Source organism: Ixodes scapularis, unplaced genomic scaffold, assembly GCF_016920785.2.
Source record: "Ixodes scapularis isolate PalLabHiFi unplaced genomic scaffold, ASM1692078v2 PGA_scaffold7__128_contigs__length_106722199, whole genome shotgun sequence".
NCBI lineage: Eukaryota > Metazoa > Arthropoda > Arachnida > Ixodida > Ixodidae > Ixodes > Ixodes scapularis.
Window position 1 is genome coordinate 36,729,465 of NW_024609882.1, and position 72,089 is coordinate 36,801,553.

The window sequence follows — 72,089 nt, forward strand, 5'->3', positions numbered from 1 at the left end:
AATAGCGACGCCTGTGCAAATCCGGAAGGCACAAAGAAGGGTCCTGTTAAGAGGGGAGCTCCTTCTCCCCCTCTTCTCTGGAGGGTATCGGAAATGACGTCATGTGCAAGGAGCCTATAGGAACTGTGGGGGAGCTCCCTCCCGCCCCTTGGCGACAGAAGAGCGTGAATTTTGAGGCGTTAAAAATGACTGCTAACCGCTTCTGGTTTTTAACATGAATGAAAACCGGAAAGTAAATATCCGTCTTGTTTTGTTCTTCTTTGTTTGTAGATTAATTGATGACCAACGATCTCCACTAAGAGTAAACTGGAAAGGTCCCTTCGTTGGGGCTGTCAAATGAAGATGAAGGTACTGGCCTAAAGATGTAATGATGAGTGATACACAGATACAGGGCGAGGAGCTTTTTAATAATTACTCTAGGTGGTGCGAGTCACCACCCGATTTTAAGGATCATGCCTTCATTCATCCATTGATATATTCAAGTAGGCACGAAGTACGTACGTCTGCCTGGACGCTTGGCGTGTTCGCATCTAGTCGGTGTCGCTTCATTTGAATTTTGTCGAATTATAAAAGTACATTTCTTCGGAACCTTTATTTGCGCAAAGCCAGAAAGTGTTCTACTGCCGCAAAGAGCAGTTTTGTTCTAGAGCATCATCGGTCTCGGCGTCAGCACAACCAGACAACAATTTTTCTAATTGTGAGCAAAAAAAAAAAAAAAAATTAAAAAAAAAAACTTGCGTCCCTCAAGATGCACCACTAATCGACTTCATACCAAACAAAAATCATATTTTCCAAAGTCCTCGTTCTTCCCAAAAATGTAGAGCCAAGCTCTCCTTGATCGCAGATTAGCATGTCATAACTTTACGACTATGTCAGCTTAGAAGGTTCGGGCCAATTACGCACGAGCTCTTTCTCTCTGAGCTTTTCCTCAGTGTACTCGCCCGCAATTGAGTCACACAAGTTTTAAGTCGGTTGTCAGCTTAGCGCAGAAAATTATATAAATCCCAGAGTACGTTTCGAGGGCAACGCCCCTTCACATCGTCCGAATCGGATTTCTCGAGATGCCATTTCTGCCGTTCGATCCTTTGCGCAATAGTCCCTCGGCGCGCAGCGGATGCCAAAGAGTGCGCACTGTCTTTGATCTTTGCTCATGCTTATGTGTATATTGACGGCAAAACAAGGCTCACGACGATCACTCTATATACCGAAGGCTTAGGACGCTGACCGGTTCGAGTTAAATTGCTACACTCCGATTCCCTCTCAAGTGGACTGAAGCGGACACCACGAACCATCGCGGTCTGTCCAGTGCTCAGAGCGTATCAGGTGACATCTCGGCTGAGGCGAAGCGCGAGGCACACGAAGTCACGTTCCACACTTTGGCCGATGGACCGGAGAGGATGCTACGAGCCATCGGAACCAATCCAATACCGCTTGAGTGTCACGTGTCCATCGGGAGAGGCCACGGTGTAAGATATAGCATTTAGGAGAGGACACACGGCGAATGCGGCAACGCGATCGACAAGATAAAGTCCTATTGGCGCGCGCCTGAATAGCCTCAGCCGACAGCGTCTCCGCCGTCCAGACGGTGCAACTGAGGAAGAAAGTAAGAAGCAAAATAAAAGAATGTGCTTCGTTCCCATGGCACCCGAGCGCACGCTCGTTACGCCCGGAGCGTCTGCTGTGACCTTGACGGAGGCTGGCTTGAGCAGCGCTCCCAGAGATCTCTCCGCTTCATCGCCTTCATAAAACTGGTGTTGCCGAAGTTGGAACACGAAACTATAGGGTCAATGACGAAGCAGTGCTAAGTAACACGCGCGGCACAAGTGCAAAGTTCTACATGACGTGGCGCAGACAGAAACGACTTTAAAAAAGGATGTCGTATCGCTGCTGTCGCTACGCTGATTTACGACGAAATGCGTTAGCATTTAGCGCAGAGTGTTCCGAGTCCCGACTCAGTGAAGGATGGAAACCCTGACCTCGCACGCTCCTCACACTGTTGTGTTCCAGTCGTTTCTCCAGGGCGTCGGCAGTTTCGGATGCAACCGCCACAGCTTCCCTCGATCGCCACATATACGGTCCTCACTCTGTTGTCTTCGAAGAGCTAATCTTTCCTCCCGGCTATCGGCGGTTTGGTGCAAACGGCGTCGTCGTTGCCCCTCGATTTTACGTTGTCGCGTACGTTGTGCCCCCATCATGGCCGCTCAATCCCCTCCCCTCCCGCTCCCGTGGGGTGTCATTGGAAGCGTGCCAGGGCCCAGAAGACCCTTTCCCGAACAAACGGAGCGAAAGAGCACGGAGGGAACCGCGCATCGCCCCCACGGGACCAGTCCAGTCCAGTCCAGTTCACACCAAACCACGAGTGTCCAAAGGGAAGACGGCTGCATTAGTGCCACTAAATAAGGTACGCTTCAGAGTAACGACACTTGCCCATACTGTGGCTTAAAATCATGGTTGCCAGTTATCTGAAGCTTTATCTGAAACCACAGGAAACGCTTTTTTGCCCTGAACAATTGATTAAAGGAGCTGTGCAACAATTTCAGGGCTTTGCTTAAATAATTGTGGAAGTTGATGCCTGACACTTCTGCAGTGAACTACAGAAAACAGATTTTGCCTGGATACCCTAGTTTTTACTTAAAAAAATGAAAAAGATCCAGGTTTTTGCCGCCTCTCAACTCGTGCATCGTCTTCCGGGTCACGTGCACAGTGACGTCACTAGAGTAGGCGCGGAGTTCCGGAAAAGTTCTCTCTTTAGAGCCATCAGCGAGCAGCGAGAACTCATCCGCTGCCGACCGCGTGACCACCCGTCCTTGCCAGTCCGGCGCTGTCCCCCTCCCCCTCCGGCTTCTGGCGGCTGTTCGTGGTTTTGTGGACCTAGGATAGATGGCGCCACTAAAACTCCGTATAATAAAAGTTTTGTCGATGATACCAGGGTGTTGACGCATTTATATATATGTTGGAACGACAAGATTTGTAAAAAGACCTTTTATCGAGCAGGTATTCGCACAACTTGCTATCTTTCTTACAACGACCCAAGTGACGTCACGCCGCTTGTTTCTCATGGCCGCCGCTCGTGGCTGCAGGTCGGGAAATATTCCAAGTTTTGCCTCGCTATTACGCGGCGGAATCGCAACATTGCGATGAAAAGAGGTGTGTTTTCTGCCATTTGTGACACAGTGAACAATATCAAAAGCAGAAAATGCCAATTCCTTCAACGTTAAAATCGTTGCACAGCTCCTTTAAAGAGTTCGCTACAGAGCAAAGCAATATTACATGAGGTTCCTAAAGCGGGTTTCACATGCAGCGATTTTGGCCCTAAAGCGGCGCGATTTCTGCCGTCGCGGCGCTCTGGCCAGCACCAGCAATTCTGCGGCACGAGCGCCGCGACGGCAGAAATCGCGCCGCTTTAGGGCCAAAATCGCTGCATGTGAACTAGGCTTAACACCGAATCTAATGCTAAGGAAGTCGCACTTTTGAATCATGACGATCGGCAGTTGCGTCTGTTCTGCACAAGCCCCAAAATGGCGGCGTCCACAACAATGTCGGGGGAACGGAGTGCCGATACTTTAAGCGCAGCTCATTTAGTTGCTCTAGGCTGCATGATGCACCAGGGCAGTAAATGCTAACACATTTAAAACAATCACGTCTTTCGTAGAAAAGCGCGGGAAACCGGGCACGGGCCAGGCGGCAATTAGCCGCTTATCGAGGAGCCACCTGGTGGCGCCGCTTGCAACCAAGGTGAGGAGAGAACTTCATCTGGCAACTGCCTGCGACGTGCGCCGCGTTCATACCTATCTTGCACGGTGAAAAGCGCAGCGTCGCGCGGGGCTCGTAGTCACGTGTTACGTTCGCAGCTCTGGATTGGCTGGGATGGCTCGTAGCGTCCGCTGCGGACGTTTGTAAGGCGAAACGGATTATACTAGGCTTGCACGTGATCGCTAGTTATTTATTGGTACGCTCCTTTATAATAATAATAATAGTATAATAATAATAATAATAATAATCTTAATTTAAAGTGCTCAAAAAAACTATTCACTGGACGTCATATTCGAGAGTCATGTTCAGAGCGCATCCTTAGAGCGAGCTCACATTAATGGGCTGCTAAGACCGGCAATCTCGATTACGCGGAATGCACGTTGCAGAGGAACTGTGAAGCTCGCCGTCAGCACGCGCTCAGGAGTCGCGCACGCGGATGGCCGCCATAAAACAAGCACTCAGTTCTCGGATCTTGTATTTTGATACCAGTCTTATTACTAGTTTCCGAGTTTTAGTTTACAAAGTGCAACTGTTTCGAGTAAATGTTGCGCGGCTGCGGCGTTCGAAATGGCGTCGAGACAGCGAACTCGGGCTAACATTATAGAGCGCGCTTTGTGCCGCGGGGGGTTCGAGTGTGGGGTTCTTAAGTATACAGACCCGCGTATACGCTAACAGCATCTTGAGGCGACGTGGGGGGAGTGCGAAGATCAAAGACCGTCGCAAACGGCGAGCGTACGCTCGGGAGGAGCCTTTTTTCTGCGGCGGATTGCAGTATACGTGTTCCCGCCAAAGGCAAAAGCCGACGAAAAAAAAAAGAAAAAAAGAAAAGTGCAACGTAACGCATATCGTTAATTTTGGTTTCGTAACCCACGTTAAGCTTCCACCATCCCTCCTGGCAGAATTGAAGACGTCGCATATTCTCTCTCTTTCTCTCTCTCTCTCACCTCAACTATATAAATATTTTTTTTTTTTCTTCCGATGTCGCTTGTACTCCGTTTTACCTTACGATTGATCGCGCAAAGAACGCTACAAGAAATCCAAGTCAATCCAATGCCATTTGAGTGTCGCGTGACCTCCAGTTGGGGCGTAACTGAAGTCACGTGGTATTTTCACGGTGCCGGATTGGCTAGGATGGCTCGTATAACGCCCTGTGCGGTGCACCGTAACGTGGATCCCAGGGTTGCTATCAACTTCGAGCGGCGTCGCGAAGTGTGTTTGCGTGTGTGTCTATGTGTGTGCCCGTGTGTGTGTGTGTGGGGGGGGGGGGGGGGGGGGGGGGGGCACGACGTCGCCGTATTAGGCTGTAGCTTATTTGTAACAGGGTTTGTTAGTATGAAATGTAGAATTTGTGCGAAAAGTGGTTCTGGGATTGAACAGCGTTGCGTCATGTTTAGTTTTTACAATGCAAGGGAAAGCCACGGTATACACTTCCTGGGGAGTTCAACCCCATTGCGTTCTTATCTTTGAAAGCAATGTTCGCAGACCTCCAATATAGCGTGAATATTAAAGTCCCCCGATACTTCTTTTTTACAAGTAACGAGAATTAATACAAATGGCAAAGCACATTCCGCTGGAACAAAACGGAGTCATTCAGTTTAGACTCCTGCTGGGCGCCGCCATTCGCTTCCTAAAGCGTGCACCGTCACGCAGTCGACGCTTCAAAGAATGTCGCTACTTGTAGGCGGCTCTGTTTAGTGAATATGCGGAGGGCAAGTTCGTCTGCTTCTTGCGCAGGGGGTAGCGGTGACGTCAGAACGCCGAGCCCTGATTGGCTGACCGCGATCCCCTACCTGATCGCCATCTGCTCCTTTGCAGCATCGTCTGCTCGCAACGTCGTCTGCGTCTGTCTTACGTTTCCTGCGACTTTCGGAAGTGCAGAGGCAGATTCACGAAACGATCTTACGCCAAAAATGTGTGTAAGACAAAACTTAAGAACAAATTCGTATTCACGAAACGAAATTTTTGTAAGTTTTGCGCAGGTTACGGCGAAATCCTACGACAGCTCCGAAGCTGTCTTACGCACTTCTTACGATCAACTCAGCATGGCCGACAGCGTCGCGGTCGCGACGACCCACGGACGTTTATTTTTCTACGTGAGCTTCTGACGCGTCGTGACTTCAAGCAGCAAGAAAAAAGTAAAAATTACTTGAAACAGAGCACGACGAAGAAGAACGCTGGATCCACAAACACCAGGGAAAAGCTCCAACGGTCACGATTCCACCGAGCGCGACCAAACGAGCTGGGCAGTTAGGCCTAGCAGGCACTCCGCGATTCGGCGACCGTCTGCCCACGACCGGCTGACGTGCTGAATGGAATATGCCCCCGCGACCCTTGTGAACCCTTCCCGTGTTATACTTTGATCGCTGACCTCAATTTTAGATTAAGAGGTCAATTTCTTCCTCTTGTTATCTCCTTGTTTCCCGAAGCAACGGTGACTCGCCGGTGAAAAAGCGGTGAATCTCCGATAGACGCAGGAAAGGTAAAGCAGCCATCGCTTTGACTAGCAGACGTAAAGCAGACGACGTTAACTGCGCCAACCCGCCGGCGCCGTTAAAGAGTGAGGGGTCTCGCCGCACACGAATGGAGGGAAAAAGTATTTGGGAGGGAGCTTGCGGACACTAACACGCTCACTCTCGGTTCTAAGCAAACAAACCTCGGCGCCCCGGGACACCTCGCCAGTGAGTCCTTTGACTTCCCTCCTTGATGCGCGTCTGCTAGTTGTTAGACAAAAATAACGTACCGCTCGAGTTATTTCGTCTGCCTTCCATTAAAGGCGAAGTCGAGTTCGCTCCGAAAGTCGCAGGAAAGGTAAGACAGACGCAGACGATGTTGCGAGCAGACGACGTTGCAAATGAGCAGACGACGCTCAGATAGGGGGTCGCGATCAGCCAATCAGGGCTCGGCGTTCTGACGTCACCACTACTTCCTTTCTCATGCGCAGAAGACGAAAATGAGCCTACTTGCGAGGCGTATAGCATCAGCCTCCTCTCCAACTCGGTGATACATGGTGGCGTGGACGATAAGCGGAGAAGCAATCTCGTTGCCTTATACGCTGCTTTTACCTTCGTTGCCTTTTTGACGGTACATGGCAGCGTTGACAAGAAACGGAGAAACAATCTCGTCGTGTTATACTGCTCTGACTACGGTGCCCCTTCGACGTTACATGGCGGCGTTGAGAATACATACGAAGAAAACCTCTTCGCGTACTGCTCTATAATCTGTTGGACGTTGGGAATATCGGGACAATCTCCTCTCACAAAGCCCTTCACCTTTTCCGCTGGAGGCGCACAGAGAGCATTGTGGGAAGGGCTTATGAAGCTATTCAAAAGCTCCAACAGACTATAACTACGTTGCCTTTCTCATAGTATATTTGACGGCATTGACAATACGCGGAGAAGCAATCTCGTCACGTTATAATGCTCTAACTATATAAGTTTCTCCTCTAGAAATGACGTAAGGCGCGCACTTAATCGGGGTTTTATCAAACTGGCAATCGACTAGGAACCGCGGACGAAGCGAATGGGATATGAAGGTCGGCACACTTCTTCGTCCTTCATCCATTTAACAAAAGCGGGGGGAAAAATCCGCTCTCGAGAAAAATCCATTTAGGGATGCAATAAATAATGTCCTCAATTTCTCCAACGGCGGGTTGCGATATCCCACATCGCGCGCTGCCTGCCCCGCATCGCCGACTCCAGTTTCGAAGTCCACCCGGGCAGTTTTCGGGACGGACAGTATTCGCAACTTTCCGCGATGGCGCTAACGCGGCGTGAGAATGGCGTTCCCTACTTCGTGGATGACCAACTTTGCAGTATAAGGACGCTTGCCTACATTTTTGTGACAAAAAAAGAAAATCTTTAATTTAATTATTAGTGTTTAGGCGGCCACTATTGCAGGAAAGGCAAGGCTCCATCTAATATTGTTAGTGTTTATTAAAATTAGAATTACGAGTCAAAGACCGAACATATGGTACCGTGGTTTTACGTCGATCACCCTGATGACAGCCATTTTCATAGGCAGCGCCCCCTATAGATCGCGAAAGTTGCGAATATTACAGACGTTTGCAAGCAGCCGCGCTTCAAAAGATAGTCTGGTCGCCGTGGGCAAAAAAAAAACTAGTTCTTTTTTTTTTTTATAAAATAAATTTAAAAAAGAATGGTTTATATCATGGTAACTAGAAAAAAGAATTCTTTATCACTACGTGTCTTTTAAAATACGGCTGATTGATTGATCAATCCGTCCGATCACCGATGCCAATGCCGAAGGGAAAAATGCTGTAAATTTAAAGTACAGTTTAATTCGCAACTTTTTTATTCATGTAAACTCCGTCATACTAAAGCAAAGACGGTTTGATTTTTTTCGTTAGCTAAAAAGCTTTATTGGCTCTTCCTTTTGCGTTCTCACTTGCTCGTAATATAAGACATTACTTTTCTAGTTTTTTTTTTCGCTTTCTGATTTTTCCGGTAAATGTATGATTTAAGTTACATTATAGTACAACTTAGGGTACAACTAGTCTGATTTAAATCACGATTTAAACAATGTTAATTTTATATTCACCATTCATGCGAAAAAATGCATAGTTTGAGCGGCAGTCTGCCTGCCGCAGACACGCCTAAGCGAGGCCTGACTTCCATGTAATTGACAGACGCCGGCAGCAATATGGTGTCACCCAGAGGTTGTAGTTGCAAGTGTCTGATTCATTCATTCATTATTTCTACGTTGATGCTTTTTGCTCCTTTTTTTTAAAGTACAATCTATGTCGTAGCACTTTAATGGAATGTATACTGACAGCACTGTGTAGTCTTGTTTTTGGCAGCAATGCCTCTGTTGTGTGAGGTCGAAACTCAATGTTCCAACGTATCGGGTCAATGCTCTGGTTTATATACATTTTTTTTTCCAGTGTGTTCGAAAGCCAACGCTTATATGGCTGTTTCTGGACACTACCGTGAAGAAATAAAATATTAATAATATTATACCCTGTCCACTTCTAAGCTGCCAGTGCGGTGGAAGGTCTGCTCCTCATGGCGTCCATCTTTCGTCACGTAATCTCGCCCGTACAGCGCCTACACTAACTTGACGTCATCACCCTCGGATGGCTCCTGCACGGCAATTGGACTCGAATCCCAACGACGAGCGTCCTTCCACGCTGTGATTGGCCACGATGCCCAGCCGAATGCTGACGCAGCACTCGTGTCGAGTGTGCTGCGTCTACACTCGATCTCTTTGATGACGGCGAAATGTTGTGTCCAGCCTCGTCCCTATTTTTTTCGTCCTGTTTGTCCGGACGCTGGCGACAGGGTACTTGAGATTTTAAAAAAAATGATGTGTACGGACAAAAAACAAACCTATTAACCGAGAAACTGAAGGGGAGGAGTAGACGAAAGCGCTGAGCGTTGGTTGGTGCGATTGGTGGGTAGAAGGTAGGCCTAAAGCTAGCCGCGTTCAAAACAAATGTTTATGAAAATTCGACGTGTCGACCACTTAGGAGGCATTCTCGTCATCACTATTACCATTTATTTGAGCTAGGGGGCGCTTAAGAGAAAAGGGGATAAAAGACGTCGTTAAATAAGAGCCGAAATATAAAGGAACACTGACAGGTGGCTCGTACGAGCCAACAGCGGTTCTAACAAGAGGTTCTCGTTTCTCGCTAATGTACATTTAAGTCGCAGTTCTCCTCGGACATCATTCGTCATGTCGGAACGCGGTTTTCTCGAGCGCAAATTTAAAATATGGACTGGACTGCCGTGCCTCTCTTCTACCCTTCACTCACACTTTATTTCCGGTTTTTTGCAGTTGCGGGTATACCGGCAAGAAGGCAGAGAGAGAGAGAGAGAAAGGGGGAGGGTGGCATCGGACATCCCCGTCGTTAAATAAACGAGCGTGCCCGCAAACAAATCATCTCCGACGAACGGTCGACGTCTTTTCCTCGGGAACCTTGTTAAAGTTTGAGAAAGGCGCGTCGTTTCGTATTCACCTTTCCTCGGTCAGCGTCGTCGTCTCGGTCGCAACGCTTCATCGCTCTTCATTTAAAGTTAAACCGAGTTCTACTTTATTTTTTCTCACTCGGTTATTTAACAGTACTGCTCGCCTTATTGAGGTTTGCTGAAGTGAAAAAAGAAAAATAATATTACCTCTGTCTTGTCGAAAAAAGAAGACTTCTTGCTTTTTTTTTTTGGAAAGAGTGAGCATCACGAGCAATCATGCCCATTTCACTTTTGCGTTCGGGGGAGGCAGGTCCTTTTTATTGAAATCTTATTTGGTACTTTTGAGTGGCGACTGCTCACTTCGAATAAACGTACACTTGTATTCACGCATGCTGACGAGGCTTTGCGAATAATGGTATAAGTGCTTAAAAACAAGTTGTATGTGTATGGATAGTATAATATTTGCAGCTGTATCGCGTTCTATCGATCCAACCGTCGTATTCAGAGTTATATCGTATGAGGAACGCAGCTGACGCCCAGTCTCGGCCTTCCTGGCACGCGCTCCGCCGTGCCTTTTAGAAGCGTCGCCTGCTTCGTCTGCTTTTTGCGCAGGAGTTGAGATGACGTCAGAACGACCCCAAGCTCTGATTGGCTCTGATTGAAAAGATAGGGGGTAGACCTCAATGCTAGATGCCTTGAGGTCTACCTACTATTTTTTTTTCTCGATCAGCCAATCAGAGCTTGGCTTTCTGACATCATCGCAACCCCTGTGCAAGAAGCAGACGAACTTGCGCTCCGCATAGAGTCTTTTCGAAGCGTCGCGGCGTCGCTTCGTCCTCCTTTCCTACCACTTTTTTTTTTTTTGCACTGGTTGTTTTTGTAAGCTTTTGGCAGATGACCAACTCTATAGCCCCTGGTAGAGTGAGAACGGCAGGGAGGTCTTTCAGCTGTCCTTCCTCCAGCGCGAGCGATTCTATATCTTCGATAACACTTCAGCGCCTCGTGAGCGTCGAGCACGCACGATAGAGACGCCCTGCCGATCTAATTCTGTCAGTGACTGCGGCCAGGTTTATACGAATGCGATTGCAGCGCATCGAAGGGAGCCGATTCCAATCACGATCACTCTGTCCTCCCGCTTCTTTTTCTTCTTCCCATCTACTACTAATAAAAATAGTCACATTTCGATTCGATGAGATCCGGTCGCATCCATGTAAACATAGCCTATACTATAGCACATTCTCCTGTGCCACGCGACGGGCGCAACGGACGCAGACCAAATCTGCGTTAGTTTCCGTAAGTATAAAATTCTCCATTAAAATGTCATTCGACGCCCGTTCACACTTCCTAACTCTTCCTCTTTTTTTTTTTTGTTATATTGGATGAACCCGAACAGAAACTTCTGCTACCTTCGAAGGGGTCGGAGCTATTCGTCCATAAAGCAGCACTACAAGACCGTTACCTGTTTTCTTGCGCCGATACGTCGAGGCAGTCGACAAAAGAACAGGTGAGCTGATATATGTACGTCCTTCTTCCGACATCTGGGTCGATATTCGACGAGGTGGAAAAAAAAAAAAGAAGAAAAAAAAGAAAGGCATCCAATCTCTGAACGCTCATCCGCGGCCCATGCCTCGAGGAAACTCTTTCTTGCCTTCACTTATGGTATAGCTTCGATTTGCGTATACATAGCCACTGTTCGACCTATCGCCGACTGTCTTCTTTATAGACGTACTCCGCCTATTGTGGCACTCGCCCTGCTCCGGGAATTCGGTGCAACCTACAGCCCCCGAATCAGCTTTAAGTTTCAAAATAGCGTCACTTCAGCTACCATTGTTGCCAGTTATCTTAAGCCTTATCTGAAATCGCGTGAAACGGTTTCCTGTTCTCCAGAAATGTTAAAACAGTCCGCAAGAGAGCAAAACGATAATCGCCCACGCTTCCCGCATCACAGTTCCGTCGTGTTTATCATTCGTAAGGATCGCCAAGTGCACCCGCTTGCGGTATCCACCACCAAAGGCGGCGTCCACGCGAAAATCTGGCAACGAAGTGCCTATAATCTAAGAGTGGCTTATACTTATAGTGGTTCCTTGCAGCATGCAACCCAGTGGGATGCACGACCAGTTAGTATAGTTTTGAGCGAGGTTTTGGAAGCGTTGGCGTCGAAGGCGATGATGAAACTCCAGAATCCGCATCGTATCAGATGTATAATAACCTAAGAATTTGAGGGACGAAAGACTCGTTTTCAAAATCTCGTCAGGCAACATGGACGGCCGCCATTTGTTGGGCCTTGCCTTGCCAAACGCTGACGCAGCCCTGTGCAGAGCGCAAGTTCGTCTGCTTTTTTTGCAGGGGTTGTGCTGACGTCAGAACGCCGAGATCTGATTGGGTCTGATTGAAGGATAGTGAGTAGACCTCAAAGCAAGCTGCCTTGAGGTCTACTCACTATCCTTCAATCAGAGCCAATCAGAGCTCAGCGTTCTGACGTCATCACAACCCCTGCAAAAGAAGCAGACGAACTTACGCTCCGTATACAGTGACCGATATGCGTATGTGCTCAGGCTATACGTAATCAGTATATGGCGGGTTCGGATAATCGGCGCAGTAGTTACGGAATGTAAACCTTGGTCTAGTTAATTTTTATTTTGTACTAGAGACAAACGTATTATAGGCAGCCTTATAATTAATTAACGCCAGGCAGATGTATATGAACTGACAAGATCTATGGCAAGATATTTGGCGCAGACGAGCTTTGTATAAGCAGCTGCAGAAAGGCGTATCGTGTGGCGGGAACGTTGACTTTAAGCGTGTGGACACCACTGTGCGATAATAAACAGGTACTCCCTGTTTTGTGCCCCCTGTAAAGTAAACGAAACATAAAAAAAAATGTTGCACCGTACGAGACACTGCATTCAGGGATTTCTGGCAATGCTAGACTTTTTTCTTTTTCTCATGTCTTTGCTACACTTTGTACTATATACCACCGTGTTCCGGACGTTCGGTCATTTTGTTGGACGTTTCTACTCGCACCGCTCGTCGCACCTCTATGTTGTTGTTGCGTTCGCTGCTATGCGCGGATCGAACATGAGTACGTTCGTTGGCGGTGTTTGGAGTTCGGGAGCTGTTGTGGAGACAAGAAAAGCACAAAGAGAACGAAAGAGAGAGAGGAAGGGACATAGAGAGTGTCGGGAACGAGGTATATTCCACGGACGCAAATTTCTGCATCGCCTTATCGATCGGCGTTCGATGCCGCCCGATATCATACAGAGCGAGCCCTTGGAGAGAGCTTACTTCTTTGCTTCCTCTTTCGTGTAGCTCGAATTTACTTTGCTTCTTCGCGTCCGCCGTTTCTTGATTGGGCGCCGAGTTATCGGTGCATTGATTGGACGCTGTTCCGTGTGCACGCACGTACACACATCTCGCTTGTTTGTGGTGTTAGAGTTTTCGTGTTCCCTGTGTGTGTTAGAAGGAAAAAAAATCGCAGTACTGGGCTTCGTACACTTATTGATAGGCGTATCGAACCTCTTTGTATCTACAAGGTATTTCGGAAAAGAAACATCTCTCTCTGTACGAGGTCCGATGCCACGACCGACGGGTAGTGGTGTTTCGCGCGTGTTCCCACCCTCACGCAACCGGCAATTGTTGTAAACCTCTGGCATAGTGATGATTTGGTTATATAGTTATCATAATTGAGGAAAAAGAAAGCTACTGTTCCAGTTTTATTCAGCGAGGGTGTCAAGTAATTGCGCACGTACAGAAGGGAGCGCTTGTGCGGATCTAACATGACGATGCCCTAACCTACTTGTACAAGCGGGGACTATACTACTTGTGCCAGTGTTATGAACTGCGACGGGGGAATGCTCCATTGGCGGTGACATCGCGTCTCCCTCGGCTGTCGCTCTTTTACAGACAGCAACATCGCGTACCTAGAAAGGGAGCCCGACTCGGATATTTCCTCCGATGAACAAAGAACGATCGAGAAAAGCCGCTGGAACACGCTCGAACACACTCGTTAATTATTGGTTATGAACCCGAGGTCGTCCCCCGATAACTTCGTCGCTCCCCGCCGCCTCGCAACTGCAGAACGAGAGCTGCAGCCAGCAAGTCTGATAATGTCGGATAGAAACGATGTGGTTCACGATATATAGCAGTGAGAACGGCATAATATCCAAATATATATACAACACGGGCACTTCACACCATCGTACGTGGTCTCCGAGGAGGATATAAACGAATATGTGCAGATGAATGAACCGTACTTAATCCAATGAATCAAAGAATCAAAGTTTTCAGGAACCCGCCGTTAGCACACCCGACCGGACATTGGGAGGCCCAGAGTCCAAATCCTGCCTCCGCCATTTTTTGTCTTTCGGCGGGTTCCTGAAAACTTTGATTCTTTGGATTAAGTACGGTTCATTTATATATATATATATGCAGAAAGCGATTTTTACCAAAGGTCTATGTACTCCATCTCACAAACGTCTGCAATAAACACAAACACGAAAGCCCAGGATCGTAAGCCAAGCTCGGAAGAATATGCTTTTTGTTTGTACGAGATCTCGCGCGTAGGAAGCACTTTCCAAAGCCAAGCGCTCGTGTCTACGCCTCTGTCTGCACTGCATGCAGGCGTTTGTGGGGTGGAGTATACTTTTTGAGTGTATATAATCTAAGCACGGAGGTCTCCAACAGGGGTCATTAGCCCTATGTTCCGCTGTCGAAAGCCAGCTCAGCCTATACGCCCTCATCTCCGGTTCACCGTGCCGCTCGCGTAAACGCGATTTAAAAACGGGCGCGAGAGACCGTGCAGTGATCGCGGAAACCGATAGCGCGAAATGGAGTTGCAATCCAGATCTCTCAAATTAATGAGTGGGTCGTATCGATCGTGGACTGCGGACCGCGCGGCTTAATTTTAATACGGCAGCGATGACCGCCGGACCGAAGGCGATGCACGCGGTCGCTCGTGCCTTTCCAGAAGATCTACGTTGCATTGCACGCGCCAAAGCACACGTGACATATCCTCTCCCGCTGCCGCGATTCCATTTTCCTCCACCGCTTCCATTGCATACGACGGTGACACACGACACTGCATAGCCGCATAATGACCAACGTTTTCCACTTTTCTTCAACGCCATCTCTATCTCTCTTAATCCCTCATTCTCGTTGGTTGCATAAAAACGCAGATTGTTATTCGATACGCAACCACCATGGAACGAAGTATTTGCGTCAGATTGTCCCCAGCCGTCTCGTCTGTCCAATTCGTGAAGGCTTCTAAGCTGTTAGTAAGCGCGAGCAAAATGAACATCGATTTATTGATTCTTTGGGACGAACACGAAAGATGTCTATTAATACTCAACTGAAGTATCTAGGAGGTACCACAGTGATTATCCCTCTGGGGTCGTTTAGCTAACTTGGCCTAAAACCTTGTGTCCTCTTGTGATAGGCAAACAAAGTTAGTCCTTTTAGGGGTCATTTTAAAGCCTATAAAATGAATATACTATAAAGACCCGAATGAACGCCCACTCAATCTATGTTAACATTTATCTCTTAACCATTGGGTGGGCGTTCATTCGGGATATTACGGTACTGTGCTGTGGAGCGCCTGCAGTCTAGACGTTTGAACATAAGAACTGAAAGGAAGGCTCTGCCGATGACACAGAACTCTCCACTCAATCCTCAATGCGGCGGAGGGACATTAAACGGAGCTTCGTTTTTCTGGGCGCTGACGGCTACATTTACACGTAAGAGTAAATTGTGCTTTTGTTCTGAGTGATGTAGTGACTTTATTTCTCCGAAGAAATTTAGGGGCGGAGCCTATCCTGTGGATTTGAAGTTTTTTTGCAGCAGACTAATCACCCCAAAAGCACTGTCAATTTAAGAGAAAAAAAAACAAAAACGCGGGGCATGTTTTTAGCACGATATCCAAATATATTGAAATATTTGGATATTCTCAGTGCTATATCGTCAACCATCGTTTCTATCCGACATTATCAGACTCAGGAGCCAGCTCTCGTTTTGCAGTTGCAAGGCGGCGTGAAGTGACAACGTGATCAAAGGGCGTCCTATATTCATAATCAATAATTAACAATGAAAATCACGAAGCAAGAAACGTGAAGGTAATAACTTAATAAGTCACGCCAGAAGAGTGATAAAAGTGATTAAGTACCGTGTCTTCTACGCGTCGCTGTAACTTTAAATGCTGGCGCTATTATTAATTACGACTCGCCGAGACTTTGTCCTAGAGTGAGCCTTTTGAAACAAGAGCTTGCCGAGTGTTTTCTTGTAAGAGACCGTAAACAACCACAACAACAAAAAAAAAATAGAAAACAATCCGTATGGTTTGAAAAAGGAAGTGTTCCAATTGGCAAGCACATTTCAATATAGTCGAGTAAAAAAAAAAAAAAGAATTAACTTTCGCGGGTTCACGCAGAGCATTCGGGTCATTTCGGGACGCGCTCTCTAATGGCGCCAGTCGTTAACCGGCTCAAATCAAGCTCTCCGGCAGACGAGGAGAAGACGGAAACGAAAGCGCGGGGTGCTTACGAGAGCTTTCGGATTGAAGCTGTCTCGCTGGCACACCTCGTTAATCTAACGAGCTACTACTACTGCTCGGCGTGCCAGGACCAAAACTAAAACAGGCGGACGCAAATTCGAACGGATTAAAACCGGTTAAACTGTGTTCTCAGGTCGCACGCTCGCACAGCCGTACATCCCTCAACGTGAGTGAGCAGGTGGAAAAATCGTTTCAAAGCTAGAGAAAGAAAAGAAAACAAAACAAAAAAAAGTCGCGGGATAGGAAGAGCGGAAATTCGAACACACGGGAACCGACGTTTTAAGTGCAAAGTACGTCGCTGAGTTACTGAAAAATTTACATACCTCGTTATAAAAAAAGAGAACAGCAAACAGCAGCGGGAAGCAGACAACTGACAGTCGTCTCCTGAAAGGCGGCGTTCGCTCTTCTGCACGGCGGTACAGTGTGCCTAGATTTCAGTGTGTCTCCAACAGCTCGATCGAGGTCACGTGGTTTATGGGCCGCGTTTGCAATGCAACGGGCAAGGGGTAGGAGCCGAAAGCGCTATTTGTACCTCGTTATCGGCCGACTGACCGAGAGGTACAAATGACCGAGAGGCGCTCCCGCCAATAAATTGAGAACCCTCTCCACTGTTTAAGTTGCTTCCTCTCTTAAAGCTAGACACACTAACGGTCTGTTGTCTGCGACGAGCTAGGCCGGAACTGTCCAATGTTTTTTCTCGTTAGTGCATAGTGCTTTTTTATTTTTTTTCCCCGTCGTCTGTGAACAGCCACCCACATTCTCGCGTTTTGTATTCTCGCGTTTTGTTTACTTTTTAGTTTAAAAAGAAGGAACTGACGTAATGTGTGTAACGAAATGTGCGCGATGCGTGCAGGGCTAAGCAGCGAGATTATTTTCGCGTGCATTGCGAGCCCGAAGCGACGACAAGCTCGCGAGCAAACGCGTTAACTCGGACTCGTTTAGTATTCACCTGCCGTGAATTCCGAGCGGCTCCTCTGTTGCTCGACGAGGACATTCAAAACACGCTGTGCTGTGCCGGGGCCTTTAATATTTAAAACGTCGAGAGACGCCGGGAAACAGATGTCGGGAAATTCTACGAAACTTTCGCTGAAATGTGTTACGGGCTGCTTTCGGCAAAGGTGTGTGTGTCTGTGTGTGCGTGCGTGTCTGTGTGGGGAAGAAGTGAATGTACAAGCAGACGAAACGAAACGTGGCGGTAGCGAATACATCTTTGTTGTCTGGGGATATACCCGGAAGTATAGCTGTAAGTGTACACGCACACGCGAAATGATAGGACGCAGTTGTGTGAGCGCGCACAAAAGTATAATTCCGATATACCTGGTGTTCTTTGAAGGCGGTTTCCCCGAAGAACTTGGGAAAAAAATATCGAAGAACAGTTTGGAATGCGCATACACCTTGTTGCGTTTGCATTCGCTCAATACGCATAGGCGTGTGTGTGTTCTGCATGTCTTAGCCGTATATAATCTGCGTGTTTTGCTGCCAGATTCATTATTTAGTTTCGATGAAAGGGGCAGCAGCTTTTCTTTATCCGCTTTGCAGGTTGGCGATAACGCAACGAAGGCTAGATGCCTCGTCCGCGTCGTGAGTGCAGAATATACATTCCTACGAGTATTCCAAGATGCCACCAACATTGGGAGAGACACGAGAACAGCTGCAGTTGATCTCCTGTTTGGAGTACCCTAGACGCGAAAAAACAACAAATAACGCTCGCAAAGAAAAAAAAAAGAAACGGTTTATATTTACGAACAAAAGCCCGTGAACATAGTTAAGGCGGAACCCACCGAAACTTTCCAACTACGCCCATTCTTCACGGGCATGCACCGAGCTATATCGACTTTGATACTTTTCGCGCATGTTGAGGCCTGGCGGCTTTCCGTTTAGGACAAACATCAAAGCGCGCCGGACTGGGAGTATAGTAGCCCCTAATAGGCAGACATCGAGAGTGGACCTAAGTAAGCGTGCGTAGGGAAGACTTGGGCCCCGGGCCATCCCTGCATCCCTCCCTCCCCCACCGATCGATCGCACCACCTGAGCCCTCCACGCGCCTTCGTCCCCAATCCACGTTCCGTCTCCTTCCCTCTCTCTCACTTTCTTATACCTAACACCTTTTCCCTTTGTTCTCTTTTATACTCCGTTTCGCCTTTCGATGGTGCGCAGCGGATGCTTTAAGTCACCCAAGCCAATCCAGCGTTGTGAGCGCATCACGTGACTGGGCGCCCCGCGCGTCGCGTTGCACAGGTCCCTAAAGGTCACGTGACGTGAGAATTGGTTTAGTGGGCTTATACAGCGTCCGCTTTGGTTCATCCTAAGGTGAAACGGAGCATAGGCGTCCCTACTTGTTGTATTTGTGCGGTAGTGGCGGCATGACCGGAGAAAGAAGACACACTTCTTCCCTAATTACGGTCTCGCAATCGATTAGGGAAGAAACGAGGGAGGAGAGCGGGACGTGGGGAGTAATGGGGACGTGGGAAAGGAAGAGGACGCCTGACAGGGAAATAGGGGAGGGTGCGACTGGGAATAGCAATGGTCACTGGGAAAGAAAGAGAGAAGATGTATGTGGGGAAAGAACACAGGGAAGTAAGTTCCCTGTGTTCCCAAGGTGAAAAGTCGCAAGGGGAAGAAGGACACGGAAGGCACAATGGAAACTAATGCCTAGAGGTTCTAAAGGAAGGGAAGCTACCCTGTAAAAGATAAAGGGGACACATAAGACATTATAAAATGGTGTTAGGAGATGCGAGCGGGGAAAGGTCACACGGGGACGAAATTAGGGGAGCAGAAAGTAGAAAAAAAAAAAGGAATTGAATAACGAGAGGTTAGGAATGGAGGCGAACGAAAATGAAGTAATCAAGGCTGGCTCCAGAATTTGGGAGGCATTGATATCGATGTTTGTAGCAACGGCGCCAACAGGGATACAATTTGCCGAGGGAACGTACACTCTCGACAAAGAATAAGGGGACAGAAAGGGGAACTGAAATATTGCAGAGGGAAGCAGGTTGGTAGAAGTGCAGGGAATGAGAACGAGCAGCGGGCAAGAGAGGAAAAAGAATCGATTGGAATTCAGGAACCAAAACGCTGAAGGTTAAGCGAAGATGAACGAAACGCGACATAGATTTTGGTGATCAGTAGAAAAAAAAATTTAAAAAGGGGTAAAACAACAGTGAAAGTTGTGGATAAAGAGGGAAAACAGAGAAGAGCAGAGTAAATAAAGCAGTAGGGGGTCGGGCCGGGGGGGGGGAGGGGGGGGGGGGTTAAATAAGCCTTGAAAGTAGAGCATCTAAGTTTAATTAGGAAAACATAGCGTCAACAAACAAGGTAAGCAACTGAGTGAACCTACACGAAAAACAACTTACCAGCGAAAAAGAGATGCGTTGCGATGGGTCTGTTGCCAGTCCGAGTTACAACAGCTGAGCGCTAGGCGAAGTGAACTCGAGCTACCAGCTCGCTTGCTGCTACTCGTACCGTCGCTTTCTCGGTTGTCTCTAGCTTATTTAGCTCGTTTAGCTTTGCTTTTTGCCTGTGCGCCGAGACAGAAAGAAAAAAGAGAGAGAGAGAGAGACGGGCGAAGAACAAAGGGCTAAGGCCTTTGTCCGCTTCCTGATTCATTTGTGTGTGGGGCTGGCCGGTGCCTCTTCCTTCCGCTAGGGAAGAAAGCTCTCGCGAGAGTCTCGTCCGTGTGCGAGACTTTGATAAACGCGGCTTTCGGAGGAGGAGGAAAGAAAGAAGGTAACTCTATGATGCGGTGGTTCCTTCCTGCGGTGTTCGTCTTCTTTTTCTTTTTTCTTTTTTATCTGAGAAGGCATGAAAGGGTTGCGGATTCTGGTAAAAGTGAAGAGGTGGCTATAAGCTTGCTTGTTGACGGTGAAGATCGCCGAGCTTTTTTTTTTTTTGTCTTCTTGTTTTTTTGCGTGGTTTTGTTTACTCTTATTTGATTGGGGAAAAGGGAAGAGAGGATAAGGAAAGTGCGAGGAGGTTGAAGTGGATGTTTCGTCCGGCGGCCCATTGTTTTCAGTTTCGCTATCTTTGGCGTTTCAGGGGCCTTTGAAATGCCTGGTTGTTGCTGTTCCCGGCTTTATTTTTTAACGGGTCGTTGTTTAGCGTTAAGTGGGACGAAGCGTATCGATTTCCTCTCGCGTTAAGAGGTACGATAAACTGTCGCGGAAGAGGATGGGATAGACTGCTGATATAGGTATAAAATGACTATCAATTTTGAAGAGATATACGAAGGAGGAGTGAGAAATAATCGCTTACCGACTGCACAGTACAGCTGCCTAAAATCTCTGGAAGGTATATCAGACGTTGACATATAGACGGAACGATGAAGGGAACAGATATGTTGGCATGGGTTTATCCAAGATTGTTAAACTTGGGGGAATCACTAATTTCTGAGGGAGAGGGGGGGGGGGGGGGGGTCGTATGCCATAAATTTGTGTACTTCGTGTAGAATTTTTTTATATTCTTTTGGAGGGAGAGGGGGTTGAATTTAGCCTTAGAGTGTGTTAGATTGGTGTATTATGACACTGCATGTTGGTGCAATATTTCGGCGAAAGTAAGCAGCTTTTAAGCGAGCGTAAAACTTAGACGGAAGGTTGGGGTTGACTGCCTTGTCGTCAGCCCTGAAAAATGTTCCGTACGAGTACAATGTTCTATCAGAAGACCTTTTATTAGCACGGGCCGTATTTTCATAGTTCTCTGAGTATTGCCTTTGACTAAAAATCGAAGCTTCGGTGCCGCCAAGTTTCAGGCCAGCAGATATGTCATGCCTGGGGGATGGTGTTCTTAAGAAACTCAGATTGTCTAGGCATAATCATCAGTCATACGAGAACTTCACATCCTACCTCAAAGTCAAACTTGAGTTTGGAAATTAAGGGGTTAAGGAAGACAGTAACAGAAATGTATTAGGCCTGTATTAGATCGAAAATTCACTTTAAATCTAGAAAAAGAAAAGTTAATATTTAGATATTATTATACGTTTACCTTATAAGTGATGGACCTGGATTAGAGCGAAATTTATGTCGATAACGACCTAATCGCGCATGCCACGATGTTTTCGCATGGGCTTTTAATTCGTGGAGTATCTTACTCACTACGAAAACAGTAAGAAGCTGCCTTTTTAACTAGTAATGATTCGGATAATTTAAAACTGTGTCGGATCGAACCATATTCATTCGATCCGAGAATTCGGTCAGGTCACGATCCGGATCGAATTAGAGTGTCTGGGGTCAACGTACGCCAATTTGATCCTCGACGTCATCATTATTCCCCGCAAATCTACGGAAATATTTATTTTTTAGTGGATTCCATGACCAAACGCCAGCATGCCCGGAGTTAAATCGCTTCGAAATCCAAGAACCCAAACAAACAGTTGCGACACGAAAACAAAAAAATAGATATTGTATATATATATTTTCATTTGAAAGTCATTTGAGTTGCACCTGAGTTGCCACCTACATGCTGCTTTCCAAACTATTCTTCCAACGGCAGCCCGTGTCGCGGCGGCAGTGGGTTGCGTCATCCGAGGAGTGCGAACCAACTAATTGATCTTCCGCTGCGGAAAACCGAAACCTCGGCGGCGCCGTTGACAGCGATCCAAAGGGGGCCCTCCCCCGAGAGGAAGCTGTTCCTGTCCGGATGTTTGGGAAAGTTTCGCATGCCTTTGAGGAAAAACAAGCTACTGTGAAACCCTTTCGTTTCGCGGCCCCTATCTTTCGCGGATCGGTCACAAAGGACAGAATCGCGGCCACTAAATTTCGAGAATTCCGAACGCCTGCATTAAAGTTTTAAGGATCGAAATTTTCGCGAAAATTAAGGGCTCGCGAATATTAAGGGTTTTACAATATTCCCCTGAGAAAGCAGTTTCACATTTCCAGTGCCGCCCTGTTTGCAAGTCAACAAAATTTTAGACTTTTTTAAAGGCTATTTTTTTTTTTAATTTAAAATGTTGTCGATCCGTCTGTCCCTGCATTTCCCGCTAAATATGGCGGGGAAATTGATATCACGAGACATATACACGAATTCAGTTTCTGAGCTGCATTGAGCGGGAAAACAGATATCACGTGACCTGAAGTCTCGGGCAATACAGACAAATTCAGGTTCTTCCGCTAAATTTAGCGGGAAGATATACGTCACCTGACACACCAATTTCTCCACCAATATCCCTATAATGGATTTTACGCGTAATGGAAGGAAAAGGTCACGCGATGCCTATTTCTTGAACATAATCGAACTTGATCTCGGTCGCTATCGTCGGAATGCTGGACTCTACCCATGGTTGTCGACCTCGGATGCCCCGAGAAACAGAGGAAGAGACGAGAGCTCGCGGGTACCTCAGCACGCCGAACTCTGGTTCGAATGATTAGTGTGAAAGCCCCCCCCCCCCCCCTGGGCAGCTTTGGCCTCTACTCACTGTTCGAACAATGAGGAGACAAAGGAAGCTAGCCTTTGCGTCTACCCTCTAATTGGCCCAATCAGGGCTCGCCGCCCTGTAGTCCCCGTGCGCTCTCACCTTCTGTCCCTTAATTTCTCACCGTAACAACAACAACAAAAAAAAATCTGACAAGATTTATTTTAATATTGGCATTATCCACTAATATTTGTACACCCATCCCGTACATCAAGCATTTCTATTTCTGTCCCAAAGACGCGGCGAATGGCACGCTATCATTATTGGTTTGCATCGGTGTTTTTGCTTTAGGAACGTGGACGGCTAGCGAAACATCATTATTATTTTTTTATAATACACGTCTGTTTTTCAAACACTGATAAAATAATGTCCATGCCGGCAGAAAACAAAAGAAATAGAGAGAATCCAATTGACACAAATTCGCTCCAACTATAATTCGGAGGGATCCCACTCCCGCCGCTGCGAGCGTAGAAAGAACGCCAAAGCCTGCCCGAGGATTAGACGCTAATCGTAAGCAGTCTGCCCAAGAGTTGACCGGTCTCGTTTGGAAGGGCACGCCAGCCGGAACTTTTCCGGAAAGCTATGCAGCGTAGCGCCTAGCCATAGAAGTGAACCTTCGCTGTCGCGCTCTGATAAGCAGCCTTCCCTGCCGTGAGGATGGGCACGAATGGGTTTGCGAGCGTCTCGGAGCAACCTCGCGGCGCCGGGCAAATGCAGGCTGCTGTGCGATGCAAGTCAACGCGATTTAGCTGCCTTGGGTTATATGACAGATTTTCGTTATAATGGAAGTTCGTTATAGCGGAAGTTTGTTTGAAGCAAAGTTCATTATAAGAGAAGTTTGCTACAACGATTGAGGTCACTATAAATTTGCTAAGTAAGCAGACTGCCTCTTATGCCGGATGCTCATCGCATAGTTAATACGTTCGCATTACTCTAGAATTTTAGATAGGGTTTTTATATTAAATTTATTTTATTTTAGTCTATATTGAATCCATGCCATGTTTTGTTTCACTTTGGTATGATTCTTAACTTCATGTCGGTTCCTAGAAAGGTATTTTATTGGTGACTAAAGTGGAATGCACCACTTAGCCGTACTGACGAGGGAAATTACAGTATCGTATACTATCTAAAACCGATTTTCTCTGCGTCTTTAAAGCGACTTCGAACTATCTGACTCACCCCGTAGAATACCCGCACAATTGTTTGCTTATATCGGAGTCCAGCAGTGTCAGTTTGTCTTTTTCCGTACAACAATGATATCAGGGGTGACCCACTTTGCATACACGAGGAGTGTTGATGCCGATAGACTGCTGAGACAAGGCTTATCAGCGAAAGGCCCCTTTTATGAGATACGTATATCTCAGAAAAGGTGGGCGTCGCCATGTTGGGTCGAGTTTATAATAGGGAACAAAGCTTTGCATGATTCAATTTTGGGCTTTCAAGGATGTCTTTGGTGCGTAAATTAAGTTTGAACTTTGACCCATAAAAAGACGATCTTTCGAAAGCACAAAATCTTTAGAGTCTTTTGGTGCTGGGGGCGACTAGCATAAACGTCGGAATCCGGGGGCCTTGATACCTCGCAAGCACATGGGAAGATCATCGATATCCTATATCCGAGTAACCTCCTACGGCCTGGGTGTGGTCGGGTGGCGTTCTCCCATATGTCGTTTTCAATTTATGGACAACTCGAAAGGTAACCTAACTAACCGGTTTATGACTAGGCAGCAAGTGGGCGCAGGCGACTTTTTTTTTTTTCGGTTATGCAACTGTCGTTTTGTCTGATGTGCAGCCGGGGGCGTTTGCGTGGGTCGCACTTTTGGCAATATTCGGGCGCAGGCGACTTTTTTTTTTTTCGGTTATGCAACTGTCTGATGTGCAGCCGGGGGCGTTTGCGTGGGTCGCACTTTTGGCAATATTCGGGAGTCCAACTGCGCCAAGAACTGCACATCTGCTCTCACTACGCGAGGATATAGAGCTTTTTTAATGTAACTAATATATCATGTAGTAAAAATCAGATAGTTGAAAGTTTTACCATATTCGCTATATAGGATGCATGTTTGGTTGCGCGTTATATTATATATACGGCACGTGGTGTCACAACCTTCCATGGCTTGCATATCATTCGGAGGTCATAACTAGGCAGTCGTGGTGTCGGTAAATACCGATAAATCCGGAAATATTAACCAACGAGCCGGTTTTATCAAAACTCGAGGAAAACACCGATAAACCCCGAATTAGATTTGCCCTTAAACAACACAAACCCAAGCTCCGCAGGAATAACATTTCTATCTACAGCTTTATCTTGAGTTGGCCACGGAACTCAGCCGGCACTGAACTGTCCGCGAGGCTGCTTCTTTCTCCAAATCCTCACCCCTGATCTTGTTCCATGGCCTCCGAGATCGCGAAGCAAGAGCGCGCGCGCTTCGGGATTTCAGAGGCAATAGAGAGTTTTAGTAGATCGTTCCGATACCTCCGATAGCCCCGATAACGATACTATGCATGCGCAAGGGAGGCGGTGGCGGAGTATCGGGATATCGTTATCGGAGTCATGGGAACGATCTACTAAAACTCTCTATTGCTTGTATCCTTGTCTCATCTATATTTAGCGCTAGGAGATACTCGGCGTTTATTAAACATTCCGGTCTTATGCGCGTTTTACGGGGTTTGGAAAGTCCCATGCCCGCGACCTATTTTCTTCAACATGAACTCAGATAAACGCCTTTTTTTTTCCTACTCCAAAAACAAATTTACAGCGAAAAACACCGAATCGGCGAGAAGGATAAACCCCAAAGAACAACGCAGATTTCGAAGAAAGAAAAATTGTGAAAACATGGCATCCTTTATCCTTAGTCATAACCAACGTGTATTTGTTTTTATATTGTGTTGCTATCAGTCATAATTTATTATTGTGTCACGTCGAAACGACTAAAAACGAAGGCACCGTGTAATCGTTTGGTCGCCGTGCACCTAACGTGGTGCAAGAAGTCGAGAAGCACCACATTATTCGCGACCCCAGCCACCTATAGGGTGTCGCCACCATCGGGCCAATATGGCGGTCTTAATAGACAGGTCGTTCCGTGCCATGTGGCAGCTCAGCGCACAACGCTGGGGTTGTGCGCTGACTGATTGACACCCAGTATGCACCCAGTGTCAATTAAGGATTCCCGAAACTTTATTCACTTAACTCTCTAGACCGAACACATCTGGGCGTAATCCGAGTTTCTCAACAAATCGGCATGGTGTTCGTTGAAGTGTCAAAACCGTGGTTACCCGGAGAAGTCCTGAGTCGACACTACCAAGCGAAGCCGCTCCCCTCGACGACCACATCGAAGCGCCACACGCAGCTCGCTTCGAGACCCATATTTACGCCGGCGTCTCACGAAGGACGACCAGATCTTCCAGCATCGTCCTACTGCTCGCAGCCACGAGTCCGCATGACGGAGTATGGACTGCGTTTCCTCGTACTAAAAAACGAGCGCGTGATACGGACCAACTTGAGCGCGGAGATTCATAAAGCACGACGCGCGCGCAGTCAACCGCGCTGCGCTGCAGCTCCGAAAATGGGGCGCGCGGGCGCGTTTGGATGGGCGCTTATTATCTAAATTGATTTCCGCTTATGAGGAGTGGAAGAAGTTTGGTCGTGCATGAGAGTGGATGGGGCTCCGGGGGACTGCCAGGGAAAGAGAGAGAGAGACCGACAGTGTGTTAAACTCTCTCTCTCTCTCTCTCTCTACCTCTTTCTTTGCATTGCACCCTTTCCACTCTCCCATTTGTCTTTTGGGAATTTTCTCCCTTCTGGATCTTGTCTCGCGGGGCAGAACTGCTAGCAGACGGTCTTTGCGCAAATTTCCGCGAGCACCCCCCTCTCTTCCCTTCTGCTGGAAACATTGGGCGGCTTATTAGATTGTGGAGCACTGTTAAGCGCTTTATCGTCTTTTTTTTTTTCTTCTTTCATATCGTTGATGTGGAGCATCGCGAGTGTCCGCTTCTTCACGGCTCATTAAAGGCGCCGAGAAGATGGCGCGCTTCCTTCTGGTCAGCTCGCGGCGGTGGTGGCGGTGGTACTTGGAGGCCATCTGATGGACGTTTTCATGGCGTGACGTATAAAACGATTTACGCTCCCTACTCGCACGGGCGTAATTCGTCTGCTCGCGCAGACCGACGCGGAGAGTCGTTAGAGTGATTTCGGCGAGCATTTGAATCCGTAGTCTCTGGATAAAAAGGCGATGAAAAACGAAACGTTTTTCGTCGCCTTTTTGTGGTCTACGCGTTCGTAAGCGTCATGGGATTGCCACGTTTGCGTGTTAGCTTTGGGTTTAACATGAGCGATTTCGCTAGGACTGCGGAAAGAGTGGTTATTTCAGAGATTCCCTCCCTCTTACGTTAGCTAATTAACACATGATTGAGGCGTTCCTACGCCATTTCGTCTCATAAATCACCATTTTCTTCCAGAAGTATTTTTTTTTTCTTGATTTAGGGGGGGGGGGGGGGGGGTGAGCTGTTTTAAAGGTTGATGAGAACGGATGGAATGTGTAATTTCCACTGAACTCGGCAGCTCCTTCCCAGAAGCAGTAAACCAACGATCAATTCGAATAAAATAAAACGACGTTTTGCTCTTATTTTGTTTTGACAAGGGAATTTATGGACATTCTGCTCCTATTTTTTCTTGGCACGCGAGTAAAATGACGTGTCACTCTTGTATTGCTCTGGCAACAGTCTAAAACGACGTTTTACTCTTGTTTTGCTCTAGCAATGGGGTAAAACGACGATGCAGTTCTTTTTTGCTCTGGCAAATGACTAATACTTATTATTTTTTTATTTCTCTGGCAAAGAAGTAAAGCCCGATTCACATGGTGCGATTTTACTTGCAATTTCGGAAGCACGGCTGTGAGCACCACAACCTCCACAACGTTTTTTTTTTTTTTTTTTTTTTTTTTTTTTTTTTGCTTTGCACAAATGACGTTGCAATTGCGACATCGCGAGTAAAATCGCACCCTGTAAATCGGGCGTAGCACGACATTTCCCTCCAGGAAGGGTATGAAGCGAGGTTTGATTCCCTTTTATTTTTCTCTCGAAAGGGGAGTATACACCACGTTTTGCTCAATTCTCGCTCTGGCGTGGGAGTAAAACGACGTTTCGCTCATGTTTTACTCCTTTCTCACACTGATTCTCAGTCAAACAACGTCGTTTTTGCTCCCAGGCCACAACGCCTTCCCTCTCTCTCTCTCTATTGCTTCGTACTTGTTCCGCGAGACGTAGAAGATAGTTGCCGCGTTCGCCGGACGAAGAGGAGACCCCAGCTCCAATTTCTCGCCGGGACGTTACCCTTCCCCCTTTCCAAGTTCTCGCATCGTTGGCACGGGTGTTGTAAATCGGGCGCGTATGATTTACGATCGACGTTCGGAGCAATTAGGGGCGCACGCCTTGGCGAGCCCGGCGAGCGGGTACGGCCCCTCGGAGATTGCGGCCGTCACTGCGGCCTTGTACGCCACACTGGGGTCTGATTCTGAGGTTCGGACGGTTAGCCCCCTTTGGCTGCCGTCTCTCTCTGTGGCTCGTTTATGGGGCGAGCCAGACTTCATTTCGGAATCCGCTTCTCTGGAAGAACTGCTCTCTGTTGGGGCAATCTCCGTCGAAACCGAGATGTTCGTCCATAAATTTCGAACTGCGCTAAATTACTCGTTTTGGCGTACTTTGTTTAGGCGTCTTGAGATTCTAATTCTGCGTTGCGATTCTGCATTGACCAATAGCTATCCTTTTTAGATTTCCAATTATTATTATCATTATTTGCCTTTTGTTAGGTGGCAGACAAAGAAAGCACTCTCGCTTTTGGTATATGGCAAACTAAGTAATTTTAAAGAAAAGAACATAAATATCTAGACGGGTTATCTGCATTCCTAGAAAGATAGTGAAGGTACTAAATGATATGAAAAATGCCGTCCCGTCACATACCCCCTAAATATATATATATATTTTTTTTTATCGTGGCTTCCGTTAAACGGAATACAATCGCAGTCGGTATACCGCCGGCTAGTGTTTTTAAATTAAAAAATTTAGACCTCCCATTTCTTTTTCAGACTGAAATGTTTAACTGGCAACACTGCGAACATGACGCCAGTGGCAGGCACAGGTTCACTGCTTGGACACGACAATTTGTTGCGTCCCAAAGCCAAACGTTCTAGAAAAAAAAAAGGGCATAGAGATTTTGCAAAAACAAGCGGTGTTGCGAATGTTTCGTCTTGCTCTACATATTCAGAAGCACACTTTGTGTCCTGCATCACCAGTTATTATGATCCGGCGCTTCTTGAAGAGGTGCTCAAGTTGAAACCAGAGTTCTTATAATGTACGCTAGATGTTCAAATGGCGCGGTGCTGTGGCTAATTGAAGCAGACAGCAACCAGTCACAAATTGACTTCCGGTAATGCATTTCTGTGGGAGAAAGTGCGTGCATTTTCTGCCTACGCTCGATTATAAGAGAAAATATCCCAAATAATTCGTACGTACTTGGAACATTTGTCAGTCAGGCAGACAAAATAATTCGTCAGTTACGGCTTTTGTTTTAATAATTGCATTAAAAATGTGTTAGAGCGGCTCCGTACATGTATTTATCTGTACTGTCGGACACTGCTACCCCGAACACGACGTCGGCGGCTTTCAGCATGGGGGATATACGTGACAATTTACATGGCGACCGAAGGACAATTGGAAAACTAAGGAAGACACCACGAGCCACGCAGTAACACTGGATCAATAACTCCCTGTGCATCTACGATCAAAATAAATTGAAGGTCACGTAATATATTCCGATTTTCAATAAATACCGCTTTATTCTCTCCGCCCTGTGCGAAGCTATACGTTGAAAACATCACCCACACGCTCGGAATCTTTGATAACAAGTGCCCGATAAAGGCTGCCCGCAGAGAAAATAATAAAAAGGGCAACCTTTCATAGCGCACGTAAGTGCTTTATTCTTTACGCTTTGAACGTTTTTAACCGCTCGTAAAGATGCACGACGGGGTAGTTTTCATTTAGGGACAGGATGGCATATTAGCAATGTATAAGCGCCACCGGAATGTTGGTGAACCTTGAACACGCTCTATATTCCTCTCGATTGTTATTTTGCTTTGAATCGTCGCTCGTTTTTACACACCCACTGTGGAACACAGGTTTGGGTCTGATATATAGCGAAGTTAAACATCGTTCACTGACAAATAAAAATGCGCTAACTAAAGCGATTGCACTTTTACAATGTTAATAAAGGTACACGCTATTCGGTACGACCCAAATAACAAAAGTGTTCCATGTTATCTTCCGGCGAGGAGAAAAAATGCACGCGCGTTTTCCCATAGGAATGCACAGGAGCACCGCTTAGTATACTCTGGTTGCTGTCTCCTTCAATTTGCCACACGAAGTCGCATAGACGCTAGCTAAAGTTGAACCTCTAGCGTACAATATAATAACTCTATGGTTCAAACTGCTCGTATACCAGGCGTTAGCAGTGTGTGCATGCACAGGAACAAGCTCTCCGCGAAGCGAAGGAGCGCGTGCGCGTGCACAGCATGCGCGTGCATCGCGAACAGCGTCACCGCAAACGCATCGGATGCGAACCCTTGAACTTGGCGCGAAGGTGAGAGAAAGGAACCGACGTGCCGCGCGCGACACGTCGCCTCCGGTGACGTTCATTGGCCCGTAATTTTTATTAAGGCTTCGCGTTCCGTCCAAGTTTCCCTGGAGAGCACGTCGTCGTCGTCTTATACACGGTCGTCGTCCGTAGCCGACGCGCGCCTGACAAGTTGAAATTGACGGCCCGAAGCGTTCTGACGGCAACAACTCTTATCGGCCGCGTTTCGGGAGCGTATAAACACCGCGCGTGCACCGTGAACAACAATTTTCCTCCTTTGTCTTTCGGGAGAGAACATTTTGACGTTGTCGTTATCGCTGGGATCGCCCGAAGTGGCGCGTACGCTTCCGACGCGTCGTTCTAGTTCCTTTTCTCGAATGCAGGTTTGTTTACGAGCCTGTCGGGAGTGCTTTAATGAGCCGTGGTGCTGCGGGCTTTGACGCGGCGGTCGCATACAACATACAACCTGACGACGTTTGGCAAAAGCTTGTTGCGGTAATTTTTTTTTTTATTTATTGTTGTTTAGGTATTGGGACAGCTTGATCTCGTTTCGACTCTCGAGTGTTTTCGCAACTTGATTCCTGGCGGTGTTCGTTCATAATGGATTTGATGACGATGAAGATAACAATAATGACGACTCTGATTGTGCGGCTTTTGCTGGCAAACTGGATGAATCTTCGTGTGCTAACTACGCTGCCTGAAACGCGTCTTATACACCTGTTACACGGGCGCACTTAACCGCGGTTAACTTAGCTTAACTGCTGTTGCGCGGCACCACAGATACCGCAGTATGCTCTCGGACAGCTATTTCAGAAGAAGTGAAGAGCGCGCGCCCTCTGCTTCGATAGATGCTCAAGACGCTCAAGCGCACGTTCGCCCATAGCTTTGACTGCATAGCCGCAGAATGTTGTCCGCAAATATTGTGCGCTAACTGTGGCTTAGCGTAACTGCAGTTAAGTGTGCCCGTGTAACAAGGGTATAATACCGCTGTTACACGGGCACACTTAACTGCAGTTACGCTAAACCACAATTAGCGCACAATACTTGCCGACAACATTCTGCGGCTATGCAGTCAGAGCTATGGGCGTACGTGCGCTTGAGCATCTTGAGCACCCATGAATGCAGTGCACGCGCTCTCTTCACTTCTTTTGAAATAGCTGTCCGAGGGCATAGTGCGGCATCTGTGCTGCCACGTAACCGCAGTTAAAGCTGAGTTAACCGCGGTTAAGGGTGCCCGTGTAACAGGGGTATAACAAGGGTATCAGACTGGTGTGTGTTTAGCGTCCCATGCGGAACGCAAGTTCGTCTGCTTCTTGCACGGGGGTTGCGATGATTTCAGAACGCCGAGCTCTTATTGGCTGGTTGAAGAAATAGTGGGTACACCTCCAGGCATCCAGCATCGAGGTCCACCCACTATCCTAAGCTATCCTAAGCCACTAAGCCAATCGGAGCTCGTCGTCGTTCTGACGTAACCGCAACCCAGAAGCAGACGACTTGCTCTCCGCGTTCCGCCCGTACGTCTAAAGTTGTCCCAAAGTATCAACAAATGACGTCACAAAAGCCGGAATGTCACGCTGTCGGATGTCGCGATCCTGGTGGTTGGTCTTCGAAGTTCCGTCAAGGAAGTTACGAGCGAACGCGAGTGTCGCTGTCGTCGCGGCGTCCCAATCCTTGGCTGCAGAAACTTCCGTGGACCGTCAAGCTGGAGAGCGACCTTTAGCAGAACAGGCGTTTGCCACATACAGCACAACCGTTGGGACGCCGCCAGGATCGCGACCGGCGACGGCGTGCCACACACATGACGTCATGAGGCGGAAATCGAGGGACCACTTTTTTTTTTAGACGCGGTCAACAGACCAGTCGGAGACGCGTTCCGGGCACCATATACACTGACCGAGACGTAGAGCGACACCAAGCGACGAATGCTGGAACAGCGTTTAGCGTCCGGAGATGGTGTTTCGGTACCTCCTCTACCTCCTCCGCCACTCATCTAAACCGCGAAATACGCGGGAGTGCAGCTCTCCTTTCCGGAAGTCGAACTATTAGTTCGAGCTTTCGCCGCCGCGTGATGAGGACCTGAGTATGCTGAGGGCTCTTCTCGAAAAGTGCCCATTATACGGTCGGCGGTGTTGGTCCTTTTTAGCTCCTCGTTCCGCTGGAACTGTTCGAAAGCACAAATCTAAAATAAATGGCACTTCGCACGCGCGTTTCACGAACACTTTATTTTGGTCATTTACTTCGATTCTTTTGTACAGAGAAGGCGAGCGCGTGTAGCGCGTGTACCTACGTTCCCAGCATTCTCTTTGATGCTTGGGTAATTTAGCGAAAATTCTATGGCAAGCGAGCGCTGGATAGACTGTGATTTAGCACACGTGGACTGTGATTTTTGTAAACAATAAAAAAACGTATATAGGTAGTACTCACTGGCGGCTATATAAGCTGTGTGCACGACTGCTGAGCGCGTGCTGATGGTGAGCTTCCACAATTCTTTTGCAGCCCGATCCCACACCATCAAGATTGCCGGTCTTGGCAACCTATATGTGAGTTCGTTCTGAGTAGTAGTAGTAACAAATTTATTCCGAAAAAGGGTGGCACTTGGCCTGTTTGGGAAGGGGCTAAAAGGGTGTTACGAGTTAGGTGCGGCGCACTATGGAGGCTTCACAAGCGAAGCTCCACAGTGCGAGCAAAGTCGTTTTTTGGTCCATCCGCTGTAAACAGCGCCCTCAAATATGGCGTCCTGTGCATACCTTCTATAGAAACATTTTTATTTTTTTTACTCGTATAAATGAAAGCATATGAGGATGTGCACGTAAGCGCGCGTGCACCGACAAATATCGCGCGTGATATAAGAAAATGAAAGACGTGAAAGTGGTAGGACAGCTATTTCCCACCTACCGCGGATGTGACATAATTACGCGGATTGGTGCGACCCGTTGGCGCAGTATAGTCCTACAAAGACCATCTCGCCGGTTGGCGTGCTTTGTCTCTGGATACTATCAAACACGCTTATGTCCATATTCTCCTATTGCATTATTTTTTTTTTTTTTTTCGTTTCAATACTTGTATCCAGATCTCTTCCTTCTTTATACTCTCTCTTCCTCTCTTCTCAATTACCGAGAGTGCCGAAAGCCCCGATTACCTTGTTGGGACACAAAGCGGACCGCGTAGAAGAGAGAACTGAATTGCGCACGGTATAAACCGGGTTCACACTAAACGGCGCCCGACTTCGCTCCATTTCGCCCCGCAGTGCTAGCCAATCTTCGCACGGTTATTCAAATGATTCCAACTAGGGCTAAGTGTCGCTTGGATAAACCAGTCTCGGTTATGGCAGGACTCTTAGAAACAAACGCAGCAAATCGAGTCTCAAATTCTAACTTCTCGCTTCTCTGTTTTTGTTTTAAATTGTTTGCCGATTTGTAAAACAAGCGTAAATGAGAGGACAGGAACGAAATCTTTAAAGGGGGTATTTTATTCCACCTCCCCTAATTTTTTTATAGCTTATTTTGGTTTGTATTCATGGGTGCGCAAAGTCGCGTTTTATTCATCGGATACGTACACACAGTGCACATCGCGTTCCGGTGTGTTCATTCTGTCAGACGAGAGAGTGTGTCTGTGTGTACCTCTTTTGTTCGTGCTACGTGCTTTATTTCCGGGTTCCACCTTATGCATTTTCGTTTCGGCGGCCAGACCCGCCAGGGGGTGCGTGTCTCTTTTGAGTTTAACGGTGGATGGCTGTCGTAAATTTTCCGGGCGTCTCTTTAGACTCCCAAGGAGGAGGAAGCGATCCTTGGTGGGGCCTACTTTTATGGGAATCTGTTTCCGCGCCCTTGTAATTTCCTACCTTTTTTTCTTTATTTTACGTTATTTTTTTTTTCTATGACACGGTCCAGTGGCAAGGACGACGGATGAGCGAACGATTCTCTTCGAAATTCAACGGACATAAGAAAAAAATAAAACGTAATAAAATAAATAGCGACGGCACCCTTACCGCCCCCCCCCCCCCCCCCCCCCCCAGCCTTTTTCTCTTCTCTTCTTCTGCCAGAATCCCCCAAAAAACCGAAAAAAGTTACAAAGCAAGAACGAATGAAGATGCCCGAAGTTCCTTCCATTTGAAGCTCTTGTTTATATATATATATATTTGTATCCATTTCGCCTTTTTAGCTGCGCTTGAAGTAAGCGCGAACAATTCAACGGTAAAAAGAAGGAAAAAAATAAACAAAAATAAAACGAGCAGCATCATAAAAAGAACACAGCAAAAACAACCAGGAAAAAAAACAGCAACAAGCAGGCACAAATATAGTTTTTCTCCTTTTTTTAAAGGGATGCGGCCATTTTATGGTTGGCTGCCTGATCGTGTGACCTACATCATGTGGGGAGGCGTACTGACGCCGCGGCAAGGGTGCCTCGCTTCTGTACAACCCAGTTTGATTGTGGCCCCGTCGAACGAACTCTACACTGCACTTCTTTATTTCATTTTATTTTACCGTTATATATTTATCGAAGGACGCCCGTTATTATTGACGCTCTTCTTTATTGCGGCTGTTATTACTATTATTATTATTATTATTTTCGTGTCAGTGGCTGAGTTCCGCGCAGGCTTCCTTCTCCATCTTCCATCAATGCATTCGCTTCCTTTTTTTTTTTTTTTGTGGGGTGACATTTGTGTTTGTTTGACAGAAGGAGGCAGCGAGGGCGAACGGGGGAGGGAGGTTAAATATACGGGCTGCGCGCTGTCTTTTTTTGTATGTTTCTGTGCCGTTGTTGGATTATTTATCGGGTTATTCGGAGCGGAAGATGGGGAGGAAATTATGGTTCCGCCCGAGCGACGATTTGATGCAATTTCGAGTGGAAGAGCGGCGGCCACAGCGAGGCAGCGAGCGCGCCAGACATTCGACGCGAACCACCCGGAAAATGCGGTTATACACCACCAGAGTCCGCTTCCAACCTCCCCCTTTCCCGACAGCGCTGAGGCAAACGCTTGTACCATGTTTACACTTGAAGTTGTTTACTCTTTTTTTTTTCTTCCCGCGTGTTTTTTTTTTTTGTTTGTTTGTTTGTTTGTTCCGTGTGTACGCCTCGTCTCTCTTGAGTTTGTGGACGCTTTATTGAGAAAATACGCGTGGTCTGGCTGCCAGACATGAATGGGTTTCGTGAACATCTCCATCTTGATTTTGGTTCCTTAGATGAGGACGAACGTCGGGTATATGCGATCCGACATTGACGAGTGGCGACGATGTCGTGTTTCATTAGAAATGGTTTTACTCTTTTTTGATTGAAGGCATGCCAGTTCCTAGGTTTCAATCTGTTCCCGATAGTAACTTTGAAAGTAGCGTAACTTCGGAACAAATCATGTTACTTTTGTTTTGAAGAGGACGTCAAAAAGAACTATTCCTTTGGGGGGAAAATAATAAAAAAAAAAGTTTCGGGATGTTCTAAAGTTTATATTTTCCAGTGTGTCGAACCGAAAAAAATACGGGTTCGGTTACGGTTCAGGTTCAGGTAAATTTATTTTGTTCCGGTTCAGTTCCGGTTCGATTAATTCGATCCGCGAACCGGTTCGCGAACCGGTTCGGAAATTATAAATGACAAATTGCAACATCAAAATAAATTACAAATAAAACATCTGAAATCAGCACATACGAAACGGGATACATCGAGTGTAAGGCTCAGGGATTTCTACCAGGAATGGTTTCTTTATGTGCACTCAAAGGTTACCTCACCGACGTTTACGCATTCGGACTTCATCTAATTGGGTCCAACGCAGTAGCTGTAAAATCCGCGACCTCCTTACAAACCCACTTACAAGTAGAACTCGCTAACTATCCCGCCACCTCGGCGTGTAAGCAATTGAAGGAACAGTGGGGAGAAAATAGAGCTTTCTTTATTTGAACTAGCCTTCGGTAACTCAAATTAGACCCTTAAATAAGTTTTCATTAAACAAGATACGGAATATGAAAAACACTTCACCGAACGCAACGCCAGAAGGACGTAATAGGATAAATATTAAAATAGAAGAGTTCGCTGTCTCAGAAATATGTTAGCTTCTAAGCGCCTATACGAAACCGGATGCATTTTTATAAAACTCCACAGCCTTTTCTTTTCTCATTCCGATGGAAGCAAGCTTCAAGAACTCGCGCGTTCTAGAAAAGTGTTATGAAATGAGCACACAGCAGCATTTAGGATTTACGAGATTGTAAAAAAATAAAATCCCGTGACGCGATTTTTTTTTTTTTGCACAGCCTTCCAATTTTTTTTCTTCCGTGCAAGCCGCGACCAGCGCAATACTGGTTCTTATGTCAAGATTCACTGATGCAGCGTTTGTCAAGATTCATGGATGCAGCGTTGATATTCCTAAGACTGAGTGGAGAAGAAAAATATGTAAGCGAGGTGTGTGTCAGTTGACGGCACTTAAAAAACAAATGGCATCGATCATAGAGTTATTATAATGTACGCTAGAGGTTCAAGTGGCGCTAGTGTGCTGACGCAAATTGAAGCAGACGGCAACCAGTCCAAAATTGACTTCCGGTAATGCATTTCTATGGAAAAAAGTGAGTGCATTTTCTCTCTGCGCTCGATCATAAGAGCAAATATCCCGAATAAGTCGTACGTACTAGGTAGCTTGGAACATTTCTCAGTCAGGCCGACAAAATAATTGGTCAGTTACGGTGTTTTTCTTTCAAATTCATCGCATTAAAAACGGTGCTAAAACGGCTTCGTACGTGTATTTATGTGCACCGTCGGAGGCTGTTAGCGCGAACACGACGTCGGCGCTTTTCAGCGTGGGGGATATACGTGCCAAACGAACGAAGAACATCTGGAAATTAAGAAAGACGGCAAGAACTACGCAGTAACACCGGATCAGTAACTACACGTGCATATACGGTCAAAATTAATTGAAGGCCACGTAATCTATTCCTATTTTAAATAAGTAAGTACAATTTTATTCTTTCTGCTCTGAGCGAAGCTGCTTGTTCTACGTTCAAAATATCACTCGCACGCTCAAAACGTTTGAGAACAAGTGCCCGATAAAAGCTGCCCGGCAGAGAAAACAATACGAAGAGACACCTTTTATAGCCCATGGACTTTATTCTCTACGTTTTGAATGTTTTTATCCGCTCATGCACGACGGGGTCATTTTTATATAGTGACAGGACTGGCATATTATCAATATATAAGCGTCACCATATTGCTGGCGAGCCTTGAACACACTCTACATTCCTTTCGATTGTTATTTTGCTTCGAATCATCGCTTGTTTTTACACACCTGCTGCGGAACACACGTTTGGGACTGAAATGTAGCGAAGTTAAACATCGGTCACTGATGAAGAAAAATGCGATAACTAAAGCAATTGCACTTTTACAGTGTTAATCAAGGTACATACTATTCGGTACGGCCCAAATAACCAAAGTGTTCCGTGTTATTTTCCGGCGAAGAGACAAAATGCACGCGCGTTTTCCCATAGGAATACACAGGAAGACTGGAAAAGTAGACTGGTTGCTGTCTGCTTCAATTTGCGTCACGGAAGTCGCATAGACACTAGCGCCAGTTGAACCTCTAGCGTACATTATAATAACTCTATGGCATCGATAGCACATTCATTGTCAACAGCGCGTGGCCGAACCGTTTTGACATGAGCCGGTAACCGTTATTTTTTTTCCGGTTCAGTTCCGGTTCGGGTTCATCGCAATAACAATATAACGGTTCGGGTTCGGGTTCAGTTCCGGAAAAAATACCGGTTCGGTTCCGGTTTTCGGTTCGGTTCGGTTCCGGTTCGACACCCTGATATTTTCAAATAACACACAAGATGTGCCCTCCTCGTTTCGGGGAAACGAAATTTAAAGGGATTGTTTCCTCTAACGCCCGGTCATTTTTCGTTTTCTATTCAACTTTTGTTTATTTGCTTAATGAAAAAGTTGCTTATATGATATATAAAGCTGTGCCGCATTTGCAATCCAAATTCGCTCAGATGAGCTGCAGGCGTAGGCTCCCTTCCGCCAACTTGATCGTTATTCAAGCATCGATACAAACAGTATCGTCGAGAGCAAATTTTTAGGCATTAGCTTTCGCTTACTTCGAATAAAATATTTCACCTTCTTTTTATATGAAATTTCAAGTACGCACACCCATTAGAATTTAGAATTAACATGGCCCCTATTGTAAATTTGTCTTCGGACAAGACCGAAACGGAAAGCAATTTACGATGTGCGTTAGTTATGCGTGTTTTCTTTTTTTTTTTATTTCTTGAGTGGCAGGAGCTGGGGAATTCAGATATCACGTTTTTGAACGCGACCGTAATGCGACAGCCAAGATGGAACGGCAAACTACGACCTAAGGGGGTCAGTCGTAGTCAACATGCGCACATGCGAAATGCTTCACTCGTGATCCGGGCAGATAGGCGTTCCACGTATGACTGATCGTCGAGATGTCTCTACAACTGGGGATGTTACGAACGTTTGACGAATTCGACGTCGGCACTTCGATGTTCGACAGGTTCGGGGAACACTCCGACCTTTCGGCAGGTTTCGACAAAGTTCAACTTTTCGAGCAGCGATGCCCGACTTGTACACACAATAATTCGGAATATTTGGAAAGGATAATTCATACGGTAAATTGTTTTTCATTTTATAAATTCTAAAAGCAAACACATAAAACTTTTAGATTGGTTAAATTGCACGCGATAAATATTGCGTCCCCTTCTCCGCTGGATGCCCTCAGTTCGTTCGCAGTTTCCGCGGATGCGCATGACGGTCGAACTCCAGTCGAACTTTTGTAGAACATCGCGTTAAAAGTTCGAAAAAATTCGATCCTGATCGCACTCGAACCTCGACGAATTCGGGACATCCCCATCTACAACAGGCTTCCTATTTCGAAATACCAATTCGTCGAAGAATACATATCAATGTCGTGCAACGCGCACACAATGTCGAAAGAGAACATGCACACACATACACATAAGCCCAGCTCTACGAAACACACGGTTTAAACGAGAAGGATAGAACCGAATCATCCGAAACACGAAGCAGCGAGGTGAACAGCTCTTCCATTCGCCTAGCCATGGGCGGGGGGTCACGGCGGAGAACATTGTCTTTTGAGCCTCCGCTGCGTTTCGGTCCTTCCCGCTTGCACTCCTGTCTGCTCCTTCATGTTTACTTCTTCGTTTGTTTCTAGCATCCTCCCCGTGCCGGTCCAGTTGTTCTGACCGTAACGCAATTTCTTGCCGTTCCGGTCGTTTTATATCCGTCAGTACGCCCGCCCCCCGTCCGTGGAGCCCTCGTTTCTTCTTTTTACCTACGCGTGCTTGTTTTTTATCGTATGTAAATGCGGAGCTACACTCTAAATTATGTCTGTCTGCGTCTGTATGCATGTGCGTATATGTATGTGTCTGCATGTGAACCTATGTGCGTGTGCAGATAAGACCAACGGGTTAAGGTATGGGTTTGAGCCCTGAGCGACCTGACGACACGCCGGCATCCGTGTCCCGACACGGGAACGACGTCATATGGCGTCGTCCCCTTTTTTAATTTCCTTGTTCTCTATCCCTATCGTATTTGTTTATATTTTTTAATCTTTTTACGAGGGCGGTTTAAGAACTTCTTGCAGAGAGGGAAGAATATTCCCGATGTGGGTAGAACACCTATACTCGTTTTCACCTCATAAGGCGTAGTAAAAAGAAGTGCGACTTCTCGCGGAGCATTACTAATGATCCCCGTTATGTGGGTAATGAAGATACATGTAGGTGCAGCTCAGAATAGATGCATGTTAGCTTACTAAGATGCACACGTTTCAAACGCCAAAAGCATCGCTTCTTCCTCCGACGACCAAATGTCGTAGGAACTACTTTGCGTGGCGCATGAGGAATGTGCAACACTTGCTTTCTCTTTGACGTGAAAACGAGTACAGAAGCTACGCGACGAGAAACTGAGGGAGAGGGGGAGACGAGAGCGCTCGGTGATGTTAGAACGCCAAGCTCTGGGTGGAACGTTGCCTCTACTCAGTGTTTGAACGCGTTGGAACGCGAACGCCGAACGCCGGCGTTCGACAATCAAGCAGAAGCATAGCCTCCTATACACTGACAAGGCCGGGCAGATCGCCACGAGAAGCGGCCGCCGAAATGGACAAAGCGGAGCGGCAGACAACGGATGAGATGAGAGCCACGTGACTGGCGCCCCGCTGCGGCGAGACGTCGAAACACACTTCTCCCGAGCGAACGAGTGTGTTTCGGGTCCTCGCCGCTGCAAAAGCTGTGCGTTGACGTCCAGGTTCCCCGAGAAATGGCTCTTTGATGCCCTGTGCTACCAGATCCTCGCGTTCCAGGTCTATTTAGGAAAATGATTAAGCTCCGGTATAATCAAATTGTTCAATATTTTTGCGTAATTAACTTTTTTTATTATCGTGTTTCAGGGCTTGGTTTCAATTGGAAACTTGCTGAGCATCAACGAAAAACACTAAATCAATAAATTGCAGAACGATAGAAGGCACGCGCGACATTTTACGGCTTTCTGAAAAACTACACAATTTCGACGGGTTATTCAGTTTCGGTTTCCAATCGGAGCGCTTCTCGGTCCCGACGACACCGCGCCCCGTTGAGAAATAGTGCCTCTGCTGCATCGCGCGTGGACAGCGCAGCGGAGGTTGGTTGCACTAATTCTCCACGGGGCGCGGTGCCGTCCGGGCCGTGATGCGCTCCGATTACAAACCGAAACTTAAATACCGGTCGAATTTGTGAGGTTTTTCATAAAGCCGTACAATGCTTCGCGTGCCTTCTATCGTTTTGCAATTTGGTGATTACGTGTTTTTCGATGATGCTGATTGCTGAGCAATTTTCGCATTGAAACCATGCCGTTAAACACAATATTTAAAAAAGTTAATTACGCAAAAAATAATTACCAATCTAGTTATTCCGGTCTTTAACGATTTTCCTAAATAGGCCACTAGCCCAAGACCAAAACGACATAAGTCTTTTTTTTGTTGCGAAGCGTCGGCAACCCGTTACAAGTAACGGCGTTACCGGTAAGGAGTTACGTTTCTCGGTAAAATAGCGACGTACTCGTTACTTCTTCAAAACAGTAGCGGGTAACATAGTCACGTTTCTCGTTACTTCTTTTTCCGAAAGCTTAAAAAAAATTACACTGTCATTTTTCTTTTTGCGTTTTTAGGCGCCAAATTTTGTGACTTTAGTTTTGCTTTTTTGTCATGAGTATTTAGGCGAAACCGTAAAAAAAGATCATGTAATTATGTTCAGTTTCTGCGCGAACATAATATTTCTTGAAATATGGCGCTTACGCATGCATACCTGCACCGTCAAAACAGTAAAACGTGTTAATTCATAATTAAAAAAGTAACACAAGAGTAACGTGCGTTACTTTTAATCGGTAACGGTAATGTGTTTGTTTTATTTTCAATTAACGAGTAACGTATTTCGTTACTTCTTTTCGGTAACGCCTACAACAGGGGTGGTGGCTCGCAAGATACCATTTATACAGGGTGTTTGCTTTTAATGCAGACAGATTTATTTTAAAAGAAAGCAGTGAAAAGTATATTAATGCGGTCTGTCGAGGTGAGTTCTATGGACAGGAAGACATAATAAAGGGGGCTAATCGTGACGACAAGTTAAATTAATAACTCAAATTAAAACCTCTGCGTTTGTTCTTCATGCCTTTCTTGACCTGCCTTAGCAGTTCACAGTAGTTGGCACTGCTCACAGTGCTTCCTTTTTCAAGGAATGAAATGGTGATTGGGCCTTGCATATCCCCAAAAACGGTGAGCATCACCTTCCTAGTGGACCGCTGGGACTTGAACTTCTTCTTCACTGGAGAGCCTGCGTGCTTCCACTCCATGGACTGTCGTTTAGACTCAGGCTCATAGTGCCAAACCCATGTCTCGTCAGATGTGACCCCCTTCTGCAGAAACTCATCACCATCCTTCTCATAGCGGGAAAGGCACTGCTGGGACAACTCGACTTTCCTCTGTTTGTGCTCCGCAGTAAGCATCTTTGGCACCCACCTGCTGCTGACCTTCGAGTAGCCAAGGTCATCATGGACAATTTTGTGTGCTGTCCCCACAGATAAGCTCAAAGTCCTTGCAATGCCATCCACTGTCACCCTTCCGTCAGACCGAATGAGGTCATTGACTGATTCGATCACCTCAGGAGATCTCACTTCTGTAGGCCTCCCAGGCCTGTCTTCATCCTCAACACTGCTCCGTCCTTCTTTAAACAATTTAGCCCACTTGTAGACATTTTTCTGGCTGAAACATGTGGCACCATACACAGTTGACATTCTCCAATGAATTTCAACGGGTTTGCACCCTTCAGCAACCAAAAACTTGATAACTGACCGCTGTTCAATCCTGGAGCATGCTTCTTGGTCAGCCATCTTTGTTACTCGGTTAAATTCTCACAGTGTTGTTTGTAATCTGTATAAGAAATAAATCCACGTGGAAAAGTAGTAAAACAATAAAAATAACTAAAAAGTAAGCTTCTATGTGTATTAGAAGTCCTTATACAAAAAAATTCACCTTATTTATTGAATCACCCTCGTATTATTCGAAGTATTCGAAAACACGTATGGTAAACGCCCTATTTTTAATAATATTTTGAATAAAAAAAAGTCGTGCTATAATAAGTAGTATTTTTGGCATACTAAGTTTACTTGCGATGGCAATATTTAATAGTTAAATTCGTCAGTGTGTCCGGAGAAACGTGTATGTAGTTAATAGAAACTATTGGTTTGGGAGCTCCATGAGGAAAATAATGGGTGCAATTATTTTTCATGTTCAGTTTTATTCACTCCCCGTTTTGACCATTGTGGCTATCGTCTACCTACTTTAATTGTTTCTTGCTGTTCTCTAAGAAAGTTCTGTCCATATTATCCCCTATATTGTGATAGCGAAAGGATGTGTGTTATTCCATTTCCAGCCTGGTAAATTTAACAGGAAAACCAAAGATCCGCGGCGCTCGTACATCGACGTCTGAAATTTCCATAACGGAAACTAAATGTACTCGCCAAAAACGAAACACACGCAAAAAAATACTGAAAGTGAACGGCTGACAACCGCGTCGTGACCTTCGAACGGCTAGGATAGATGTCTTTTCAGTAAACTCCTACCCTACATTCATAAAAAAAAAAAGAAAAGGTTACCAGACAGGATTTTGCACAATGTCAAGCATTTATTAATATACCCTCAGTTTCGGCTCCGTTTTTCCTCGATAACCTAAACTTGTAACACAGGCGGCAAAAGAGCGGCAGCAGGGGGCGGCGTGTGCATCTAACATCAGCAGTGGAGGGAGAGAGTGGAGCAGAACGGACATGTAAAAGGGAGAGAAGGAGCCCCTCGAAGCGGGGAGGACTGCGAGCGGAGAAGGGAAGGTGGATTGCTTTCATAAATTCTCTGATCTGAATCGCCTTCTCCTCGCAAATGCCTCACCTGGTCGGAAAAAAGGAGGCTCGCCCGTGCGGCTGGGCTATGGCTAGGCTACGGGACGGCTATGGATGGCCAGAAGCCTGGAAGCCATCCATAATGACGCGACGGGAGGGCGCAGGAGGGAGAGGAGGAGGGGCGGGATGGATGGGCGAGGGAGAAAAATCCCCCGAGGGATGAAATCGGTATGGATCCCACGGAACTGCGCGAAGCGTCTTGAGCTACGATTTTTCGTGTATGTTATTATTATCGTCGTCGTTTGGTACGTTTGCCTGCTCGTGTGTTTGGGGCTGAGCTGTTGCGCTCTACTTTTTGTTCCTTGTGCTTTTGAGTTCTTGGTGTTGCGAGCGTTTGCAAGATGGAGGAGAGAGATTGGGGGGGGGGGGGGGGGGGGGAAGGCGGACCTCCGCCATTTTGAATGAGAGCGCCCCCCGGCGGGAGGCGGTGGGCGGAGTAACTACTGGTAGGTGCGTTTCGGGCATGATGTAAACACGGCAGCTTCGAAATGGTCTCGGTCCTTTCTTGCTTTCTCTTTCCTTTTTTTTTTTCTTTGTTTGTACCGAGCCTGCGGTCCTTTTGTTGGTTCGCTGTTGTTTCGGTTTATGCATGGTCCGTTTCTATAGCGAACAGCGGGTGTTCGCCTTTTGTCATGGTAGATGCGCTTTTGGGTCGGCACGGGGCCAAACCCCATCTAATTTCGGACAGCCTCGACGCAGGTCATTTTTGAAGGTGCACGTTCCCACTAGACGGACGGCCAACCAACGGCATTTAAAGGGCCCCTGAAAAGAAAAAAAAAGTTTTTTTTAAACAGTCTGGTTGGGACACGCGTGTCAAAAAATGAATTTTACGCGAAAAAAAAAATTTTTTAGAGCAATATTGACGGCGAGAGATTTATTTGAAGTTTTGCGCGCAAATTCCATGGTCATTCAGCTCGGCTTCTCATTGGTAGTGATGGTCATTCAACTCAGCTTCTCATTGGCCAAGAGAATGAGTGACAGCTTAGATGTTGGTTCTAAAATCTTCGTGATCTCTTGAAATCGCCTTTTGAATTACATATTTTTAGGTTTAAGAAACAATCCATCGAATGAATGTCGCAATTGTTTACAAACGTTTTACAAAATCGTAACTTCCGTTCGGATACTACAACAAAACAACAAAAAAAAGCTTCGCCATTTTGTTTTTTGTCGTGGTCGCCGTCTTCGCGTCTCGCGTTCTGAAGAGGGCTTGTTTCCTGTGTTAGTTAGTCAGTCATAGTAAGTACTTAGGAAGTGGCGCGGGGTGACAGGTTTCTGTTTTTGTGCTCTTCTTTGCGCGATTCGTGTGTCCCGTTTACCTCATCTTTTGTTTGTTTTCTGGCGCGCGCCAGTGCCAATGTTTGTTTAGATGTCGGTTCCTGTGGTTCCCGTAAAGAGTTTAGTGAGGCACGCGGCACCGCACTCAACGTTTAATAAAAAAAAAATCAGTTACCACTGCGTGTCCTCGCGGCGGCTTGAAGGATCGTGCGGCTCGAACGAACTCGTCGAGGCACCCGCTTCGCCGCGGCGAAGCGGGTGCCTCGCGAGCGGTTGTCTCGCGGCGATCGGAGCGGACGCCTTCCGGCTGGCGAGGCGTGTCCTCGTACGGGCGAAGGCCCAGCTGCTGGCAGCGTTGAAGCAACCGACGCTTCAGGTCGGGGTCCACCGCGACGACTGTGTACTGTGTGTACGACCACGGTGACCACGGTACGTGCACGATACGACGCGGTATGTCGTTCGACCGGCAGACAGCCGGCCAGGGGCTGTGTTCCAAATCTCCAAATGGATCCGAGTTTCTCCGGCGGATCGTATCACGTGACAGCACAGATTGAAAAACGCTGTACGCGGGTAGGTTTTAGAACGCCAAGAGTACAAAACCCTCACCCTGGGGTAAGATCGAGTCAATTTTGGAACACGGCCAGGAAGTAGCAATGGCTCTCGTGCGGGGCGCAGCCAAGCCAGGAAAGCAGCCAAGCCGGTCCACTACGAAGAGGCGGGGACTACCTCTCCTCCACGCGCCCGAGATGCCGAGAGAGAGAAAAGTGGAAAGGAGGTGACTGCCGACTAAATTGCGTCTGGCGCAGTCAATATTGCTCTAAAAAATTTTTTTTTTCGCGTAAAATTCATTTTTCGACACGCGTGTCTCAACCAGACTGTTTTTGAAAAACTTTTTTCTTCTTTTCAGGGGCCCTTTAACGACACGGCAGAAACAGCGCGTTAGCGACACGGTCACGTATTCGCAAAGCAGTGTTAATATTAAAAAAAAAAAAAATGTTGCCCGGGATGTAGAAACAATAGACTTATTTCAAAACCCGAAGGGCCTCATCGCGGCGTAGTGCCACGAAGTGGAAGCGCAATCTATAGGCACTCCGCTCCGGGCCCACAGGTTCCCGGAATGCAACGCGCGCGGTGACGGATTTATGTAAGTAGTCTACACCGACCTTCTAGCAAACGACCATTTTTCATCGATAGTGCGTAGATTGGACCTAGTAAATACTGCAAAACTTAGTTTATACACAGATCAGAATTGTTTTTACGGTTACCTGACAGATGGCGTGGGTGCGTCAGTGTGTCTCTTGTCGTAGGCATTCGTAAACGGTAGGAACGCATTCGGTCACTCACAAATGTGTAAACCAACCTCTTGAAGTGTTCACGTTTACACACGTTCACACATCCAGGCCTGATAATCCCAGAAATGATGCAACCTCATCGTACCTGTCATCTACTACTGCATCCACCCATTCTCTTTATCCATCTATCCACCGAGCCATCCATCCATCCGTCCATCTATCCACCCAGCCATCCGCTCAAGAGATCGCTTTCGTTTTACACTTCGGGGCTCGACGGGGACTTTGACGGATATCCTCATTTTTTAAACTACGCTCGCCGTTTTATGCTTCCCGCCTCCTCCCTTTAACGGCTCCAGTTTTCGTTCGGCTGACTTATGTGCCTGTATATATTTTGATGGCCGCTGGCGCCGCTGCTGTTTTAGCATCTCCCGCGTTAAAAATAGATGCCGCAGCGGGCGCTGAAGATGTTTTACGTCTGCTTTTACGAGGTGACGAGCGGCATTTTATAGCAGACGCTGGAAGACGGCTGGGCTTACTCGATAGAGATGGGACCCACTCCGTATCCTACTACTACCACTACCGAAGCCTCCTCGTTTCTTATTGGCTGCAGTTAAGCTGCAAAGAAAACGATTTCAAGCTTCACGTGTGTATAGTACACTCCGTTCACCTCCTGAGCTGACAGTGCAGTGGAGGCTACGTGGACGCCGGACCAATCGAGCGCCATCTTTTTATCGCCTTACCCCTGTCTCTCTGCGCGCGGGTATTGGGGGGGGGGGGGGGGGGGGGGGAGTGTGGTCACGTGGCTAGAGACAGACGTATGACTGGCCTAACGAGCAACGTAGCTTCCACTCCACTGTCGGGTAAATGGTGAACGGATTCATGGGTTCCGGATATCGTTACCGTAAAGGGAGGAGGATAAACACGGGGGCCTCCCACGTTCTTGAAAACTTGAAAGGAAGGAAAGAGTAAAATTCTACAGCCCTTTTAGGTCTTTTGATTGGTGTTAATTTTATCGTGACGCTACGAAAGGAGTGAAAACGGAAGCTTTTTACTTCCGAGAAGCGATGGTCCACTTCCGAAATTTGCCGCATGACTTAAATCTTGTGTATCTTTTTTTTTTTTTTTTTGTCTCGTTCATTTTCTTTTTACTCTGAGGAAATGGTCAGCAGTTTACTTTACAGAAGGGATGGCGTCGTAATATGGTGATTATATGCCTGTGTGTGCGGATTTAGTGTGCACCCGACCTGTCGATTTTTTTCGCTTACCTCCCTCTCTCTCTCTCTCTCTGTTTCTATGCTGAGTTCAACCGTCCAAGTAACACTTAAAAAGTGACGCCGCTCTGCTGTACACACTTGTATATCTTTTGCCATTGAATCCCGGGAACCACTTCCGTTTTGGACGGCATTTGATGCTGCAGATTTATGGCGTAACGCCGAAGCGGTGATGTAATAAATATGGGTGTGCGCGAGTTGGGAAATCTTCAAAGCCAGAGTGAACTATTATTAGAGAGTTTTAGTAGATCGTTCCGATACCTCCGATAGCCCCGATAACGATACTATGCATGCGCAAGGGAGGCTGTGGCGGAGTATCGGGTATCGTATCGGAGTCATGGGAACGATCTACTAAAACTCTCTATTATCATTAACGTGAAACTTTCTATGGTTAGGTGTTCGGCATTTCGTGAAGCCCAAATGAAAGCGTGGCCACGAGGCTCGACACTGACTGGTTGACGGGTGGGAGAGGAGGAGTCAGGTGCTTGACGCTGGTTGGTTAACGGGGAGGTCACGTGACCAGAGGGGTACATGCGAGGAGAAATGAGGTAGGGGAGGAGGAACTCGACCACCTGTGCGCACTGGGGAAGACGAGCTTGAGAGTATGGAAGGCTCCGCAAGATCGACATGTTTATTAGCCCGATTAGCGGTAGTATCATTTCATTCTAGGAACAACTATCAAGTGTACACATGGTACGCGTTAAACTATCTGATGAAGAGCGCCGTGAACGTAGGCGTCTGAAAACTCTGAGGATCGCTAAGCGTCTGTGATGCTTAGCGATGCAACACGATTGCTACACAGTTGCTTAGCAATTTGCCATAGATATTTTTATCACTCCTGTTAACAATCGCATCATTATAATAGCGTGCAATGAAATCTTGGCCACGCGTAACACAAACGTTGTAAAATGTGCCTACAGGTTGTTCATTCGTTCCTTAACTACAGTATTTTCGCCTAACATAAACATGATCGCAGTTTTTTGTCACCAGCCCAGCCCGGGCTCATTGCGGTTTGCGCGGTATCTATGGAATACAAGGAAGTATTGACCAGTATACGCTACTGAACGCCATTGAGTTCGGCATAATCTAAGCTCAAGTATATCGCTATTGATTTGGCGTGTTTCTTCTTTTTTTTTTTTTATCCTTCTTTCGTTGGAAAAAAGGATCAGTTTAAAGTCGCAGTATAAAGTAGAAAAAAAAACTTTTAAAGGAACTTAGTTCTCTAAGTTTCACCTGAGACTGAGAGACCGCAGCTGCAAAGTTTGACGAGAGTCTACATTTCGTCTCCGTATCGGCATGTTCTTTTTTTTTTTTTCCTCTGGAAGTTGTGAAGTTGTTGCCATTCTTTAAATCGATGATATTCGAAATTCCAAGATCCTGAAAGCTGGCTGGCTGGCTGACTCGCGCCTATATTTGATATTGATCTCCAACCACCGAACTCTCGAATCGAAAACAAAAACACGAAGAAACAAGAAAGCAAACAGGATGAATGCGGGGAAAACCCCCATATTCTATAAAAAACATTAAAAAAAATTACAACAAAAAAAGTTTGCCAGGAAGAAAACGGTCTGCATCATGCTCCCGAGACCGACCACAGCAGACGCCTACGAGCCATTCCAGCCAATCCAGCTCTACGAACCATAGCACGTGACTACGCTTTTCGCACGTCGCTGCGCGCTGCTCCAGACGGTCGTGCGATACTCATACCGCATTGGATTGGATTCTGATGGCTCGTAGCCTCCTCGGCGGTCCACCGCAGGGTAAAACGGAGCACAGCGAACACGACCGCACTGCGGAGTGTCCCAGCTCTCTTCCTCTCCCAGGACGACCGACGCCGTCGCCGACGGAACAAAGCGTTTGCGCGAACAAAAAAACGCCGTGCGTTCCTTTCCACGACCGGAGGCCCGCAGTTTTACAGTCAACAAATCGATGACACACCGTCTTGGAGGTAGTAGGGATGCCGTGCGAAAAAACCCGCGCAGCCCGCGGGGAACTTGGCGCGACGCGATTTCGAGTTGCATTCCTGCGCGGAGTCCTCCTGTACGCCAACTCAACTCTCTGACGTCGGCGCTGGGCATGCGCAGACAGTTCATCTCACGCAAATCTGGCTTTTTCGCCCGCGCGCGCTTGTTTGTAAAGAGCGTATTGGTGTCCCGAATATTAAATGGAACAGGCTCGTGTTTTTGACGTCATGGCTACGGCAAGGCGATGGCGCCAGCGGTGCGACGGGGCCGGGGGCATACGCAATAAGGTTGCCAGTGTGTTTTGGTCAAGTGGACTATTCGCAACTTTCACGACCTCCAAGGGTAAAACAGCTCAGAAAACGCGGACTACGAAGAACAAACACGACGGTATTTTGGCAGGGCCACCATTCTGGGCACACACAGGGATCCGGTGACGACGAGAGAGATTATAGTGGCCCTCCACATTACGTGCCATCATGGGCATTCACACGTTAGTGAACCTTCGTTGGCGCAGTCAACAAAAGAGATGGCCTGGTTGCGGGGAAAAAATTAGTCACATAGATGCACGGGTAGAAATGTAGACTGCTGACACGCTTCACGGTTGGCGAGTGCGGCCCTTTGTTTTTGCGAAATCTTGTGAGATTCTGTATATGTTTTTCAGTTTCTTTTTCTGTCTCTGTTTCCCCTCTGTCGTGTTTGTTGTTCGTAGTCCTCGTTTTCCGAGCTTTTTCCCCATCATGTATAACGTCAACCAACTGGCCCACTTCACCACCTCATTATCTACAAGGGGCGCGCGTGGCGTCTATACCGAAACGACGGTCACCCGGATGATCAACGTTGAACAGCAGTGGCATATACGAGGATCGAATTGCACCGCGTAAGTCTAATTTTGTTATATGCTGATGTGAGACAAATTTGAGAATCTTGTAATAGCAAAGACAAGGTGCTCCCTGTAGACACGACGACATAAGTATCTGCGGACACACGTCAAGCATGTTTCACACGTATGTATGCTTCAAACATTTCTGCAGACAGTTTCTGGTGCGACACGATGGTCGTACGAGGCAGAAATACGCCTCTGTGTCCGCAGTCTGTCTTTTGTACGTTGTGTTAGCAGTGTACATCCTCAGTGTGTCACGTGACCTCGCGGTCCTCACGAACAAAACAGATCTCCGTCTCGGGAAAGTGAGGCGACGCGTCCGAGGGACAGGACGATTGGGAGCGGAGCGGACCGCGCCGATGTCCGCGCGCGTCCGGACGCCATGGGGCAATCTTTTCGTCCGCGTCGCCGGGGGTATCGTAAAGAAAAGGGTTAACGTTCGGCGCCGTCCTGTCCTATCGACTCGGGGGCGTCGTCTCCAAAGGGTCCGCTTCTACGCGCGACTCTTTATATTTGAGTTTGTCCGACGACCCGGTGCGGGACAGCATGCAGCGGCCCAAATGCGCCCCAGGGCGTGTTTACGGAAGGGAACGTCCGCCGAGGCGAGGGACGACGCACTTATTGCCTTAGGACCGTGGACGCCCTTCTCTTCCACCTCCCTCCCCGTAGTCCGTTTTATCCTACCACGGACCGAAGCGAACACCGCGAGCCACCCCAGCGATCCAGCGCCACGAAAGTTATCACGCGACTACGCGACACCCCGCGCGCCGCTGCGTCCCTCCCAAAGGTCACGTGGCACTCGCGAGGCATTGGATTGGTTAGAATTGACTGTGGTCTGTCGTACGAAGAAACGGAGTTCTGTCGAGACCGGTTATAACGAGGTCGGTTATAACGAAATACCGGCTACAGCGAAGTGATCACGTTGTCCCATTCACCTTTTCACTTCGTTATAACCAACTTATTATAACTGAAGTTGGTTATAACGAAATACCGAATATATCGAAGTGACTTCCTATTCCCGTTGACATCGTTATTAACCGGTCTCGACATATATACAGATAAGCCTCTCTCTCTCTCTCATCAGTCTCCTCTACACTCTTCTAAAGATGGCGTTGCAGCAATCCGACTCGACTCGATATCACCAGGGCTGGGGAGTGGCTACGAGCAGTAAGCCGCAGGGATTCTACGTATGTCACTGTACAGAATGAAAACGACAGGGAAGGCTTTCGGTGGTCCCGCCGCCGGCACGTGTTTCCTATAGCTTCGATGGCGCTTCGACGTCTCGTAAGCCTCGAGCGTGCGCGCGCAGGCAAAGTACGACGGAAGGCAACAAGCGCGTGCCGGAGGCCGGGAATCGGTGAGAGACTCCCTAGCGTTCTCACTCTGCCGGTGACTGACTATGGTATCTTTGGGCACATGCGCACGGGACAACAAGCGGTTCTGGTCTTTGTCGACAGAGGGGCTCCCTTTGAGTCTAACAGGCCGAGAAATGTATCCAAGGAGCCAAGAGATTCGACGTGTTGACAGGGATTAATGACTCTAGAGGCCCATGGCGAGTTCGAGCTTTCGAAATCTGTCATTTTGGAGCTTCGAGAATATCGCGGTTCAAAATGAAAGTCAATTCAGCCTCGCATCTACATAGACTATGTATGAGGTAGCATAAGCACTATTAATAGTAGCTCGCAGTCGTGCAGCGCAAGAATTCAAGTCTTCTTCTACGGACTTACTTCCCCTTGCAGACGCCGGCGAAATTGGTGGCCATCGTGCATGCGCACTAGCGGCTCTTCAGGCAAACAGTCGATAAATCAACGCCAGTTCAGGTCCGCTACTCAGAAATTAAGAATATGCTGCAACAACGAAAGCTGGAATATCTGTGGGCTGTTCTGAACCTTAGAAAATGTAAGGATTTTAGATTCTATGATCTATTTAGCGTATTATTAAGGCGAAAGCATTATATGTATCGTCGTTCAGTCGACCTTCAAAGTCCTTGAGCGCAACACGTCGGCGACACGAACGGTACTAAAATGTTCACGTGACCACTCAAGCGAATTAGAGGCAATGAAATTAAGAAGGATGACAAAGCGAATGCAGAAAAATTTAATTTAATTGAAGTAAGTCATGTGTCTGTCTTTAACGCATCAACGCTTGGGCTTTCGCATTCAAGTCGTCTTAGGAATAACATAAACCATATGATTTTTTTTTTTAAATTTTGCTCGGTACTGTTATGTATATGGGCTGCCCGCTGCCACACACAAACAAGACAGTGCCTTCGGAAGGCAGCATGCAATGTCCAATAAGCACGTATACCTTCCACCGCCCTGTCAGTGCAGCGGTAAAAAATATTTCCTTGCTTTCTAAAACGTCAATAAAAAAAAAAAGAAGAAATTTGAGGTTGATTATTTTGATATTGAATTATAGCTTCTTCAGAGCGGTTGGTTGTTTTGCTTCACGGCGTCGTTATTTCGTGGTTTTCCGTTCTTATTTAATCTTTTTATTCGCCCGACTACGACGCACTGGACGTTCCGTCTACGTCAAAGATCCTGCCGGTAAGGCCAAAAGCCAGTGACATACGCCTAAGCGGCTCACCATGCTCTCGCGTCCACTTTGTATCACTTTTTCCGCCGTGCGACCGGGACACAAAGAGAGAGAGAGATGACCAATGTGGAGAGGAGAAACAAAATGGGGAGTCGGGAAGGGGGGAGAGAGAAGCATCCCGCACGGTATTGTGAAACTGCCAGGAGAGTGGCTTTTACGATCCAGCGCTTCTACGCTCTTCACAACCCCTAAGCTGACAGTGCGGTAGGGGCTACGTGCTCGCCGAACCAATCGACCGCTTCCCTTTCATCACTTGGCCCTCGCTCTCCGCGCGTGGGTGCGGACGAGAACAGGATCACGTGACCAAATATAGACCAAATAAGTATTTGGATGGACGTACTCGACCGGTCCGACCAGCACGTAGCTTTCACCGCACTGTCAGTTTAGGGGTGAACGGAGTCTAACGACCGCAGGGGGTGATAATGCGATGGACGGCACGAACACTACTCCCACGCGATGCTGTTGTCAAAAGTAAATAAGTAAATAACGTTAGCTTTTAGCCGAGTGTTTAGAGACGATACCCAAAAACCCATCTCTCTCTCTCCTTGCGTCTCGCGCCATCCGAGAGTGTAGTTTGAGGTTTTGAGACGCGGATGCGTTTTCGCCCGAAATGGGCTTTTATGATTCGTTCGCCTCCTCGCCTTGTGTCTTGCCAACGTCAGCGTTTTGTTTGGTGCGTTTCGGTTTGTTTGTTTGTTTTGCTCGCTACCACGTATCGATATTGAGCGCTCTCGAAACGTTCCTTTGTAAACCGACGGGGGTTGTCGTTGGCAGCGTTACCCATTTAACCGATCAGAGAATACCGAGAGCGAGAGAGAGGGGGTAATTTTGGAAATGACCGCCGAAATACGGGGACAAAGGGGTTACGTTTTTTTTTTACTTTAGTTTGATGCTCCCTTTTTCTCCAAAAAAAAAAGTTATTGTTTACGAAAATTTATAAATGCCGCGTATTCTTTGCGGGGGCAGTTTATGCTCAGAATGATTGCCTGAGCTGCAGAGAAAGTAAAAATGGTTAAAAGCTAAAAAGAGGGAAGGGGAGAAGATTGGAAGCGGGATTTAGCTCTTCAGCGGCATTGTGTTCCTCAAATGGGCGCTTATGAACACTTTCTCTTCCGGTCGTCAAAGCTTCCTTCTTACGGGCACCGGTTTTTCTCCGCGGCGGCGGTATGTTTGTGAAGGCGGGGTTTTTTGTCCGCGTTCGCCAGTAACTTGTTGAGCGATCGCCTGACGACCGGCGCTCCGTCGGCCGCGTCTTGATAGCGCCCCGAGCGATTCCCTGCCGGTATAGTTTTGGGGCGAAGCTCCGATTTTACCGAGCGGTGATGGAGAACGCGGTTGTCTCTGAGAGAGAGAGCGAGCGGGAATGAAAGAGAAGGCGGGGAAAGGGATATTAAGAGGAGAGATTGAGAGCGGGTTAAGAGCAGGGGAGGGACACGGGGGCTGTCGGCAAGCGCTGTGGCTAATGGGTTGAAGAAAACGCCGACGATGAACATTTTTCTGCGAAGACCCGCGCAGCTCGGAATGGGTCGGTGTCTTCCTCGCTGTCTACTGGGACGGGCGGGAAGATTATGGCGCTCGAAATGGAAAATAATGCCTCTTTTTTTTTTATTTTTTTGAGATGCTGTGAGGCAAACGACGGTGTGTCGTACTCGAAGTTTGGAGAAGAAAACAGCGCGTCTGAAAACCGTTTCATGAAGGCGTGACAGCTGAGCTGATTTGCGGCTTATTTTGCTCCGGGACTGTAAGGTAGATCCTGGCATACTCTGCAGATTTCGGGATATTCGTCCGGATGTCGCCTCTCCAGAGCACTTAGGCTCTTCACGTTCCAGTGGAAATCGCCTGGATGCACGAAAGGTCCTGTGACGTTATTCCCCGGATAAATCTCTTATCAGACAACTAAATCTTGTATGACTACTTCGCGCGGCGTATGAACAATGCGCGAAGCTTTATTATTATTTTTTTAGGTGAAAACGAGTACCGTATTTTCCGGGTTATTCGCGACTCCAGCGACCTATAGGGGGCGCCACCACCAAACAAACATGGCGGCTGGGTCCAGGTCGCGTCGGCTCGGCCGGGCCGCCTGAACGGGTGGCGCATTCAATTTAACAGTTTTTCTTTTGTTGAACGCCCAATTTTATAGGTACTTGAACTGCGACGGTTAAGTGTAGCCGGTGCACATAAACTTGCAGAGAATAGTTTTGTTTTTCCGGTGTTTCTTCGTTCTTTTCATGTCAAACTTTCGTTTCAGAGATTTCGTTCAAAACCGAAACTATGGGCTCCGGAGAGACGGTAATAGACTCTAATCAGTTTTGATCAGCTAAGGGAAGCGGCGATGACTACAGAATTGTTCCACCGAGAGTAATTTTCAGCTGACTCGCATGCCTCGACCATGCGACTTATCTGTCCGCGAAGTCGAGCTTTTGTGCGTATCCGCGTTTAAGAAACAGATCCAGTCGTCTACTCGGTCAACAACACAGGCTGCAGGAAAATTACGAAAATTAAGCAAACGCTTCTTGAGCCAAGGAGCATGTTAACTCGCTGGCGCCCCACTAAGCAGCTGATATTCGTATTTTAATTAATGTTTTAGTAGCAATCGAGAAGTCATTTTGACGAGCGGGTTATGTATTATATTATGTACTATATCCCACTAAAGCGATATTAGTATATTCTTCGGGTTGAAATATGAGCTTAGTTTACTAGCTATTAAGTGAACTGCTGAATAAAAGTATATTTGACAGACAGAGAGATACTACTTAAACTCAGCCAATTTGGTCTAGCCGGTAGCATGGAGACGAATGCGGACAAACTGAAGAAAGTCTTCATCGGAGATTCACGCGAACCTCTTTGCATTGAACTTGACTTCAAATTCTGAACGGAGAAAATGAGTATTTTTTGTGGCCGGTCAACCTGAGCAATGCATACGTATATTGCTGCTGGCTTTGATGGGGGTATAATATAAATATTGGAGGCGCGATAGATCATAATGCCGTGACAGCTTCTTACTTCGCGAGACGCGTCCCCCACCTTCTGAAAACAGACAATTTCCCTCATTAATCGTATGCAACGAGCAGGTTTCCTGGATTCAAGTAATTGCGAAATTAGCCCAACTCCTTCAGTGTGGTCCAGAGGCTTTTTCGGCGAAAAGCAGCTAAAATGAATAGCCAACGCACCCACCGGCGTGGGTGGCTCAAACTTGAAGCTAATCGAACACAACCGAGCTCGAGAAAAGCAGCTGTCGAACCTTCCCATTCACTTGACTGCAGCATTGGTGTTCCAATACTGCAGTCAAGAGACGCCATTGCGGCGTCGCGAGAGGAAACGCCGCGTCCCGCTCCAACGGTTTCCGCAAATCCACTCTGGAATGCAAACAAGGGCTTCGTGTCGTCGTCCTTATGACTCTGCGTCAACAGACGGCGCAGTCAACGAACTTCGGGCGAATTCACGTGAACGCCTGGTCCTCCGACTCTCCGTGTCGACACTCCGAGGTAAACAACGCGCCGAAGAGGAGCAGGTAGCTTCGACGACCGATACGGTTCACGTGACGCAGCAGCTTAGGCGGCACAGCAGAACACGAGGCTCTCACGGGATCCCATCGTGTCCATAGTCTCAGGTTGGCGACGAGACAAAGAAACAGAGAAAGATAAAAATTTTTTTTTTTAGTCTTTCCACTTTGGTGAAGAAGGAAGACCAGCTGAGCTGTACTATGGTGAAAATGAAGTAATGGCCGGCTGCAAGTCGACAAGCCAGAGTGGAAAGGCTCGAAAGGTTGCCGCCATCTATGAGCGACGGCGGCAAACAGACAATCGGCAAACACAACACACTGGACAGCTACCGCAATCTGTGAGCGACGGCGGCAACCAGAGTCTTGCGTCGACATTTGTTAGGCACCGGACACAATCCTGGGGAACCTCGCGCTTAAACAGCTCCGCTGTAAAAATATATTGTAGAAATTGCTGCGTAGGTTCTCGTTGAAACGCGATTGCATTTAGCACTGCCTCGTACCGCGTTAGCGTTTCTTTATAAGTTGCTTAGGAAGTGCCAGGAATATTTTTCGCTGACGTCCATGGGGGCTTTTAGCACATTTGAAACCAATACATAATTTTCTGATCTATCTACTCTCGCGACCACTCAACAACTTTTGTTGGGGCATTACTGCAATTCAAATATTTCTTTCTCACTATAGGGGTATAAATATAATAAGACCCTATTGGTAACTGTATTTGTCGTCCAGGAGCTAATATATCATACCTCAATCGTTGGGCGCATTAACCCCTCGGTGCATAATTGAAGTGGGTATATAACAGATGCGTGCATGCCACCTGCTTCGTTGGTTGGACACTGAGCCAAGGACGCGTTAACTGCGTAAGGTTTGCTCGTAAACGCTTTAGCATTTCATACAGTGTGGAGAGTAGGGGTGTTACAAATCTACCGAGTTGCGGGTTCCATCAGGTTCGACTTTTTCGAACTTTTGACGCAAAGTTTGACATGAGTTAGACTAATGCGCGTGCGCGGAAATCGAGAAAGAGCTGATGCCACACTTGGCTGAGAAGAGTAAAGAGTAACAAGTCAAATAAATAATTTAAAAAAAAAAAACAAAAAAACATCGTTGCTTTACATTGCGTAAACTTAGGAAATAATTTGCTAAACATTCAAATAGACTGTAGAATACATTATTTTTTCAACATCTGAAATTTTTGTGTATACAGGTCGGGACAAAAGAGTTCAAAAGTTGTACTTTGTCGAAGTTTGCCAAAAGTTCGAAGCTTTGGCAAACCAGTAAAACTTCGACGTCGAACCACAGGTTCAAAAAAAGGTCGGGACGTGACCAGGTCATGACACCCATTTCTATTTTAGCAGAGCGAATGCTGGAGAGGTCACCTCCTCTGCAGCGTTCGCTTTGTTCAAAAAAAAAAAAAAAAAAAAAAGGGTAGCAGGATTTTTTTTCTGCAATATTTTGAATTGCGAATATTCTCGACAGATTCTGCTGTAATTTCAAGCCGACAGACACAGAGTCGGGACTAACGAAATGTGGAAGTTAACCGACCGCGATGGTGACGAGGCCAAGTGATGCAGCGCGCTGCATCCGCATCGCCTGCATAGTTTCGGCTTACAGTGCGGAGAACTTTAGGCCGGTGTATAGTTCTACTCTCGTGTGCTGAAGTTCTTCGAGATCGGTCGGCGTCGACAAAGGGGAAAATCGATTGTCTCGACAGGTAAGTCTGTGCGTTGAGTCATAAGGAGGTCGTTTTATGACGTCAGTATGCTGGCATCATGAACTCGCACTGCTTGTTGAAACATGTCTTGAGCTACATGCAGGGAGCTGTATCGGGTTTTCTTGAACGGCCTCATGGATGCGACATCGACGCATCCGTTGCATAACAAGTCGATATTTGACGACAATGATCGAGCAAAGGGGGAGAAATGGGTGGCCGCGATCTGTCTCCTCGATTCGATATGCGCTTTGGTCGAATCCATGTAAACGTAGCATATATGGCAGTCTTATCGATTTCTCGTTTTGTCTCCCTCGTGACGGATTTTGAGGTGTTTTTATTGTTTGAGTAAAACGAAATTAAATTGAATGCCGGCTTTCGTGACACATTGATTTCCAGCATGATTGCGACAAAGTTTGCAGGCGTGAAAAAAAAAGGACATTTTTTAATACGCGTATTTAATAACCATTGCAGATACCATTAGAGTTTGCGAGTTGCGTCACTGAGAGTTCATAAGCCGTCTAAATACGAAAAACGTCGGTATAAGGCTATTCGAAAGGAAAACATATGGACTGTTGAAGCGTCGCAGACGCTCTACATTCTTGTTTAATCCCCATCCCTGCCCGTTTCGATCTGGATGAGCTTCGTACTGGCTAGTGGTCGTGTATCACTACTGCGTGGTGCACGTTAAAGACCCCAGGTTAGCGGTTGTACTGCATTGGCTAAATTGCTCATCTACAGCTGAGACACCAGACGCCCACTCAGGCGGACTAACTTCCGGCTGTATAAACATACACACAACAATTATATATCTATACCGTGAAGCCAAACTCCAAATTTCCTCGGAATATAATTTAGCTTTAAAATCAGATGTAATAGTCAGTTGATCAATAAACAACAAAAGTTTTGCCCGGCAAGTTGATTCTTCGACCTCCGTTCAGAAAATATTAATTTGAGTTCCTTTAAAGGTCACTCACGTGCTATGTATAGAAGCTTGGTTTTGAAGGTTTGCCCGGCAAGTTGATTCTTCGAACTCCGTTCTGAAAATATTAATTTGAGTTCCTTCAAAGGTCACGCACGTGCTATGTGTAGAAGTTTGGTTTTGATGGCATATGGTTTGTTGTTGGGCTTTAGTCAATGAAAATAGCAAGACGTTCTAGTAAACTCACAGTAATAGAAATACACGGGCATTATTTATTTCTTAAAAAAAAAAGGGGGGGGGGGGTGCGAGGGGCTCCTCGGGTTCGCATTACCTCCATAAAATATGACAAAAAAAAAAAAGGTTCATTGTCTAGAGATTTTAAACGTTACTATTACTGCTCTTTGTTAAGAGCGTTGTGCATTACATTTTGACAAAAAAGTCAAATCAAAATAGGGGCGACGAGACCCTACGGGGTCAAAATCTCTGCAAAGTATCGCCCGTAAAGCTATATCGCTTCAAGAAGGCTCCACGTTGGGCACCAACCATAGTAGGGCTCGGTGCGTATACAGCTCATCCGCAAGAAGGACTAACGAGTCAGATACGAAAAACACACCTTTATCTTTCGGGAGCCAACCACCGAATCCCCCCCCCCCCCCCCCCCCCCCCCCCCCCCCCGAGCCTCGCTCGCGCATCCCCTGGTGTCTGCTCCAAGGTGCAGGAAGAGGGGTGTGTCACAATCTTTGATTCAATTTTTTATCATGGTAAATCGGCCATCTAAAGCGTAATTTGGGTTTTTCTAGGATGCTTTGAGCCCGTAGATTGAGTTATCACTATAAATAGAGGATCTCAGAATCCACTTGAGTGTTCCTTTAAGTCTTTGCGATTAATCTGATAGGATAAGAGATAAAGGGAAATCACTTAAACCCCCTAGACGAAAGGAGTTTTTGCAGTGAAAAGTGAATTGAATCACTCAATCAAAATTACGCATAAGGTATCCCAAACCTCACTATAAGAGTAAAGCGACGACGCCTATTTATAATGAGCTGGCCAGCTGCGGTGACGTGCATGCTATAGGTAAAGCTATGAAATTGGCTGCAGGACCAGAGAAGTAAACACTAACTAACGTAAGAACTCTATCGGTAATAGCTACAACGAAAGCGGCCACAACGAACGCAGCTATGGTTCGAACGCGACAGTAATTGCACAGTGGCCAGCCGCTGCAGCGCTCGGAAGCTAGGCGTGAAAAAGTAATAATAATAACAACACATAATTCTATATTTTCCTATACTTAATAATCAGCGCCCATACCTGCTGCACCACTCCGAGGAAAAAAACCAGCGTCATGAACAACCATGGGCTCGCCACAGCAACACCAGCTGCCGAGTGCTCTTTGTTTAAATTTTTGTCGTCCTTGTTTTCGCACGCTGGGCTGCCGATTGAAGCGTAAAAGCATGGGTGTGTGCGCGAACACTCCTCGTGCATTATCGATGCGAGTGTCCAATTAGGCCGCTATTAGACCTATTTTCCACACTGCCGCTGGATTAAGTCCGAGAGCCTCCGGCGTCGCTGGCAACGGCCCGTGCAGATATCGTACACCACGCTCTTTCGCGGCTATCTTTTTCTCAATCGAGAATACGTTTATAATGGTGCTGCGGTAGCTCTATGGTTCGGTGTTCGCCACTGGTGAAAACAAACAAAAAAAAAAAAAAGAAGAAAAAAAGCAGGGAGCGTAGACGCTATAAAACTAGTACACGTGTCGGTTGTAAAAAAAAAAGTTTTAAAAACAAAAGTGTAGGTAAAGGCGGAAGGCCTGGTTAGCCCCTCCCCCAAGTTTGTGACCAATGAAAGATGACGACCATCGGTGTGCTTCACCCTCTCCCTGGGAGAAAGGGGGAAGCGGTCACTTCAGGGGGCGGGGTGAAGGAAAAAAGCACAATCCAGAAGATTAAACCAATAATTTCTATACACCAACTCTGACGTCACGATACGACGATGGCGCTGCTGTCGGGCATGGCGTCGAACGGATCGAAGCTTTTTAGAATAAATCTCTGGACATATAATTCTCTATGTTAAATAAATGTTAGGTGAAAAAATAACACTGGCTAGGTGGCGCAAGTCGCCGCCCGATTCGAAAGGTTCAGACTCATCCATCCATTCATCTGACCGGACACGAAAATCGGCCGACCGCTGACGCACACTTGCGTCCAATCCGCGTAGGCCTTCTTGAGGTGACATGGGAATTTAGCATTACGATCTTGCTATTTAGGAGGTGTCAATTAAGCTGTCGCACCGGGCGCGCGGCGGTATGAGGTTTTCGAGACTAAAAGAAAAATAAAGTTCTCCCTTTGGGACTGTTAAAAGAGTGAATATCGTGAATGCTATAAACACAGACGCTTTGCACACGCGCTAGATTACAGCCGCCGTTACTGAACAGATGCCGAGCCACCAAAGCGGGCTTTGGCAAGCCTTCACAGAGGCAGATGCTGGGGAGAAGGACACAGTAGAGTCTAAAGTGGCAATAACCTGCCCAGGGAAGCTGCGTTCGACAAGTGTTTCGTTTTCTCCTAAAAAGAAACAGAAGTGACGATTTCGCGTCTGATTGGCTAGAGGCTCAAATGACGAAACAGGGAACTTTCGTCATTTGAGCCTCTAACCAATTAGACGCGATATCGTCATTTCCGTTTCTTTCTAGGAGAAACGAAACATTTGTCGAACCCACTGCTGCGGTAGCTATGAAGTGAAGTAAACATAAGAGGAAACAAAAACTGAAGGTCGGTTATGGCGGCGCCGATGCACGGCTGCTGCAGAGCGTATGTACGCCAGAGCATAAAACAAGAACAATATGCTATCCGAAACATGCGGTCGTTCGAGTATCCAATAGGCAACTTTCTAAAATCCCTCCATGCAACACTTTGCGCGTTGCACGCTCGGATCCAGCTGGCCACGGAGTGGAGTGGCATGGTTTCGGTTTCTATCGAACAGCAGCTGTCTGTACTCCTACAGCCAAGCACGTGAACTTCCAAGCCTGCATAAAGTTTCTTCACGCGCATGGGAACGTGTTTGCAGGACAGGAGCACCAGCAGGGACGTTGCAATCCATCGTTTTACATTTGCTTACCTGTGCCCGAAATCCGGCACATCGGGATCCACAAAAACAGTGACAAGTGTTTTTTTCGGTATCTCTCGGCAACGCCTACAATATTGTACGCTTGTAGGAAGTTCTAGCAATGAAAACGCAAGCTGCGTTTTCCGTCACGATACGATGATCATGACAAACTCTGAAACAGAAACCAAAATTAAGTGGCCAACGGTACCCGGAATTGATTTCGTGCCACCGTGCCCCCAGGGGCACTTCGATTCGGGAAGAGGTCTATTGCCGTGCATAGACCGTTCCAATAATCCCCTTCCGAGAGCTGCCAGCTTTCTTATACTGGATTGTGGATGGCGTTCCGAGCGTGCGCGCAAGCTAACTTCGGCGAATATTTATTGTGCGCCGCGCATGCGTTCACAGCTCAGTGAGTCGGCACTTTTCACCGGGATAAAAAGCGCCGGTAGGGTGTAAAGTTCTCGGCACGCGATAGAAAAAAAAAGTAGAAAAAAAAATATACATATAGTAGGACATCACCTAAGAAAGAGTCTGCAGCAGACAAGGGAGAGTTTTAGGGATTAGGGAACCGTTTTTGCACTTTTGATACGGCACGATGGGTACTCCGGTACAGACTGCGCATGCGCTAGCACGGAAGACTGGCGCATGCGCTGTGCGAGTCTTCTGCTGTAGGGCATTGTTTTTTTAACAACAACCCAGTCGTTAATATGTGTGCCCGTGAAATATTCCCGAAAAACGCGCACCGGAAAATATTGTGCCTGCCAAAATGAAGTTGTTCGCACATAAATATGCTTTCTTTTTCTTTTAAGCGTCAGCGTTGAAATGACAGACCATTCTCCGCATATTTAGATTTGCATACATTTCCCATACGTATATGTACGTGCACGGGCGCACAGAGACAACGCTCCCACTGCACACGGAGCATGAGATGCAAGCACCTTATGGTCGGATAACCGTTCCAACAAAGAGAGCGATGTCGCGAAGTACTCGCACCTCTGCGCAAACAGGCGAGTCGTCTACACCAAATAATAAGCCCTTTATTAGTGACTGCCTTCGTGGTCCGTCGCAAACAGGAGCGCAAAGATCGAATTAATCATTCCTCGGAAAATGCGGGGGAAAATATAAAAATAAACGGACGGAACACAGAACTACAAAGGATGTATGATTTTCATTCAAACACATTTATTATTAAAAAAAAAATATGTAGAGGGGAGTTATACGGCCATCGGTACCTACTATAGGGCTGTGGGTCTAATCCTTATGATAAGTCGGATTATTAATTAAAATCTGGCAATTAACTTCGCAACTAGTGAAAATAAACATAGGGTTACATTCGAAACTTGCTGATAGTCATCGAAAACTACTAAGAGGAGAGGATTCACATGGCGCGATTTTAAGGTCCGTTCGCACTTGCGTTTGACTACGCTCCCGACATCGACAAAGACAGGTTTTTAAGCCACCTGTGACGGCTTACATCCAGATGCGCTTTTTTTTTCCTGATTGCCGGTGGTAAGCCGTCACAAGAGGTCTAAAAAACGGTCTTATCGAAGTCGGTAGTAGTCAAACGCAAGTACGTGAACGGGCCTTTGCTCGCGATTTCGCAGTTGCGACGTCGATTGTGTGGCAGAAAAAAAAAAGCGTGGTGGATATGCTGTGGTGCTCCTCGCCGCAGCTGCAAAATCGCACGTAAAATCACACCATGTGAATCAGGTCTCAATGAGTCAATTTTAGAAAGACTCGACCGCGCGTGGGGAACCGCGGGCGGTGCGCTAAAAGTTACAACTCGTACAACAGGCACAACGCTGGCGGCTCGTAAACGACCATTCGCGTTTTCGAAATAAAAAAAACAAAATTAATCGACAGAAGTTTAACTGTCCGTCTTATCCCGGGAATTAGCCTCTAGCTATATTATGTCCGCTGGCCCTACCCGGCGTTGGGGGTAACGCGTTTCAACTAACGGCGTTACCGGTAACCCGTCGCTTTTTGTCGGTAACGTATAGTAACGTACTCGTTACCTTTTCGAAACAATAACGGGTGACACACTTGGGTGAGTTATTTCCATAACGGAAATAACGTCACTTCTTTTGAGGTAACGTATAGGTCGGCCCATGCGTTCCTTTTTTTTTTTTTTCAAGCAACGAGTAACCTATTTTGTTACTTCTATTTCGGTAGCGCTTAGAACACTGACCTTGACTCACCTGCATATACCTTACTTTTACAAATCTTTTTTTCAAAATAATTTTGTTTGAATTAAAGTTAAACATTTTGTAAAGTCGCTCACATTATGGTCAAGCTTCTTGCGTCGTGAATTGTTCTTCGTCATTCTTTCTGCGTTATAAAACATCTTGATTTTCCGCCCACCATGTTGCTTTCCCGAGGGTCGTTATACTACGCGAGACTCGTACCCCGTATCAAAATTAAACTGTTTTAATACTTTCTTAAGCTGCGATCTGGATGAGCATCACTACTGCCTTGAGCACGTTAAAGACCCCAGGCTAGCTGTTTTACTGCACCGGATAACTACACAGCTGAGACACCAGAGGCCCATTGATGCTGAGTAACTTCCATGTGTCTAAACGTACATGCAACGCAATGATTATTATTATTCATGTTCCTCGGGTTCTTTTCGTATTGGCACCAGTACTGGCCCCCGTAAAGTTAGCGTGCCCGCACACACCGCCGCAATGAGGCAAAACAACCTCAACAAACGCTCGACGCCATAGGATCGATGATGTGAGTCGTAGTTTCAATGATAGCATGGGCGCCACGTGGGGGCTCGCTATAAAGTCAACAGAGAATGTCTCGCAATCCTGTTAATCTCTTTACACTCAAAGGCAGTTAAAAGAACCTGGCTTAAGTAAGTTCACACTTCGCCCTGCGTTCTTTAAGCTCACTGATACTATACTTGTGCCTTTGTGTCTGCACATGCCCGTTGGAGCACCATACCGCTCACAGCGCGCCATTTCCTACGTTGATCGAAGTGAGACAAACTGTCGGTGCCCTAATTATATCGCGCCACCAAAACTCTCTTCGCAGACTTTTTCCGGGTGCGTATACAAGGACTCCAAAAGAGAGCCTTTTGTGCTGCCCGAATGAGCCTATCGGCAGTGTGTTTCGCAAAAGCCTCGACCCGGCGACTAACAAAAACGTCGGTTTTATAGTGGCCATAAACGCGACCCGACCTTACGAGGAGAAAGGATTGCTTTGCTGTCCATCGGCACAGACTCCAGAAACGATGGAAAATACTTCGGGATCCCATAGTTACGAGCATGCCGCTGTAAACTAGCGCAACATACCATACATATTCAAATTACCGCATGCATACAGACCGTGTAATGGAAGTCAGTTTTTGTAAAGGTCAAATCATTGGCCTAATTTTGTCGCCTCGACGTAGAGAGCCTCCCATTTCTCCTCCACAGATGGTATAATATTTATCTACGCTGATTGGGACCACATAAGAAAACACCCGCCCCAAGTGCGTATGGTTCAATCAGTTAAGCTCAACCCGGATATAGTACAGACTATAGATATAGAGCGTTGTGACAACCTGACATGAAAATCACTCACTGGCGAAGACCAGTTGAGGTAGGCGTCTTTGAGTGTTTGGTGTTCGAACTAGTGTTTATATATATATATAGCCGTTATTTTGTATTGGAGTACCAAGTAAATAAAAATAGAAAAGAATGGTCCGGCGAGTTATGTATGTCTGCTCGTCAGTGTGGATTCGTTAGGAACGGAGTTTGCTTCGTTATGGCCGTGTCGTTTGTAGTATGCTTTTCCGTTTCCTCCCGGACACTCATGCCCATGAAGTCACGTATATGTTCCTAACGAGATCAGTTGGAGCTTCGCCTAATGTGGGTGCTTTAGGCTCCGTCCGCTTCATCGATTGATGAGGAGTCGGGGCGGGCAGCGCCGACTCGACATTCAGGCGACTGTTCATTTTACGGAAGAGGACTGCATGATCATAAATAGATGTGGTCACGGACAATGAGTTATAACTATCCTGTAAGTAAGGTAAAACATATAGCGTTTCTTACGTGTTTCGTCGAGTGAAATGTCTCAGTGTGGAGCCATTCGAGAGCATAAAGGTTGGCAACAAACTAATTTCTTGAGCTTTTTTAGTCTATTGATGGGATTGAGAACTGTCTTTCTCCTGCGTACTTACTACTCAAGACTCGAGAGGTATGAAGAGCTTACTTTGAATGTCACGTTTTAAGTTGCATAGCAGTAGCTCAAAAAACTGCTGTTATACATTAGGAAAAAAAAAAGGGTGGCCGTCCTACAATATCGAGCAAGCCGGATCACCAGCACGGAATGGTACAGCACGACATAGCATCACAGTTTCTGTGTGACTTATTAGTGCTACTTCCCGCCTCATTTCAAATGTCACGCGGGAGCGCTCAGTGTCTTGCCCTTGCTTCAAAGATCTCCACAATAAAACAAACATTGCAGCTTGCAACAATAAGAGAGTTTGTTACTAACGTTAAATGCTACTGTGACGTTATTTTGCTGGTGGTCGAAAGGTTGATCTGCTGGATTTGAAGCACAACTTGACGAGTGACTTGCGTTATCGCGATAATTGGATCCGAGGGGGGTAGCAATATGTTTTAACTCACCATGATTTCGTAGTAGGCGTGCTGCGCCGGCGAATGCCTTCCCCCCGCCGGAAGCGTTGTGGTGGTCCTGGTATCCGATAGCGACACAACCGTCGGCACGGGACCGGCCAGGCCACCGTAGCTGCCGCCCCCGACGGCGTACGACGGTGACAGCGTGCCATGCACCGTCCAGATGGGCGGAGGCGGCGGCGGCAGGCCGGCGGGCACGTAGGACGAAGCGCGACCGCCGCCCGACGCGCGCTCACATGTTCCCACACGGGCCATCATCGCAACGGCCGACTGTCGATGTCGCTCCGCCGTTTCTCCGAGGAAAATGCAACGTTAGCGTCACACACGGCACCAAAACCACAAAAGCAACGACGACAGCAACACCATCGGACGAGGAGCACCAGCGCGCGGGAGATCGACACACGAGCACGCGCTCCGTAATCCGTTTCGCGTCTCACGTGGACGTTGCGCGGACCGGTTCACACTAGCGGAGCGCTCGACAGCGGCGATCCGGCGCCGCGGAGAGCCGGTACTGAAGTGAAGCAGGCGGCAAGCGACGCCGGCGACCGCTCGCGAACCCCCATCGCTGCCACCTGCTTCCGCCGGCTTTTGGAGGAGAGAGAGGAGAAAGCGCGCCGGGAGCCAATCACGGTCGATTACTCTCGGCGCCCAATCGGAGAGCAAGTTTCGGTTTCGCTCGGGTGACGCGTGTGCGCTCGCCGTCGCGCGGCAAGTTTCGGTTTGGAGTTTCAGCCGTGTCGCGTGCGCGCACTCCCCTCGGGGTCTCCGTTTCGATTAATTTTTGTTTTTCTGGCGTCGGTGTGTTCCCGGCGGAAATGGCTTCGGACGCGTGTGTGAAGTCTTTTGTTTGCGCTTCAGGGGGTTCCCTGTTGTTGTTTTTTTGTTTCTTTTTTCGGTTTATGTTTTTGTTTGTCTAATGTCTGACTAAAGTTTGTTTGCGACACTGTCCTTTCATTTGTGGGGACGAGGAGAGCCAAGTTGGGAGTTGCGTGTCTGTTGTCAGGGAAACGAAGCGTAGCGGTCGTTAAACCTTCGTTACAACAGTCTTTTTTTTTCTTTTATCTCTGGTTTTGCGTCGTTTCTAGGTTACATACACGTTTTCTTTTTTCTACTTTAGATTCTTGTTTCGCGGAGGGGATGCCGGTACGCGTACAGCGTGCTGCGTGGTGGAGCACCAAATGTCGGCAGGAAGAGGTTTTTCGTGTAGTAAAGGATTCCGATGTTTTTGTGTCGTTGGTGGAGTAGGCGGTTGTTCCGGGACGTTTGCCGGACTTCGCGATGCGTTGCAGCGTTGTTCCGGCCGCCGTACACGCTGCGGCGGTGTGCACGAAGAGCGGGACAGAATGCGCGACGGCTCTTCTGTAATTAATACTCGCAGCCTTTTTCTTTTGTGCCTCCGTGTACGCGTTCCGTATGCTCAGGGTTGCGTTTCATTCCGTTATTGTTACATATGAAAGCATGGACATACGCAAAACAAAAGTGTCGGAGTGTGTCCCACGCTCTAGGGGATCCTAGCTTTGTCGAGACTCGCCGATTCGTTTAATGTGGTTGGCCCCATTTTTTTTTCTTTCTTACTTCCGGTATTTTACAATATAACATCGCGTAATGCACGCACCTACCCGCGCGCGCTCCTGACGTCACAGATTTCCTGCGCGCCATGCCCCAGCTGGCTGCGAAAAAACACACTGGGAGATTATGATTATATGATTTATATGCGAGGCGGAACGAAACAATGATCTTTCTTTAGGCGGACGCGCAGTTTACAAAACCAGTTCGCGTTTGCCCACACCAGGTGCCGGCAATGCGCGTGCACAGAAATCGCGGCTTCCCGCGAATCGAACCCTCTGCGCATGCGCCTGCCGACACCAGCGTCATTGCAGGCACGTGACTTCAGAGTCGCGTTTTGGTGCATATTCACTCTCCACCCTGTAAGGGCTCGTCGGCTCGCGTGACGAGGTTCGGCTGGCAACCCTGGAGTCACGGAGTACGGCACGTGGCATATATAGGTTTTTTTCATATGACGTCAATCCGCCATTTTGTTGTTAGTTTATTTTTAAAACTAATTTACTAATATTAAGGATTACATCGCAACCTGTTGAGGAGATGTCAGCGTGCTAAAACTTGTAATCTTCTGTGCTCTACGGATGTAAGGGGTCATGTAAATCCTTGGAATGCTTGCCTTCTGCACACTCTGAACAGCTCAAAACAACAAAATGGCGGACAAAATTACGTCAGGGAAAACTCCCTATACGTAGTACGAACGAGAGGTCCCCGATCTTTTCCGTTCTTCTCTCGCACATGAAAGAGGCGGTCATCAAAACTTTGAGTGAAGTGAAAAGTATATATTCACCGACGTCTGAAGAAACGCTGAGACTCGACACCTACTGCGTTTGTTAGAGAGAATCTCTCAGCGATGAAATTCCGCTCATCTGTCGCGACTGAAATGAGTGATAGCACTATATATATGAATAGATTTGACGGTAACACGAGCGCAAGTAAAAGACCGACGCACGATGCGCGTTTAAAGTAGCCACGATTTTATTTCAAGGGGGGTTCACCGGCATCCTCCCCCCCCCCCCCCCCCCTCCCCCCTCAATGATGCAGGGTGAGCTCGCCGACTCGAACGCTCAGGCAAAAATTAGGGAGGCGCTAAAGATAAAACGGGTAAAGCTGCATTGTCATTTTTTTTTAAATGGAGCAGGCTTTCTTTACAGGAATACGGGCGTGGTGGCTCACTGTTCTACCGTCGTCGTACTTGCGGCCCACTAACTTTAAAAGCTTCCTCACAGCACACAACTCCCTCCGCTTTTTGAGGTAGCACTGCGCTACCAACGCGTGTAGGCCAAACAAAACACAAAGATAGCTATACTTTCACAAAAAAAAAAAAAAAAAGTAAGCAGCAAAAAAAAACCTTGACGTTGAAAAATTGGAGCAACCGACCACGCACAAACACTAGGGGCCCATATTTAGGGCGAAGATAATTCTGAGCAATCACAAAACCAAAATTCGTGCTACAGAACCAGATGTTGAAGGAAAGAGTTTTATCTTTGCTAGGCCGCTTTATCTCGCAGCGTGGTCCAAAGGCAGTAGCAGCATATCCTCAGGGTAAGAAGTCATCAGTCCGAACTCGTCGTTCCGTCACTCGGAGAAATGACATGACGCACCACACAGAAACTACCCGCCAAACGTGGCAAGGAACTTGACTACCCTTGCGCCTATGCGTAGTGAGATATATATGAAGGCTCGTCTCTTCGGAGTTTCTGATGTTTCGCGCAACAAATAGATTTATCTATGACGAAAATAATCCTTGAAGAAGGGGAGCAAGAGGGACAAAGGACAAACACAAATCTCCAAACACAGCTAGGTGACTGGTGCGCGACCGAAAAAATCCGCCTGGTCCGGGTATCGAACCTGGGACCTCTCCATTTGCAGTGGAGCCCTCCACCAACTGAGCTAACCAGGGGTTAGATGTCAGTAGAGCAAACGGGTTTTATCAGCTGCTACCAACTTCACACCAACAAGGGTGAAGCTTGCCATTTAAGGTTATGATTAATAACGCAACGCGGGGAACAAAAGGGACACAGGTGACTGGTCGCGCACCAGTCGCCTAGCTAGCTGTGTTTGTAGATTTGTGTTTGTCCTATGTCCCTCTTGTTCCTCTTCTCCAGGGATTATTTTCCACCTCGCTTGCACCTTTGCATTTAATTGCATTATTAATCAAAACCTTAAATTGCAAGCTTCACCCTTGTTGATGTTAAACTGTTGGGAGCTGATAAAACCCGTTTGCTCTTCTGACGTCTAACCCCTGGTTAGCTCAGTTGGTAGAGCGCTCCACTGGAAATGGAGAGGTCTCGGGTTCGATACCCACCCCAGGCGGATTTTTTCGGTCGCGCACCAGTCGCCTAGCTAGCTGTGTTTGTAGATTTGTGTTTGTCCTATGTCCCTCTTGTTCCTCTTCTCCAGGGATTATTTTCCACCTCGCTTGCACCTTTGCATTTAATTGCATTATTAATCAAAACCTTAAATTGCAAGCTTCACCCTTGTTGATGTTAAACTGTTGGGAGCTGATAAAACCCGTTTGCTCTTCTGACGTCTAACCTCTGGTTAGCTCAGTTGGTAGAGCGCTCCACTGGAAATGGAGAGGTCTCGGGTTCGATACCCACCCCAGGCGGATTTTTTCGGTCGCGCACCAGTCGCCTAGCTAGCTGTGTTTGTAGATTTGTGTTTGTCCTATGTCCCTCTTGTTCCTCTTCTCCAGGGATTATTTTCCACCTCGCTTGCACCTTTGCATTTAATTGCATTATTAATCAAAACCTTAAATTGCAAGCTTCACCCTTGTTGATGTTAAACTGTTGGGAGCTGATAAAACCCGTTTGCTCTTCTGACGTCTAACCCCTGGTTAGCTCAGTTGGTAGAGCGCTCCACTGGAAATGGAGAGGTCTCGGGTTCGATACCCACCCCAGGCGAATTTTTTCGGTCGCGCACCAGTCGCCTAGCTAGCTGTGTTTGTAGATTTGTGTTTGTCCTATGTCCCTCTTGTTCCTCTTCTCCAGGGATTATTTTCCACCTCGCTTGCACCTTTGCATTTAATTGCATTATTAATCAAAACCTTAAATTGCAAGCTTCACCCTTGTTGATGTTCAACTGTTGGGAGCTGATAAAACCCGTTTGCTCTTCTGACGTCTAACCTCTGGTTAGCTCAGTTGGTAGAGCGCTCCACTGGAAATGGAGAGGTCTCGGGTTCGATACCCACCCCAGGCGGATTTTTTCGGTCGTGCACCAGTCGCCTAGCTAGCTGTGTTTGTAGATTTGTGTTTGTCCTATGTCCCTCTTGTTCCTCTTCTCCAGGGATTATTTTCCACCTCGCTTGCACCTTTGCATTTAATTGCATTATTAATCAAAACCTTAAATTGCAAGCTTCACCCTTGTTGATGTTAAACTGTTGGGAGCTGATAAAACCCGTTTGCTCTTCTGACGTCTAACCTCCGGTTAGCTCAGTTGGTAGAGCGCTCCACTGGAAATGGAGAGGTTTCGGGTTCGATACCCACCCCAGGCGGATTTTTTCGGTCGCGCACCAGTCGCCTAGCTAGCTGTGTTTGTAGATTTGTGTTTGTCCTATGTCCCTCTTGTTCCTCTTCTCCAGGGATTATTTTCCACCTCGCTTGCACCTTTGCATTTAATTGCATTATTAATCAAAACCTTAAATTGCAAGCTTCACCCTTGTTGATGTTAAACTGTTGGGAGCTGATAAAACCCGTTTGCTCTTCTGAC